At 41.7% G+C, this 72089-nt stretch overlaps 2 protein-coding genes across 3 annotated transcripts; one reads left to right on the forward strand and one right to left on the reverse strand.

Moving 5' to 3' along the window:
- Positions 1-3356: 3356 nt before the first annotated feature.
- Positions 3357-25159, reverse strand: LOC115637526 (protein argonaute-4). 2 transcript variants are annotated; one of them, XM_030538841.1, is made up of 18 exons: positions 25117-25159; positions 20511-20676; positions 19809-19929; positions 17717-17898; positions 17285-17421; positions 17058-17192; positions 16761-16848; positions 16190-16337; positions 15974-16093; positions 15233-15361; positions 14921-15054; positions 12746-12930; positions 12299-12458; positions 10872-11187; positions 9856-9990; positions 9060-9161; positions 8582-8781; positions 3357-7250 (listed from the first exon to the last, which is right to left on the reverse strand). In XM_030538841.1, exons 1-18 carry the CDS (start codon positions 25133-25135, stop codon positions 7142-7144), a joined length of 2586 nt encoding a protein of 861 aa, XP_030394701.1. In that variant the 5' UTR covers positions 25136-25159; the 3' UTR covers positions 3357-7141. The 2 variants fall into 2 exon arrangements, with proteins under 2 accessions (XP_030394701.1, XP_030394700.1); XM_030538840.1 differs by lacking the exon at positions 25117-25159 and having other exon boundaries at positions 20511-20734.
- Positions 25160-30816: 5657 nt separating this feature from the next.
- On the forward strand, positions 30817-57205 carry CLSPN (claspin). The gene is made up of 25 exons (XM_030539363.1): positions 30817-30990; positions 32820-32955; positions 34856-35325; positions 35765-35929; positions 36350-36439; positions 36705-36777; positions 38701-38809; positions 40338-40903; positions 42136-42327; positions 43553-43731; positions 45462-45661; positions 46183-46247; positions 46706-46911; positions 47469-47629; positions 48465-48691; positions 48962-49076; positions 49812-49896; positions 50228-50328; positions 50881-51045; positions 51168-51289; positions 53519-53649; positions 54306-54414; positions 55103-55185; positions 55390-55551; positions 55912-57205. The coding sequence occupies exons 1-25, from the start codon at positions 30979-30981 to the stop codon at positions 56026-56028; spliced, it is 4041 nt and encodes a 1346-aa protein (XP_030395223.1). The 5' UTR covers positions 30817-30978; the 3' UTR covers positions 56029-57205.
- Positions 57206-72089: the final 14884 nt, after the last annotated feature.

Genomic DNA, 72089 nt, shown 5'->3' on the forward strand with positions numbered 1-72089 from the left:
GCTCTATATAGCGGTATTAGCAAGTGCACATAGAGCAGTTATTTATAACTCTGGGCCAAATCCATCCCTGCTGTCATTATTGACTGTCACTCTGGGAGGAATGTGACCCGCCGGGATGATGGTGACACTGATTTTTTTTCTTTTCTTTTTTGGAACTAGTTGTTTTCCCCATTGTCCAGCTGTGAGGGCTTGCAGAGGACAGAAATAATGAGCAACACTTTGACTGCAAAGTGTGAACTTTACAAGATCATCTCACAAGGATGATCTGTGTGAAACACTTCAGGAACAGCTCCCTTTCGTTAGAAGGCAGCCTGCATTCCTGACCCCACAGCAATCTTGAGCCCTGATCTTGCAATCTGATCCATGCAGCTGGACCACCATCCTATCCCCTCAATACCAAAGGATCAGATTACCTGACCAGGCCCATAACATTATTACTGTTACATAACATTTATATCGCTGATGTCAATGCATAGTTGCATCAGCCAGATCAGGGCCTGTTGTGCTAGACATCTCGTGGAAAACATGATAGATTAACCCAGGTCTGACTTAAAAAGTAATCTTCACATCCCCGTTTTCTTTCACAGTCAGTTCTCAGATTAGCTTCTGCTCATTAAAATGATAATTTAACAGAAAATGCCATTGCAAACCAGGGGAGTTAGAGCTGGGGACTGGGCAGCAGGACTCTTGGGTTCCAGTCTTGGCTCTCCTACTGACTTTCTGTGAAATACACCTTTGTGCCTCAGTTTCATCCTCTCTGGAATCTACACCCTAATACTTTGCTACAAGCATTACCAGGGCAGAGGATTGTGAGGTTTAATTGTAAAGCATGCTGAGATCCTCAAATGGCAGAGACAAATTCTTAGCATTGTTGATGAGGCACAAATGTCAGTAACTCAGGTAGTTCTGAAACTTAACATCTTATTCTCATGGAGTTAGTTCAGTTAAATAGGATTGGTTTCATGCTTAGCATTAGTATTTTTTAAATAAACTACCAAACAAAAAGCCAGCCTAATATTTCTGAAGACATGCACACAAACACACCGGAGTCTTCAAGCAGGGGGTTAATAATGACCACGGAATTCAAATGACCCACTTTCACTTCTGCTTCAACCTTGAAAGCCCAGGGATTCTCATAGAACAAAGGAGATTGACTGTGGCATCATTCTAACCCTATTTATTGACGACATTCTCATAAGAGGCTGTAGCAGAAGCTTTGGCAACATATTATTTAATTGAACTATACATTGTACATGCTACTCAATGTAAATTACACTATTATTGGGATGCCATTTGATAATAAACAGTGCTGTATGTATCAGACAGGTGACCCTCTCTCTGCCAAATCCTAGAACTGATGTTCAGTCTCCCTGCAGGAGAGGATTCTAGAGTTGGCAGATACATTTTTCCCGACCTGCACCATTAGCACGTTATTGAGAAGCACCACCTCCCAGACTAGTTATTCAGATCCCACCAACATAGTAGTGGAGGAGCTGTAGTCTAAATAAGACTAGAATACCAACCATGATGAGGGTTAATACTGTTCAACTCAAGTCATTTTTGTTTGACCCTCTAGGAGTATAGCAACAGCCAAACTCTCAGCTGAGGTTTCATTCATTTTCGGGTATCCACAAAGTAGTGTAAATCTGGGGCATGAGCATTAGTGTTAAGTGGTGAAACAAAAGGGCAAGAAACAATGGAAATAGGCACAGCCTTCAGGAATGGATCAATCTGAAAGGATTTAAGCATCCACAGCAAGCAGACTTAACAGTGACATTGTCAGAGGTTCATCTTCTCTGAAGGGTAATCGTGCCAGACAGAGCTGCCTTAGCCAAGGGCAGCAGTGACACCAGCATCAGTGGCAGGAAGATTTCAGTTAACTAGACATAGTGTCAAGTCCGGTTTGTGTCACTGAAGTTCTCCAGTACCTTTTCCGCTTCCTATTTCTGTCAGTCGCACCTAAGCAGATACAGTGAACACAGAAGGGAACCTGCTAGAATTCTCTGCACATTTGTGATGCTTGCATCTCACACACCTGCTGCTGCTCATTTGACAAGAATTGGGCTGTATATTCTAACTTCAAGACAGACCAAAAATCCATTGCAGAACAGAACCAGGGACAGAGGCCCAGAACCTCAAAGGTAATTAGATACCAAAACCACAGGGAATTAAGTACTTAAATACATTTGAAGATCTAGGCTTGAGCTTCCTTGGATGCACTGCCTACTCTCACTGCATTGCCAAGCGTTACAATGACCAGTTTGGTAATATGATGATAGTTAAGCTGTAGTGTAGCCATAGCCTAAGTCAACATAAGTTACGTTGCTCAGGGGTGTGAAATAGACACCTCTTGAATGACATAACTTATGCTGATTTAAGTGCCAGTGTGTACAGCACTATGTCAGCATGAGAGCCTCTCCTGCTGACATAATCCCCCCAACGAGTGGTGGTAGCTAATTAAGTTGACAGGCTCTCTATAGCCATAGCCCTAGTGTATGAGCCTGACAAACTGCTAGACCCCCATGCTGTCCTGTCAGCACTTTCAGATGCACTGAAGTCATGCTAGGCATTAAGTGACATCATCTTCCCCTGCTAGGCAAGCAACTCCATCAGCAAGTGCTTCCCCCCATCTTTGGTTTTTGCCTCTACATGGCTTAGACAATTTAACCCCCTGAACAGTTCCTCCTCTTGTTCAATACATCCAGAAAGAAATTAGAGATGCAGGAAGTGGTAAGTAAGTTATTTTAAGCAGTCAATATCTGTTTATAGTTGGGGTTGTTTTTCCCTTTGCAGTGGGCACAACTGTTTTTGCTTGTCACCTCCTTGTACTGCAGAAGTTTGCAATTATTAAAAGGAAACAATCCCTCACTTTCTTATTTAGAGTTTTGATTAGCTCCTGTACTCACTCTAATTTGTGCCCGGATACTACAGGAATTGCCATGCTGAATATGACAAGTGGTCCATTTAGTCCAGATTGCATCAATGGCCAATACCAGGCATTTCAAGAAATAAGTAAAAAAAAAATGCCATCGTGGACAATTATGGAATAACCTACCTATAGGGACTTTTCTTCCCACATCTTGTCAGTTAACAGTTGGTTTAGGCTCTGAAGCAGGAAGGTTTATTTACCTTTTTAACTATAATTGGGATGTTTTCAGTACAAGTGTCTAATCTTTGTTTAAATCCTGATCTTGTGGGCTCAATATCCTGTGGCAATGAGTTCCACAGTTTCAGTTACACATTATGTAAGATTTAATTTACAATTTAAATAATTTAAGAAAGACATTTGTTTACAAGCAACAGTAACTGTTGCTGATTCTGTACATTGCATTTTTATTAGACACCAACAAGGAAAAAACAGAACATATGGCACAAGAATGCCAATTTTTTATTTTTTTGGACACATGAACACAAAATATCCCTGCAGGCTAAAAAAAATACATTGCAAATTGTACACGACCAGCATCTTATCGCAACATGGGGCTGCTAACCCACCCATAACAGTTTAGAAAGAGTACCTCGTATTGCTATAGACATACATCCAGTCCAATTTAATAAAATACAATTTTAAACATTACAAGTCTAACAATATAGAAACAAAAATTACATCATAAGTCAAAATGAACAAATGCAAACATTTTACATTGAAGTTTCAGCCTCTAGACATAGAAATATCATGAAAATGTCAATAGCAAGGTATAAGAAAATCTGTGATATTACAAGATCTTTCCTCAAATTTCACAAGGAAAAACCCTTGCAGTTGAAACAGTATTGATACAATGCCCTCCAAACTCTGCTTTCTTAAAATGAAAGTAGAGCTACTGCCTTGCTATTGAGCAAGAAAACTCCTACAGCACATCCACAAAGGTAGGTTGGGGGGGGGGCGGGAAATGTTAAACGCTCTGTGAACAAGAGGATGCCGTTGCCCAGATGAAGGGCAAGACTTTTGATATAAGTAAATAAGCTCTGAAATTTGTCTGGAACAAGATACGTACTGTGTGAGCTGGTCTACACTTGAAATGCTACAGCACTTAAGTATGGACACTCCCTATGCTGGCGTTCACCTAGCGCTGTCGACAGGTCAGCTTAACTACGTCCCGCAGGGGTGTAGATTTTTCACATCCCTGAGTGATGCAGTGAAGTTGACCAAATTTTCTAGTGTAGACCAGGCCTAAGAAGCATGTTTGCCTGTCTATCACAACCTTTTATGCCCTTTGGATGCAGCCACAGGCACTACACTAAACTGTAGTACTTAAAGAAAGAATAAATAAGTTGGGCCTGTCTGAATGTCTAAGACAGGCCAACTGGCTCGTTCCAGAGCTTGTTCAGAATCCAACCGTTCACAAAGAAAGCAGAACTGGTTCAAAAGTGGGGTTTCTGCTCTTCTTTACTGTCAACTGCCCCTTCCCCCAATTCATTAAACTTTGCTACATTTAAAATCTTCCACACCACATAGCTAAACAGTGGCCAACAGGCTTTATTTATTTAAAAAAACAAACACCCTAAGAACTACAGCTACAGAATGCACATCTTCCCATTGATTGACACATGCATAACGATTCAGTCAGTCCCAAGGGGTAATTCAGATCATCAAGCTGCACCTCATCACTCAGCTTTCAGAATGGTATACAATATTGCTGCAACTTTGATCTTGCAGTTATAACCTCCCAAAAGACACACCCTTCAATGACAATAATTCTAAATCTAAAATGCTCTTCGGTTCTCTCTAGCTGTCAAAGTGACAGCACTGCACCCTTACCAGTATTTTAGTCCTATGATGTTCTAACACAAGATTGAGTTAGAAAGTTCTTGCCATGCGTCCCAGAGCTAGCTGAGGTCTAATAATCTGTACAGTTTGAGATTAAATATTCAGGCTAATTGCAGGCAAGCAGATGAGAGGCTCTCATTTCATTCAATCTGAACTAGGAGTGCTTGGCACTGGACAACTATCTATCTGGTGGCAAAAATCAAATCTCAGTCTTATCCACCCTTGACTAATCAGTCACATTCTTGCCTAGTGCATTAACCCACAGTGATCTTTGATCCTATAAGCTAAAGGGTAATCAATTTCTCTTCAAAGGTGCCAAAATTCACCATAGATTGGGTCAAAGTTCATTCTAAAAGGGTTTTTTGTATTCTCCCTGAACAAGTATTAAGAAAAGCAGCCATCTAGCTGAAGCAGCAGTCAGTCTCCCACCCACATGTCCTGATTATTATCCAAGTGAGGTATTCTTTAAAAAAAAAGTTTAACAAATTAAAAAGAATCTTATCTAAACCCGTCCACACTACACACCAGGAGCAGAGCTTGCTTCAGTCCCATTTTCCAACAGAAAAAGTTTAAACTAATTGTAACGAGGCATACTACTCTGAAAGTAGGTTATGAAACTGTCTTGAAGACAAACTTCAGCTTACTTAGGTACAACTGAAAGACAGCATTTAAAAATGTAAACTTTATTTTATGTACAAGCTTATTTAGAAGACTGAAGGAAAAAACAGCATTTCATATTGCTGAGCTTTTGAGAGGGCTGGTTTCCAAGCTTGGGAACAACACAATACTTAGCAGAAAACCCCACACCAATGGCAGAGACCACAGTGCAATAGCTGGTGACTTTTCAAACTTCTCTTAGCTTCTGCAGTGGTGTAATGTTAGCTGCGCTGAATCTCGGAATAAGATTTTATTCTGTGTTAACTCATGTTAACACTAAAATAAATCTATTCTCAATGTACTATGTTTGTGAGTTCCAAAAGTATTAAGTGAAGCAGAGCCCCTCTTCCTTTTTATACATTTTAGCTGAAAAAAGCCAAGCAAATAAAAACAACTAATTTCTAGTCTGGGACAGAATATATTTGATTTACACTTTTTAAAACATGCTGTTGAATGCAATTGTGTGAGCAACCTAGATTTCCAAGGGGAAAAAAAAAGAAGAAGATTAAAATGCTGGTACGAGTCTTCAGGTCACTACTGTCACACAACACACTTAGAACTGTACAGATGGCAAGCCTTTCCTACATATAACACCCAATTTCCGAACTTATAAAAAAAGTGGTAGACAGAACACCAGTGAATATAAAACAGTTAAAAATAATTATTAAAAAACCCATGGAAGTGCATCTTTTCTGATTAGTTTCAGAAACTGCCAAACTGTGTGTTCAGAAAACGACACAAGAAGGTTGGTTAAACTCGTGCACAATCCTCAGCTAGAATTTTACACTGTCAGGGGGGCTTAAAAAAAATTTATTGCCAAAGTTAAACCTTCTATGAGAAAAGTTTTAAAATCACCTAGATTTATCAAACCACACAGCAGCATAAAGTGGGCACTTTTGTAAAAGTCTGAAAAATATCTAAAAGCTAATTTTTTTTAAATATTTTATCATTTTTAGAAGGGGAAATGGTTCAGTACTTGTTACCATATCATGGCAGTATTATTTGCAACCATCATAATTAAAACCTGCTGCCAGGCATCACTATCTGGTTATGTTACACATTCACAGAACAAGAACCACCTAGCTGAATCCGCAGTATAGTGCAATTGCTTTGCAGTCCAAGTCTGCAGAGATTAAAAAGAGAACTAGTAAAACTGACAAAAAACTGCAATACCTGTGAAAGTTAATGTTTGTTAAAAGGCATTTACAGTAGTGAAATCTAAAATCTCCATTAAAAAAAAAATCTATGGCCCCACACAATAGAACGGTTACATTGAATTGGAGTAAAATGGTTTGCCATAATATGCATACTTACTAAGCAGTGCATGAAGAAAGGGAATTAGTCATCTTGATAAACTAGTAGGATAAGGAGATAACTTAAAAACCATAGCTAGCAAAATATTCAATAAAAATCTTTCATGCCAAGTCTTTTAAAATTTTCAGGATGATCGGCCTTTTGCGCTTTGAGGTAAAAATTCAGTCCAATGCATCAGAAAAGGACAGTTCATGAATTTCTTTTACTTAAAACAACAAAACAAATGGCTCAATTGTGTTGGTGCATCAGACATTGCTGTGAAGTGTAGATTCAGTGCGACTGTTCAGAGTTGCTGGTAGTACGCAGTCTGAAATAAACTGAGCCCTAGCTATAAGCAGTAGGCGTTCAAAACATTTCAGGACTGCGTGGGTTGCCGGTTCTGCCTCGTCTTCCCAGATGGATTCAGGCAAAATACATTGTATGCTGGGTATCATGGTGGATTTGCACTGCCTTTGCCAGAGCCTGGGGATCCCGGCCATTGCTCTGTCCTGAAACGTGGCTGCCTTCAGCACTGTAAAGATGTAGACACATTTAGAGGGCTATGTACAATGGGACAAAAATGAACACGCTTAAACAGTTCATTTCTCAAGGTTCTGTACCTGCTATCCCTGGCAACAGAGACGGTTTGGTCCTAGAGCACTAACTCAGACCAGTAGCTGATCATGAGTCATCCACATACAGATTAGTGCAGAGAAGAGTCCTCCATTAATATAGTGTACTTAAGTCTTTAGACTACTTTCCATTTTAGTCCAACGATCACCACTTCCACAATACCTTTCATCCAAGGATTTCGAAGTGCTTCACCAACATTAATTCCTACCAACAGCTGTGAGCTTAGTATCTCCTTTGTAATGATGGGAAAACAGAGGTGAAGCGACTTGCCCAAAGCCTGACAGAGTCTATACTAAACCTGGATTAGAGGCATTCCTGGCATTTGGACCTATACATTCTCTGGCCAATGCTACCTCAAATGCATCACCTGAAAAGTACTAAGGGACCTTTAGTGAACAAGAGTCACCAGAAACTCAGTTTTATGATTCCTGCCAGGTGCACAAGGAGCTGGAGAGAAGGAAAACCTAACTTTCTACTACAGTGCTTTAGCTGCAGTAACTTTAATACAAACCATTTAAGGGCACTGGGAGGGAGAATGGTTGAAGTTACATTTTCAAACTTGCATCAAAGAAAAATATTTTTTTTCCATAATGAAGAAAACTGGAAAAAAGCTCACACTGTGCTAATGAAAAGTGTAATGATTACCACCCCCCCAAAAAAAAAACCAAAAAACAAAAACCACACAAGTGTGTTGTAATAAATAAAGCCTCTTCTGACCTCAGCTTCAGTTCTTCCCATGGCTGTTACACATTTCTATTTTATCTGAATGGATGGTTAAGAACTAAACACCAAATTTTATAGTTTGGCTTTATGAGGCATATCCAGTCTACTGAGAAAGACTAATTTTTAATATGTTGTTTTAGTGACTTTACTGCTGGACTGACAATCCTGGAAACCTACATATGCACAAGGCAGGTACAGAGCACTGCTCTGCCAAATTGCCTGCCCCTGAACTGGAAGGATCCCAGTTAACAAGAAGGGGGAAGCGGTCTCCATGCTCCAATCAATTCTTAGCCTCTCAACACTGTCAGACATTGCGATTTGAGGTAGGACTAAACTGAGAACCCACCAATCTGGTTCACACAGAAGGCCAGTTCAAATCAGTGACTGGTATAAAGGGAAAGGAAGAAGAGTTATCAGCATTTTATTCTTCACTTACAAGTAAACCAGATCTTTTTAGACATGTTAAAACAGTCTACTGTAAAGAGACAGAACCCTTTCACTCCTTACCTATCATGATCCTTGTCTACAAGATGGTATCTTGCCCTAAATGCTACCAGCCTAGCATAGTATGCAGGAGCTGGAATGGAGACGGATCTTGTACAGCGGACATACGTGTGACACAGCTGGTAGGTTAGCAGCTGCAATTCATCTGCGGTGAAACAGTTGTCATCCCACAAGACCTGATAGTGAGATGGGCGGCTGGTACCCTGGTGAAGGAAGCAAATACATGTTTAACTGGATTATATCAATCTAAGGCAGATGGAGCTCTAGACTTCTTGAATCAGTATCATTCAACTGAAACCGAGAAGTCGTTTCTAGAGTTATTTATATCCAAGTGATAGATCAGAATCTTAGCACTGATTCTTCATGTGTTAAATAAAACTGATAGAACTGCAAGTCTGCTCAAACTATAAACAGATACTGCTGTCATCTGTGAGCGACGACAGCTCCCAACAGCACAAGTCTAGTGCAGACTGGAGATTACCTGAATTCCTGCATGGCTACAGAGGTAAAAGTCAAATTCAGAGGGATGTGTGATGGTGCTGTCCACGGTAGTGCCTGCAGGTACATTACCACTTTTACCCACCTGGTTGGAAAAAGATTGTAATTAGTACATTTACTTCTGCACGTGACTCTTATGCAACTCTACCAGGATGGACTCATTTTAAGCTTTTAGTGAACGTAGTGCTCAAGAAAGTGAGGAAGCACTAAGATCTTTTCCACACTAAGGATTAAATGATGTTCGCAATGTGGCGGGTCATTTCCTGGGAACCTTGCTATAAACGCCTCTATGTACCTAACCGCTTAGACTTGAGCAGTTTTAACAGTAAAAATGTGGCTCCAGAAAAGCCCATGCCAGCAGGGCTGTTGGTAGCACGATTATAATTATAGGTGGGAGTAGATCTAAAACTGGATAATCCAGGCACATCACAAGCTTTCGCTGAAAGTTTAAATTTCCCAACCCCATCCCTGCTCAGACCCTCTCCCCGAGACCTGCAATACGCATGCAGTCTTAAGCCCAGGAACATTCCTGAGAAGATACGGCAGTTTGGTGATGTGAACAAGACTCACGCATAGAGACAAAGTAGGCAAGTTTCCAGACCCCAAATTTGGTGCCAAGGATCACCCTGCCACAAGAGCCTGATTTGCTTAGAAACACTGCTTACTGCAGAGTAGAATCATGCCGCTACTCTGGTAAGTAAACTGGACATCATCCCCAGCCAGCTGTTCTCATATTTCTACACAATTCCTCTACTTGTGTACGCAACAACATTACTTGCCCTTTCAGTTTTATCAGCACAGAAGAGTCTAGTGTGATGCCTTTTCTGCACAACAATGTAGGTTATTCCTGGTCTATAATCTTCTTCCAAACTGATACAGGCCTTCCGGATTGCAATCAATTCTGGCCAAGCTACCTAGAAGTACAAGTGATGAATTCAGTATGCAGGACAGTATTCTCATTTGTTTCTCTGAACAGATGTAATTTCACAACAGTACAATTCAAAGCACGATTCATTGTGTGCACACCTGAGGGGGAAAACAAAAGGAAAATTTAAAACGTTGCTTATATGAAGATTGCTAAAATATCCTTGTCCTTCAGGTTTGATTAAGAAGCTTCATTCTTAGCTTAAGTTTCTAGAGACTTACATTAAATATGATTTTATAAAAAACTTTTAGAGTTTAAAAGGTATGAATTGATCGACTAAGTTACCTTACATTTACATTCACTCCCAAAAGGATCCGATAGTGTATTTATAAAGCAATAAAATAGCCTCACTAACAGAGCCATCTCTGGGGTGGAGGGTGGCAGCCTATTAGCCACAATATATCACTCACAATGGAAAGGAGGGGAACTTTAACCTTGAGTAACCCAGAACAAACCCAGCTCCTCCAGAAAGCAGGACTGGATTTTTACCACCCGCATGGAGCAGACAAGACCTCTTGTCGAGAGTGTCTCACCCCAAGGCTTCCAGATCTGATCCCCTGTATTCAGTCTACCTTTCCCAAGTACTGTACAAAGGGATGTCTTAATGTTCACAAGATTCAAGCCTCTACAGGGTCTAGGTGTTTCAAAATTGAAGCTTAGCACCATCAAGCCACTCTCTGAGCAGAAATGTTTGTACGAATCGTCATCTAAACAGATGATGTAGATAAAGATGAGTTGAGGCTGCCATGCGTGCCAGGGTGCCATCCGTTAAGGAGTCTCCCCCTCCAGTACAGGTTCATTTGCCAATACCATTTAGATTCTCAATGGCAAAACTTCACTGAACCCCAAAGAAATGTCATTAGAAAATACCTGTTTCATCTGTCCCTCTGAAACTCCACCTCTGTAGTAAATGATCCGTGTGGGCTTGAAGCGGGTAGATTTGTAGAACTGGATCAGCAGCTCTCGTACCATGTTAGTCAGGTCCTGGATCACTTCCTGACTGTACAGTAACTCCTGGGAAGTCTCCTGACGGGAGGTCTGCACACGCACAGTAGCACAGTAGCGACTAGGGTGGCCATCCATACTGCCTACCACAGCAGCAATGGATGGCTTCTTTCCATCCCCAGCGGGAGGGTGAGTGACATCTGCTCCCAGGAAGATCACTGGTTGCTGGAACACAGAGGGCCTGTTCAATTTAAAGAAGGTTTGGTCAAAAAGCAAGGAAGGAAAAGAGTTAACCGTAGCAAGTCATCTGACAAGGAAAGATTAGACAAGTAGATCTGAAATATCCTGAAGAACTGAAAACTCGCAAGGTGTTTTATACAGGAGTCTCCCTGCCCCCAAACAGCTTGCAATCTAGAGAGAAAAGACAAGGGAAGTGGAAAGGGAAGCACCAAAAAAAAAAGGGGGGGGCTGGGTGAGTGGGGGGGGAAGATGCAGGTGGCTGAAAGTTGAAGTTAATATGCCACAATTTCACTCACCTCCCCACTTGCTCTTCTAATAAGTGAGAGAACAAGAAGGGAAGAACTAGTGTTTACAGGCCTCACAGAATTAGTGTGTGTTTAAGGAGATACTTGGAAGGGAAGGTGGAAGGATCAGGACACAGAAGCAGGAATGGACAGACGTAAATGGAGTGGGCGTTATTCAGGGAAGTTTAGTGGAAATGAGCAATAGAACAGGCTTTACTGTTTACTACAGAGCTAAGTGGTGTCTGTGATAAAGACAACAGGTGTCTGATCAGGAATCATAGCCAGTTTGACTGGGTGCTCCATATGTAACAAAGCAGCAAGAAAAATAGGTTTCTTGCTTCAGGACAATTCTGGATGTAGTCATCCATCAAACTGTATGTCTAGACTGTTTACTAGACATTATTGGTTATAGAAGTAGACGTGAAAACATGTAGTCACGAGACAGGCGACAATTCCCAAGGCAATTCAGAAAATGGTCATGTGCTAATAGAAGACCAACAATGAGAATTTTAGAGCTCTCCCATCTTTTCATTTTATTTTACTCCAACCTTGTGTCTCCTTTTCAGCCACATTGCTGGACAAGTCTGAAACCTGAGGCGGGCTTTATCCTAAGGTACAATGTATACAACAGCATGTTGTGCAGCTTCAGTTCTAAAACAGAAGGCACGATCATTTGTCCCATTTAATACAAAAGCATCAACATCTATAGAAGATTTCTAACCCACCCATTGTTTGGAAAGATACCGTTTTAGTTACTAAAAAGCAGACCAAAATAATCGTTTTGCCTGCTAAGTTAGGCCTTCATTAAAGCTTTAAATTTGAGCTAACCTTTGATGAGGTACAAGCACGTTGTTGATCCCTCCAAGCTTTGCATTTATCTTCAGACAAAGATTGGACAGAGTTTGGGGTGAGGTTTTTACCACATTCTTCACCTGAACACACTGCGTGGCCATTCCTAAGAGAGTGTCACCAACACGCTTAACCTCAGCTGCAACAGAAAAGCAAGGTGATTCTGATCATCAGAAGCATCAATAGTCCCCTACCTCCCCCCCTTGTAAGACATTTGAAAACTAGGTCAAGATTCTAAAGATTCAAAGTGAATGAGACTCCACTCTTTGTAACTCTATCTGTAGAAAATTAGAGAGATATTAACCAGCCTCTAGGAAAAAACCCATCACAGAAAAAGGCATTGCTACTCTTTACCCATCTCATCATTATGCACCTTTAAGTACAGATGATGTACAGTGAGTTAAACTTTAAATCTCCTTTCCATACCATACACAGGTGTCTTTCCAGGCAGGATCACTACTATGAGCTGCAGACCAACATAGGTCAACTTCAAGTGTTTGAACATTGGCTCCACGCTGTCTGCGCCTTGTGCGTATTTACAGAAACATGGCTGGCCTTGGATTGGCATCCCTGCATCCTTTGAGATCTTGCGCAGCTGGTCTGTGAAACTCCTATAAAACAAATGAAATATTAGCTTTTGGCAGATCAGTCCACACAGTTTCAGTCATTTCAGTCCTCTGGCAACTGGGCACATCGTCATCTTCTACACTATTCCATTGAATGGTCAGTTTTATACTGCTAAAATTCTCTTTAATTATACCCAGCTTAGACCTTCACTAGCACAGTTCTAGTTTTGACTGAAGAGAAACTTTTCACGTCTTCACACACTGCAACTGTTCAAATGTCCTCTCAGCCACATGACTTACACCATCAAGGACAGGTGCCTTTGGCATGACTGAAGAAATTTGGCTTAGCAATAATGGGGCTTATCCTGAAGTCCTTACACACAGGTTAACTCTCTGAAGTCAACAGGAGTTTTGCATGCAGACAGTCACATTTGAGTCTCACATTAACAAAAGCCACAGTTTATTTGGTGGACTTTCCTTTGAACACCAAATCACTACACACACCACTAAAACGCAGTGATTATTAAACAGCCCAAAGCAATACCATCTCCAACAGTTTAAGACCAGAAATGACTTCTGTAAACTGAAACTGCAGCAAGAAATTAAATAGCAACTTAATGCAATAATTACAGGTAAAATTAAAATGCACAGGAAATTCAGTTATTGTTCCAAAAATCAGCTAACCCTGCGTCATTGCGCAGAGAACCTATAAGCACATGAAGTATATAATGTACATAAGGACAAGGAATTACTGGCGCTGCAGGTACCGTTATAAGTGCATTAATGGAGATTTAATGCCTCAAACAGACCTGTCTGTACCAAGCAAGAGAGAGATAGTTCAACATTACCAAAGGATCAGACTCATTAAACATTTAGTTGTGTTCATTTTGTATATTGCAGAAGTAGGTAAGTAGCTGTCTTAAATCCCCCCCAACATGACCACTCCACTGGGCCCTTATATTGCACAGATCTCGTGAGCAGAAATACTCCAAACACATACATTTAAAGTAGCCATTGTCTGAAACCACTGAAATACTGAAAATACAGTTCGTCAAGCAAGGTTCTCCAGATACTCAGCTTCCTTGCTTTTACAGTTTTAAGCCAGTCCTCTCTAACTATCCAGTCCAAAACAGTTTGCCATTTATAGTGATCTCCCTTCCCCTCCCGAATCCCTAAAATGAAGCACCAAAACCCTCAAAAATTTAGTGCTTCCGTGTAATATTAACAGAAAAAACAAAGGACAATGTCTTAATCTATGTTCTGTAAAGTACCATATATATTTATGGTACTAAACATTTCACAGTCTGGTTTAGCTACACAATGTTATTAATGCATTTCGTTTATAGCTAAAAATAAAGAAATCTGAACTGTGTAAGAAGTGTAATGTTTTACTGAACTCACAAGCACTGAATAGCTCAGTAAGTACAACCCGTTCCCTGCACTACTACAGTGCTTTACAACATGAAGGATATCCTAACTCTCTGGCACCAAGAGTACACCATCTGAAAGCCTATACGGTAAGAGCCAAGATAATGCATAGAACTTTTGTAGGTTATTTGGAGGAAAGGGAAGGAGCACATGTTGATTGGGAAGCTGTTCAAGCACGAGGAGCAAGTCAGGAAAACAGAGACCAGGAGTCAGAAGAGAAACATAGGCCAAATGCAGTCAGTGAGAGGAAAAAAGCAGAGGTATCGACACGGTTGTCATCTTCTCCAAAGATATCACTGTTGAAATGCCATGTGCACCTTGACCCTTTTACTAGTTTAACAGTTTACAGAAGTTTACCAATTCAGGTTACAGACTTGGTTATTCCCCACCTTCATGTTGCAAATATTTAAGCTACTACAGGGCAAGGATTTCCTGCTTTTACTGTGTCAGATGTGTTCACATCAAGTTATCATAGAAATGCAGGACTAGAGACCTCAATAGGTCATGTAGTCTGGTTCCTTGCACTAAGGCAGGGCTCAATATTATCTATACCATCCTAGTGTGGTGCATGTTATATCATAACTGCTGGTAGCACAAAGATACTCACTTGAGCAAGTCTTCTCTGCACTGTTTTTGAGGTGCAAAGCAGGCAACAGCCCAAACTTTAATCTCGATGCCAGCGTAGAACTGTTTCCCTCTCATGTCCCAAACACCCTGGTTTGGTGTAGCTACAGTCTTGTTCTAAATAAAGACAAAGACAACTTAAAAATTAAAAACTATGATCAGGTTGATAAGGCAATGAACAGTATTCTCTAAAGATTTGTGTACAAGTGAACTTTTAAATTACAAAATACCCACGAATGCTTCCTAAGTCTGATTCTAACAACAAGCTATTTTACAACAGATTCTAAGAACTCACCCGGCCTCCATACTGCAGCATCGGCGCTGGCAAGACTCTGCCTGTTAACTCTGTCATTTCGTTATGGACCACAATGCCAAACTCCTTCAGATATGGATCCGGTCCACCTACCATACTGTTGCTCTTCACCTGGAGATCAGAAGATCATCATCATAACCATACATAGTATTTCAGGTGGTTGTTCTTAGAACAATAAGCACAGAGTGACTCAAGCCATATCCCCTTATGTCAGTGGTCTCCAAACTGTGCGGCACATCGAGAAATGGCCAGGGGCATGTGGCAGGGCCTGGACCAGCCCCCATGAGGGGGCTGAGAGGGAGTGCCACCTCGCTCCGCTCTGCCTGCAGCTGTGGCCCCTGCTCCTAGCCTAGCCATGACATCACTCCTGGCACGGGGAGGTGGGGAGCAGACACATTCTATTATTGCTAAGGGGAAGGTGAGAGTGGAAAAGTTTGGGGACCACTGGCTTATGTTAGAAGAGAAAAAAAAAAAAAGTCTCTTCAGCTTCTTCTATTCTTGGCTAGTATGCTTATTCACAGAGGTACCTTAAAGGGATCAGAAATTATATGGATTTTGCTACACTTTTCCCATGGAAACCATTTGAAAGATATACACAAAACCCATCTATGGTGAAAAAAATGTGATACACACAACTTGAAAATTTTCTATCAAAAACCACTTGAAGGGAAAAGGGAAAAGTCTTATGACTATTTTCCATAAAGCTGAACTACAGCTACTCACAAGTCTGCTGATTTCTTCCTGCCTATCTGGTGCCGACCTTGCAGTTGCTTTTATCATAGTTGAAGTCTGATTGTCTGTTAGCTTCTTGATACATCGTTGGCCTGCCACAATGTTACACACCTATACAGCAACAGAATTAGGGATGGCTTATTGCCTCTGAAACAAGTGCTATAAGTCACAATGCAGTGCCAGTTAAAAGTTACCAGATTCCTTTACCTCAAGTGGTAAATAAGTGTGTTTCTGTTCCTGTCCCACTTGGAGACACGGAAGGTGAGGATACTTCAGCTGCAGACTGTACTTTTGCTTAAAATACTGAGCTACCGTACACTCCATAGCCTGTCCATTTTCCAGCTGCAGAGGGAACCTATAAAAAATGCACTGCTTTGATTATGCTTCTCAATGAAGTGGTTAATTCTTTTTAAAAAGTGATATGGAGAATATATTTGAAAGCCCTGAAAATGCCCATTTTCTATATAGTTATTATTTCTCTTTATGTAAACGTATGTACAAAATAGTTTCTCAGTGGGCATTGGACTTGAAGCTAAGTTAAAAAATTATAGCTTTAGAGACATTTTAAAAGCCAAGACATCTCTCTAATTATTCATCTTGGGGAGAAAGTACAGTTGTAACCTAAATCCACTGTCATTGTTCCAATCAGTCTCTTAAAATTAAGAGTTCCTTTAAAAGCCATATGGATATTTTGACTCCTGAGCCAGCTACCCTTGCAGAAATAAGGCACTTAGCATCTCCAATAGCTTTCACTTTATAGAAGATATTGTGTACGTACGTCTGATGGCTCGCTGGTCGCCTGGTAACATTGCAAACTCTGTATTTTCTCTTCATCTGGCCACAGTGGGTAACCTCTACTTTTAGACCTGAAAACCCAAGACAAAAGCCACCAAAATAAAAATCAGACACAGTCAACCTATTACCACCTCCAAGATTTACTTTCAACTTGGAAAGATGAGTGACAAGGAATAGGACAGTTTCCAGGGTCTGCAGCCTGTGAACTCTGGTAGCACAATTTAATACACTCACAAGCTTCCAATATTTTGTACCAGCAGTTTTTAAACTATGCATTTACCTCGGATTTCTTTGGTAAACTTAACACGCTGGGAGTCTGTAAGAGGTTTGGTCTGTTCATTGATGTTCTGAATGTCCAGGACCTCACACATGAACTCAATGATAGGCTGGGCACGATAGAAAGCAGTCGCTGATACTAAGAACAGAAAGACAGGATATTTAGTCTAGAGGAGGTTCACCTAGAGGAGGTACTTTCTTATGCCATTAAAAACAGAAGTTCTTGCATACCATCAATATTGAGCATCATGTTCCACATGGCAGGCCTGACTGACTGATGGAATCCAAACCAAACCTCCCTGCCTCCTCCCAGAGGGTGGTAGTAACCTTCAGGAGGAGAGAAGAAGGAACGTCCCACAGGGGTGTATCTGATGAAACAGGAAGAGTTAACACTTAGATTCTTTCTTTCATTGTATTCCCTGGGTTCCCAAAAGTTCAAGTCCTAATATATGTAGGTCCCATGGGGCAGACCATATTTCTTCTAATGCAAGTATGAATCAAAAGTTTATTAAAAAACACAACAAAAAATAACCACACAACAGATCCCTTCACCCCTTTTGCAGCAGTATAGTTTAAGTCTGGAGCAATGGAAAATAGGCACCTTTTTAACAGATTGATTCAAGACTAGACTGATTAGGAAACCTACGAATCAAAAGTACCCACCTCATGGAGGGAAGATGCCGTGTGATTACATCAAGTGCCTGTACAGAGTCTTCAGGAACTTCATTTAAATGCCCTGCCAGAGCTTCCAGAAGCAGCTGAAGGCTGACCACTGACACCCACTGAATAGACACTTTAAACGTCTGGTCCTTCCCCTCACCTGGGAGTGTCACCTCCATATCCACCTAAACAATCAGGGCAGATGCAGCACAAACATAAATTAACATACTCAATATTCTAGCGCAACACTAAGCAACACTCATTCTCATGGACTTGCTTTGAGTCGACAGGTTGTTTCTCAACTAGGATGTAGTAATTTAAGGGAATTCTACAGCAAACAAGAGTAGTTGCATAGAGAAGTTTGAAACATGGTAATTTAGTCACATTAGGAAGCTGCTCTGAGGTTCTGTTTGTATTAGCCATTATCTTCAACTGGAGGTTAATATGGTGACACCGAAGCTCTTAAGAAGAGAGCTATGATTAGTCATCCACTTTTTGTCCCAAAGAATTGATAGGAGAAGGCTGGTTTGTGTCCATAACAACACAGTAAAGGTATGTTAACCTCTAGTCTTCAAGTCAATGCACTGAACTTCCTCAGGAACTAGTCAACACCACAATTAATCACCAAAGGAATCAAAGATCTATGAGGGATGCAAAGTGCTCCTCTCCAGAGGTTGAGCATGCTACTTGAAAAGTACTCTCTTCCACCATTAGCCTACAGAGTCTCCCTCACATGGCAGTGTGCCACCAGTAATCTGGTACTCAGAACAGAGAATGAAGTAGGGTTATTTTCTCCAGAAAACTTAGTATCTACACAGATTTTACCCAAATCTGGAAGTTTTGGTATATATTTCTATCTACCAACATACTATTAAGAACTAGGACACACTAAAATATTTCAGTTGAAAATTACAGAGTTGTAAACATAAGGCTTGACTGGAAGGTGACAGTTTGTTCATGTTTATCCTCATAAAGAGTAAATTTAAGGAGGCCCACTAACTTCCTTGACATTGTTGTGAGAAACAAAAGGAAGCATCTGAAATATCTGGTAACTGTTGAGCACAAAGTGTAATGTAGCATTTATGGATCAACTTCCTTCCCCCTCCTCCCTTGTTCCTATTTACCTCACCTTCTTCTGCTATTTCTCTTCTCTATACCTCTGCCACCATTAATAAAAATGTATTTAAAAATAGGAACTAGAACAAGTCATGTGTCTCATCAGCCCGATCAGTTTGCTTATATGTCATGTTTCCTCACTACTCTTTGCTTTTAAACGGTTTAAGTCTGTTGTGATTAAGCATTTTGGGATGTTGACTGTCTTCTTGCGTCTTTGCATAGCACCTAGCAGAACTGTGCTCCACTTAAAGTTTGGGGCTTTGGGTGCTACCATAATATAAATTACATCAGGCAGACAAGTTGATATTCTGTTAAAAGTCTTAGAAAACCTAATATTAAGAGAACCTAATGATTCTACTCAAATTTTCAGTTTTAATGAAAATGTTTCTTGCCTTGGATTTACTCAAGTAAATTAACATGTGTAATAATGATTTGTACTGTGAGACCATATGTCTGTAGAGAGGAAGTGAGCTACAGAAGCCTTTGTTTCCAAGTAGATAGAGTGGGGGGGAAACTGAGAGTCTAGTGTAGAAAACTGAACTTTGTTTTGGTTCTGAAATTTAAAACTAGGCCTTGCAGCAACTTGTTTAGCTGGTGCTAGAGCATACTGGCACCCTGGCACTCCTTTCCTACATTAGGACTTGCCTAAACAAAACTAAAAGGTTTTAACGACCTTTTGAGAAAAATGTACACCAAGAAGTGTGATCTGTCTTAGCAGCCTCCAGTCCACGGTGTGTTGATTTACACTGTCTAGGCCTAGTTCACAAACACAAGAGCTCCTGGAAAAGAGTCCACTGAAGAACCCAGATCCTTGGATTTCATACAATTCCTATTGCCCCTCGGTTTTCAACTACTACTAACTGTAAGGTTTCTTTCTATTCACTTTTTATCCCAGCACAACTCAAACTATGCATGGTATTGCAGTGTTGGTACGGCAACATGTCCCTGGAAGATTAAAGCTGTCTACTACAACACTTACCCTATCTCTCCCAATAGGCAATGGGTGTGCAGTGTACATGTTCCTTTTGCCATCATATCCTGGCTGTCGATCACCAAATATCTGCATCTTGAAGTGTCTCACCATAGTATCTACCACCTCCCTAAAGAGGAATGGCATTGTTCAATAGATTATTGTGAAGAACAGGCAAATTCAGTGATGCATTAGCAGAGTTCTTATAATTGGCCATAACTGGACTCAAGCCTGAAACAAATTGCTATCAGAGACAACAATGCACCTGAGTCTGCCCATACCCAAGTTGCCAGCAGCCCCTTTGCCCCTGAACAGAGACACAGGGCAAAAACATGTGCAGAATGGAGAACAAAATTGTGGTCCAAAGAACAAATGGCTTCTAAGAAAATTGCACCATTAGTTAAATTATAGACAGAAAAAATTATTTGGCCCACTGGGAGACCAGCGTAGGATTGTTCCTACAACACATTTCTCAATGTTGTCTACATATACAGGCCAACTGTAAAAGCTCAGTACAACTTTCTCTGAGAATATGATACAATTTGTTTTTCCACACCACTTAGGAGCCCTAATCCTGGCTCATTACTAAATTGGCGACTATCACCTACATCACATATATACAACTATACTTGGTAGCAGCTGGAAAACTGCTAAAAAAGTAGAGTTTCTTTAAAATTGAGGCTGCTTTAGTGTTTATTAAGCCATCCTTACCTGTTCACTCTTCGGGGCCGCTTTTCTGGTTTGATATCTACATCATAGTGATAAACATCAATTTTAGGGATCTGCACCTGAAAATGATTGGCTAAGAGACGGATGGGTTTCCCAACAGTTCCCAGGCCAGGGCGGCGGGGCGGCTGGAAGAGGCTGGCTGGGGGCCCTGTGAAAGTCAAAGAAAAAAGTTTGAGATAATAAATGATCATGTAACACAATGTCCTCCCAACTGGACATAGGACTGTAATTCAACTGAAGGCTCCCTATGACAGATGAGGGAACAAAGTCTGAAGTGCCTTGCCCAGGTTGCAAGATTTACAAACGAAAGTGTTCTTTAGTGGCTCCATTGCCTTTTAACAGCTCTAAAATGATTTTCATGAAGAACAGAATCATGTACCCAAAACATATAAACTAATTACAGCAATAACGTATGTAAGAAATCTACTTTTGTAAACACGATTTATGAAGTCAAAGCCCTGTGATGAAATTTAGTTTTTTGTATACTATATATACTCCTCACCTTGTATAGTATCATTAGTGAATAATAGAGAGTTTATTAAGCCCACTACAGGCTTCCATGTATTATGCTCAGAGTCAGTATTTAATTATGGATTCTTGGCATGATCAAGTGATTAGAGGTACAATTTTTAATCTGAAAATTGATAGTATCTGGAATTGGTGAAGAGTTTTTTATTCTATAATATAAATGTAAAATACCTTTTTTATATAGGACTGACAAAAAATATTGTGGTTTCCACTCCCACAAAAAATGCTGTGCTGTTTACATGCTAACCGTGAAATGCTATTTAATATAAACAAAGCTCGGGCCAATTTCAAATTCCAACATAAAGATGGGAGTGAGGAGGACAGTTTCTTCTAAAGGAAGAGAAACAATAAGAGTAAAATGTTTTCAACAAAATTATTAGTGTAAAGACATCCATGTCTTGTTAATAGAACTGGATATGGTAGCTTATAAAAATCCGAGTTTTAATTATTTCTACTGAGAACATTTGGAGAGTCTTCAAAAAGGACGCCATATTTGAACTCAAATTAGCCAATGTCATGTTTTGCCAGTTTCCTCAAAAGATATAAATTAGAACTGGAATGTTACATCATTTAAAGGAAAACTTATTCGAAAGTCAAATGTATCTGATTTTTTTTAAAACTCACTATATTGTTTAAACACTTGAACTGAAGTGACGAAAAAAATCTTTTTTTCAGTTTATTTTGTGCATTTGACAGCATTCTGTGTAGTCACAGTTCCACGATTCCCCTGCTTGAGTCTTTTGCATAGCAAAAAAAGAGAGAAAAATTTTGAAAAATAAAAAGCATGACTTTAAAGCCACAAAAATTGGTAGGATAACTTAGGAGAAATTTAACAACTGAAGCTGCTTTAAAAGCTTTTTTTTACCTGACAAAATTTTAAGTTGACAGTGCCCCTTTCAGTCAAAGGGCTGACAGAGAGTCTGAACTTATTCCAGGGGAGCGGGGAGGAGAACAGGCATGTCGGGAAACCTCAGAAATGCAGCAATAAACTTTTGCATGCAAGACTAAATCCCAAGAAGCCAGAAACCTTTGTTTTATAGGAAGACTTCTAAGTCTCCACTAAAATACCAATTTTTATTTATAGATTTGGGACTATTAACACTATAATATTTTAAGTGCTAAAGTACTTAGAGGGTGATATTCCAAGTAGATGTAGTCCATTTGATATATCAATTCTCCAAAGTTGAGGAGAACAGGACACCAGCTTCCTTGAGGCACAGATTTTGTCTTACTAGATATCAAGCACGCCATATGCACCATTGGCACTGCACCTGTATAAATAGTTATTATTTACTTTAACTTAAGGACAGCTTGTCACAGAATATAGTTTCATTTTTAAAAAGTTAAAAAGCATGAATCATCAAGGGCAATCAAAGTTTGCTGTGCTTGTTTGGATACTAGAGAGATGATCCATTAATCCTGTGCTAATTAGTCTGAAGCAGTATAGCTTTTGTGGGCACTGACCTGCTAAAAGAGATTAAATGACCAACTATATTTACCATTTACCTTCTTCAGTACTAGCAAGTTTTGTAAATTAGGAATCAAAACAATTCCAGACATTTGTTGTCAAGAAAGGAGGTTAATATTACTGCACATCTTCTCTTTATAATCTCTCTTATTCTTTCTGATACAAAGTAGTAAATTAAATGCTATTGTTCATCTGAAACCAGGGCTTCACTACAATTTATGTAATTTGTTTCCATAATTTTAATTTTGTCCATTCAACTTCACTAGGATGAAATATTTGTATTCCACACACTGTTGCTCTAGTTTTCCTGCCATGTATTAACAGCCTATATAACCAAGGTACCTCCAAGGGGAAGCAGTTTGACACAAATGAAAGAGGACCTCTTAGAAATGTGTGAATTTATACTGCATCACACATTAACAGACTGTAAACATTTAAAGTAACACCTGTAACAGTGATCTTTCAAAATACCTCCCAAGACGAGGAAATAATGAGGGTAGATTTGGTCTTCAGATCAATAACTTATTGCTGTAGATTTTGCAGAGCTCCTGAAAATATCAGCTTGCTAAGACAGGTATTCTAGAACCTAGGTGTAGATATATATACTTCGGTCAAGAATTACCTCTTGCACACATTTACATCTTTAACCATTATCTCATGTGACAATACTCACCAAGTTCCGTGGCCAATAAAAGGTGACATTTCATCATATACCAATATCTTTCATTTTAATGACCAGGTAAGTCTCAAGATTCAGTTAAAACTCTTTCTACAATGGGCCACCTTCAAAAGTTAGGCATGTTTTTATGACATCATGCAATAATGAACTGTGTATGCCAATTTTCAAACCTATCACCCTGCTGCTCCTCTTTCACATCAGGTCACTTCCTTGGCTAAGGCTGTATTCCACATTAATTCATCTACATTTTTAAGAAGTCAAATCATATTGTAGCATGTCTAAGTAGAAAAACTCCTATAGCAGATTGAGTGGCCTGTCTGCCATGCAGAAAGTTTTGAGTGTATAGCGAATCTGCTGGTAAAGTTTAACAACCCACTTAAGTTCCTCTTTGAAAGTGACAGATTGTTGAGATACACTTAGTCTGGTTTCATGTCAATATCACCTCTGCCAGAGATCTCTGCACTGATCATCCCCAATAACCTGGCACAACCTTATCCCCATTTGTTACTTACAAATGTAGCAGTGGAATGAAACAGTCACCACATTCAGGGCATTTTTAATAGCGTGGCCTCACCTATTCTTATTAGGAAAAAAACCCCTATATATTTCTTAGGAAATACTCAACTGAACCGTATAGAACAGAAAGTATCACTGATTTGTGAAAGGCCTAAGAGCTGCAGACAGGGTTAACCACACGTTGCAATATAGTTAGCAAATTATTAAACACACTGCAGCAAAAAACATTTAGAGAAGGCGAAAATACTCTGGCTGGAAAGTTATCGTGGGCAGAACTTAGAGGGAGAATGGAAATTTTCACAGGTTCTTTCGCCCACCTATGAATCAGTCACTGTTAGTAACATCTCCAATGTCTTTACTCCCTATCAGAATACACCTGACACATAAAAAATAACCGGATTTAAAGCACAGCACACAGCTTGTTGGCATCAGGTGCCAGACCTCCTGGACCCAGGAGGCGGAGACAACTTCCTTTCCCCTCCCTCATGCATTTAAACAACTCTGGAGAAGAGAAGGATATCATCAACTAAAGAGCTACATGTCCCCAGTCCGATAGGGCCCCTCAACATGTGGGGCCGGGAGAAAGGGCAAGGGTGACAGCCTCAGACCAAGGGTACACACCAGCACCCAGCTAAACCTGGGCTCTCCCCTGACCCTTGCTGAGGACGTGTTCCCCGCAGCGCCGGCCAGGCCTCACAAGGGGGCTGGGCACCCCCTGAAGCAAAGGAAGCCAAGCCCCCAACCTCCTCAGGACCCAGTGTCATCAGGAATCACCCCCTACCCCCACCACTCCAGGAAGAAGCCAAGCCCCCCCCAGCACTGCCCACCTGGGGACCACCTAACCGTTCACTCCCTATCACCTGGGAGCCCCCCACCTCCCAGAGGAGGACGTCACCCCCTTCAGGAGCCAGCACCCCCATGGAGGAAGTTACCCCCCCGAGGCACCCCAGGAGAGCGCCCCCACCAGGAGCCAAACCCCCCCCCCATGGAGGAAGTTACCCCCAGGAGAACCCCCACCAGGAGCCAGCCCCGCCCCATGGAGGAAGTTACACCCCCCCGAGGCACCCCAGGAGAGCGCCCCCACCAGGAGCCAGCCCCCCCCATGGAGGAAGTTACCCCCAGGAGACCCCCCACCAGGAGCCAGCCCCCCCCATGGAGGAAGTTACACCCCCCCCGAGGCAGAAGTCACCCCCAGGAGAGTCCCCCCACCAGGAGCCAGCCCCCCCATACAGGAAGTCACTCCCCCCAGGCAGAAGTCACCCCCAGGAGACCCCCCACCAGGAGCCAGGCCCCCCATGGAGGAAGTTACACCCCCCCAGGAGACCCCCCGCCAGGCGCCAGGCCCCCTCCCCCAGGGAGCCGGGGCTCACCCCACCCCCGGACACCCCGCCGCTCACCGGGTCCCAGCGCCTCCATGGCGGCGGCGGCGGCGGCCTCGCTGCGGTCCCCCCCGGCCGCGGCCGCCCCGGGCCCCGCCGCTCCCGGCCCCGCCGCCGCCGCGTATCGCTTGATCTCGGGAATGTTGGCTGCGGGTGGGGTCGGTCCCGGGAACGGGGGCGGGGCCGGGCCGGGAGCGGGTGGCTCCCGGCGGCGGCAGCACAAACAATCCCCTCGGCGGTGCCACCGAGCCCGAGCAGGAACCGGCGCGGGTCCGGGAGCGCGCCCCCGAAGCCGCCGCGGGAACGCGCGCGAAACCCCCTTGCGCTGTCGGGGTCGCGCGCTCCGCTGGAGAAGCGGAGTTCGGAGGCCAACCCAGCGGCCTTCCCGGGCTCGCGCTCGCCCCGCCCTCTTCCCGCCGCGCGGGAGCGCGCACGCCGTCACCTGGGCCGGCCAGCGTCCTCTGCGCGTGCGTGTGCGCGCGTCCCCGCGCCTCCTCTGGCCTTTTAAACCCGGCGGCGAGCCTGGACCGCGGGCGGTGGTGCATTGAACTGCGACCTGCTTTCCCAGAACCCAAACCCCTCCTAAAACCCACCATCCCAGCCCCCCATGCTCCCTCCCTAAAACCTGCCCCACAAAACCCCCCGTTCCCCAAACCCTTCCACTAAATACCGCCTCCCCCAGTGCCCATCCCAGACCCAAATGCCCCCTCCTCATAGACTCCCAAATTCCTCCACTAAATACCCTCACCCAAAAACCCACCCGCTACAAAAAACAAATACCCCTCCCATATATCCCCTACCCAAAATACCTCTTCAAAACCCACCTCCTCCCCAAATACATTTCTTCCAAAAAATACCTTTCCATGAGTACCTCCCCATGCCCTGGGCACACACAGTGGAAAGCTACAATGCCCCAATTGCCCCAAACTTTATTTTTTTTTGCGGGGGGGGGAACAGCTCATGTTGAAAATTTATTTTTTTAAGACCTCATTTTGTTAACATCTTAGGTTATCAAAACTGAAATAAAATGAACTGGGTCATAAACTATGTGGATCACTTTTGACATCCCTCAGCTTTGGCACTTAAGTCTGGGTCAGTTTCATTTGCATTGGCACTCATTCTCTGGCTGTCACGTGCTGGCACAACACTGTGTGCCAGACTAGTGAGCAACAGGTAACATCTTAACCAAAAACATCTCTGGAATTTCTTTTCAAATTAATGATTGCTTTTCTATTGATTTCATTGATCTGAATCAACTGGGTCCCTTCGTGCCGTATTTCCATCTTAGGTACTTTATGTGCACCATCACAATCTTTAATGTATTTATCCTCACAATACACCTGTGAGGTAGGAAGTGCTATTGTATTTATTTATGTCATTTTACAGATTAGGAACTGAAGCACAGAGAGGCTGAGTGATTTACCCAGAGTCCATGGGAAGCATGTGATGGAGTGGGAAATTGAAACCAGGTTTCTCAAGTCTTTGGTGAATTTCCTACCTACTGGATCATCCTTTTCCCCTTGTATAGAAAAGCAGGATTTTCCTGCCCTTTCCAGTCCTTGCACACTTGGCTTTTCAGTGTTCCATTCCATAGAATGGCAGTTCTCAACCTGTGATGTACAGACCACTGGCCAACAGAATTAGTTGAGCACATGGTGCCTGTTCTCATTTCTAACTGCTACATCACATTTTAGAATTTAATGCATACGTACTTTCCTAATATTAGTTTTTCATATAAACAGCTGCCACAGGGATTGTGTACAGGAGGGAAATCTGAGACTATTAATCTGTCTATTAAGATATAGTCTGCACTATGAAAAAGTTTGTGAATCCATAGGAATTGCCAGTGGCTGAGACCGATGAACCATCTAGTCCTGTACCATCTTGGACACTGGCCAGTATCAGATGCTTCAAAGATAGGCACAAACCCCCCCCACAGAAGACAGAACAGGAATAATCTGCCTTTCTTGAAGATCTCATCCTAATCCCAAATAGAGATTGGTTTAAACTCTAATACCACTCCTACTTTAGTTTTTTATTTATTATAACATGGCTTCAACTGCCCTGGAACCTATATGATGGGCCATTACCAGTTGCTCTAGAATTTTCACAGGAAATAATGAAAGTTCCTTTGCAGCTACCCAGCTAGCTCCTTCTAGTTTACTTTCTGAATGACATACAATACAATTTGGTTTTAGGTGCCCATAGGCCATATAAAACTATCCCTAGTCAGATCTTTGCAGAGCTATGATGTTCTAGGATCCTCACTCACTAAAGGTAATATAAGAACATAAGAATGGCTATACTGAATCTGACCAATGGTCCATCGAGCCCATCATCCTTTCTTCTGTCAGTGCCCAATGCTAGATATTTCAGAGGGAATGAACAGTATAGAGCAATTTTAAGTCATCCAACCCCTGTCATACAGTCTCAGCTTCTGGCAGTTAGAAGTTTAGGGACACCCAGAGCATGGGGTTGCATCCCTCAGCATCTTGGCTAAAAGTCAAGGATGGACCAATCCCCCATTAATGTATCTAATTTTTTTTAACCCAGTTAGACTTTTGGCCATCACATCCCCAGGCAATGAGTTCCACAGGTTGACTGTACATTGTGCAAAGAAGTACTTGTTTATGTTTGTTTTAAACCTGCTGCCTATTCATATCATTGGGTGACCCCTGGTTTGTGTGTTATGTGCAGGGGTAACACTTTCCTATTCACTTTCTCCATCCCATTCATGATTTTATACACTTCTATTATACGCTCCACTGCCTACTCATCTCTTTTCTAAAATGAACCATTCCAGTCTTTTCAATCTCTCCTCTTATGGAAGCTACACTATACCGCTACTCATTTTTGTAGCCATACAGAACAGGAGATCAGGGATCTGAGTAAATACATATCTATTTTTAAGAGAGAAAACCTCACCTACTTTCAAAAACATTTACTTTAGTCCCCCTTACAGAAATGGTCTACCATCCACGTTCCTGCTTAGAATTTAATAAACACAAAACTTACCCAGAGTCTGGAAATATACAACACTATTTCTTTCAAACTCTCTGTGAACATCTTCCTCATGCTCCTCTACTGTTTCATAACCCATGCTTCCAGCCCCAAAGCTCTTCATGTGAGAATTTCCTTCTTCTACCTCTCTAAGCCCTACATTATGCCCCCAAGCAGGGTATTTGTTTAACCTAATTGCAGCCTATATAACCTCCTGCTGCAGAGGAAACTGTATTCATTAATGAGCTTCATTAGATCTTCAGATGTTTTGAAGAAATGAAAATCATACTAAAAACCATTCCAAATTTGAACTTTGGTTACTCCTCAGTATACTCACATGTTAATGAGAATAGCTATTTTTTTGTGCAGGTTTACAATGGTCTGGTAAGTATAATAGTTTTTCTTAATAGTGTTAATGATTGATTAATACCCAGCAGCTAATAGTTAACACCAAGAGATGGATCAATAATAATCATGGGATGTCACTCAGATTTTGGCTGGCAAGCGATTGCTTGGGAATTGAGTGGTGTCACTAATAGTTTGGTCATTAAATACTTGGGATGCATTTTGCATTGTATTCTTCATTAATTTACACAGTAAGCCTTCAATCCTGCAAACATTTATGCCCATTACTATCTTTACTCACATAAGTAGACTCATTAAACTCAGTGGACTACTCACATGTGTAAAAGTTACATAGGTGTGTATATGTTTGGAAGATTGATGCATAAACAAATTGCAATCCCAGATTAAGATATAAGGAATATCAGGATTCATTGCTTCTAAGGTAAGAATCTAATAATTACAATTCTGTAGTTGGTACTACTTCTTTTCAATGTGATCTAATAAAGTATAGCATACCTGAACCAGAGTGAAGAAGCCTGGTGTTTTGGTTGTAAAGTGACATCCCTCTGGATATATGTAGCAATATGCAGTCTTAAATGTGACTCCATGCTAAAATAAACTAATGCCAACAATTAAGTCTTAAACCTCTCATTCTTGTGCATCCCGGTAAGAATATACAATATAGTTATTCAGCAAAAATATAAATACAGGGAGGAAGAGAGTTCTGCAGTCCCCAGAGAAGTAAAGAAAAAGGCTAAAATAAGTGGCTAGAAATTAATCTTAATAGTTTGACAATTTCTGAGAATCTGCTTGGAAATCTTATTTTTAGAAGTGTACATTTCTCCACAGCATTGCGGTGGTTTCATCCTTACAGGTGAAATGTTGGATTTTGTCTGAACATCCTGACCCAGTCCCCAGACTGTTTTTTCCTCCACAGTGATACTGATGGAGTAGCTATTATTTATTTATTTTGTTGGCGAGATCTGTGACACCTTTACAGTGGGTGTGTATTCACAGAATTCCATCTGCCTAGATCCCAGCCAGTTATACCCAGCCTGGACCACAAATAACAACAACTTTTTGGCCTCAATCCTACAATGAGCTGTAGGTAGGCAGAAATCAGTGTGGGCTCATGTGGATACAGAAATACTGCCATATAAAGATCATTGCTAGATTGCGGCCTGGCTGGGGATGTTTTTTATTTATCATGATAAGGATACCTGGTGGGTAAGATTTTGTTATTTGAAATTCAACATAGCCAGGCACTGTCGAGATATAGATATAGATATAGATATATATGTGTGTGTCAGAAGCATGGCTTGTTTGGTAAACTACACTGTGTGGGCTATGGCTGTTTGTTTTCTTCCTTCCTTCCTTCCTTGTTTAGTAATTCATTCTCTCTCTCCTTTTTTTTGTTTTTGTTTTTAAACCAAACAATTATCTAACTTCCCTATTACAGGGCTGCCAACTTTCTGAACAAGTGAAGGCAAGCATTCAACACTATTAGTAAAACTTTGTAATAGTATATGCCAGCATCCTTTTACTACCAAGCCAAATATGGCATTTGTGTCTATAACGCTTGAAAGGCAGAATTTGGTGGGGATCACGGACTATTTAATAACAAAAGCCAATAGGAAATGTTTCCTGGGTAGCAAGAAAGCAGCTGCTTCGTTTATGTTGGAATTCTACCTGGTTTACTCTCGGAGAGTGAAGCTCACCACGGTGCCATGGGCCACCACAATTTGATGTGCCACGATAGCATGAAGTAACAATTGCTTTCAACTGATGGCAGGCTGCACGGGCGAGAAGGAATCTGCACCCACCTTCCTTACAGGGCTGTCTTGCTTGGCTCCACTCAGTGGGGTTCTTTTATGACACAGGGCTGGGGCGGGGGGAGAGCGCCCCAGCACTAGAAATGCCATTACAATGGGGCCATTAACCGTGGCAGGTGCCCCATGGCCATGCCTGCCTACCCTGGGCCTGCCTAGGGAAACTGAGGCCATAGGCCCTAGCAGGCACCGCCCCCAGCACAGACTGGGCCACCACCGCTCTATCCCCTTTGCAGAGCTAGGCCTCCCATGGGGGGTGCCCCCGCCCCCTGCAGTACCAGAGAAGCGCAATACCGCCGCGCTACGTATTCTACAGCTAGAGCGGCTGGGACTGGGCACCTCTATCCCCGCAGAGCAGACAAAGCGACGAGGAGAGAGGAATTGACATCTGAGGCACCAATGGGATGCTGTAGGGGCGGGGAAATCCTCTTCAGAGCCGAATGCGATTGGGTCAAGATGTAGGGCGGGCGAAGCTAGATAGTCGTCCAATGGGAAAATAAGTAGGCGGGGGCTGTAAGGGAGAGAACGAGCTGTGATTGGTCCGAAGTGGGAAGGCGGGGCCAGCTCAGGCAGAGCGCGAAGAATCGAAGGGGCCTCAATCGCTGGCTCGGTGTTGGCTTTAACGGCGGCGGCTGAAGAGAGCCGGGCGGGGCCTTGAGAGGCAGCAGCGCCGAGGGTCGCGCTCGTCACCGGACAGCAGGAGGCCATGGCGGCTGAGGTGAGCCCGTCCGGCCTGCATCGCCTGGCCGGCGCGGGAGGGGATGCCGGGGTGCAGCACCCCCTCCCTGCCGCTCGGTTCCGACTGACTGGGTCTCCCGCATTTGGCGGGAACTACAACTCCCGCCATGCACCGCGGCCACCGGGCAGGCGGTGCCACCCTGCACCCCGCTCCAGGGGATACTACAGGTCCCAGCATGCACCACGCCCATACAGGGACTACACTACCCAGCGTGCACTTTGGCGCACCGAGCCAAGTGGATGCTGGGAGTGTTTGTATGGCCTGGGTCAGGGGCTCTCAACATTTTCAGACTGTAGGGTTCAGAGTCTGATTTGTCTTGTGTACCCCGAGTTTCACCTCACTGAAACTACGCGCTTACAAAATCAGATATAGAAATACAGAAGGGTCCCAGCCACACTTGTACTGAACGATTGGTCGTGTGCTCATTTTACCGTGCCATACATGCCATAGAACGATAAACTAAATCAACTGAAATAGAAATATTGTACTTACATCTCAGTGTACAATTTATAGAGCAGTATAAACAAGTCGTATGAAATGTTAGTTTGGACTGACTTCACTAATACTATTTATATAGTCTGTTGTAATGCTAGGCAAATATCTAGATGCCTTGATGTACCCCCAGAAGTATGTGTAACCTTGGCTGAGAACCACAGGCCTGGCTTACCTCTCAGGGTGAGGGGTAATGCATGCTGGGATGCCTGGCCTGGCCTGGCCAGGCCAGGTGCACCATAAAGGTGTTGTCCGCACTGGCCCATGCTGGGCATCTGATCTCCTGGTGGGATGGGAATACTAATGTTGCCAGGACTCTGATCGTGGTTTATATGACGATCATTCAAATTCCTACACCCTTGATCTACTGCTGTCTCTACCATCACTACCCGGGCTGGGCAATTGGATGCCTGAGTTATGTCAGTACAGATTACTGTTAATTATGAGAGAAGTGCCCACAGAGCATAAGACCCCCACACAATATGAATGAAGACCCCAAACAATGAGATTTAGGGGTGCACATATTGGTGTGGCATCTGTTTTGTTTTTAAATGTCATAGACCGTATTGAGCCTGCAGCCCTGCTGTAAGGGCTTTCTCTATTACTACTTCTATGGATATTCCTCCATGGCTGTACAGACTATGGAGCTCCCTGGCTGCTCTCTTTTCCTCCCCTTGCCCCTTCTGTCAAGGACATGTTTTTCCTATTTCCTTGGTAATGCACATTAAGAACTCTTACCTCATGCTCCATATTATCCCTCCATCATCACCTTGATCCGATGCTAAAAGGCTGTCCTTCTAAGAGATGCTTAGCTGGTCTGTCATCTTAACTATGTGCCCTGCTGCTGAAGTTGTTGGGATTTCACTACATTTGTCCATTATACAGAATAATAGTTAATGACCTGTCAGGCTGTCACCTTCCTGGAGTGATTTTAATTGCTCACACAATTAGGGATGACTTTATTTTATGTCAAGTTACATAAAGTTAGAAGTGTTGATATGTCAGGTGAAAGTGGCAAGTTTCTCATGGCTTTTAGTGTTGTCTCAAGCAGTAGTTAACAAGCAGTATCTGGGTACAATGTTTGATTTTTGCTTTGATGCTTTCACTAAGTTCATCATTTAATCAACTTTATACAATAATAAAAACAGCATAATGTTTCAGTTGAATGAACTGAATTCCTAAGAGGTTATAGTGATAACATTTCAATATATCTTGTGTAATCCAATTTGATGCATTGGGATGAAATTGAATTCAATGAGTCATCTCTGTTAACCTTAATACAGCATAAGCTGCTTAATATTATTCTTGGTTTCTAGCTTAATTCAGAAGCAGAGGATCTGAAATCTGACTTGCAGAAAACCTTTGACAGTGATTCTGACAGTGGACAGGGCAGCTGCGAAACAAGCTCTCCAAGTCAATCCAATAAGGGAACTGCATCTCTTGGTGACATAGGTCTGTAATACTGTCAGGTCACTCTTTTGGGTTTTAGTTTTTGTTTTAAAAACTGGGTGTTGTACTTTGCATTTATAGGTGTTTCCTTTTGCAGAAGGCTGAGAGAATGTGGTCTTGGACTATTTGGCCTTCAGAAGTCACACATTTGATCTGCTAACCCTTGATTATTTTTTTCTATGCGACCTGCATAAGCTGCTGTTTTTTCCTCTATGTATACAGGCTTTAATTCTCAGATTTTTACATTTAAAAAAAACATCAGAGCAATCACTAACAGTGTACATTCTTAAGTGTTTTTCTAAATATTATAGAAGAAAATATCTCATAACAGTCATTTGAGTCTGACACCACTTGGCTCACTAACATACCAATCCAAAACAACATACAGAACTTATGCATGATGTAGTGTAGGAAAATCACCCCAATTCTGTATTAATAATCAAAATACATGAACATATAAAAATATGTCTGGTCTGAATTCAAAGTGTCCTTTTGGTTGCTCAGGGTAAGGGTAGAGATGTGAGGGTGGTAGGCAGGCAGTAGTTGAGATTGAGGAGGGAAAATGCTGAGTGGGGTATTGAATATCTTAACTGCTTATTTCCTTCTTTTTTTTTCTTTTTTTGTGACTTGCATAGCCCAGCAAAGCAGATTCAACAGTGTTAACTCTGCTGGCTTGGTGTGTGATGTTTCTCCTACATTTACACCAATCCGGCCAAATTTTTAAAGGCTGTTGGGGGGGGGTGGGGGGAAGGAAGTATATATGGCTGATGCCTGGAAGAGGAGCATTTGTCTGTAGAAGTTCAATTTGAAAAGTGTTGAGTTTTCTGATGCTGCAAGAAGAATGCTCAGAGTTCAGTGGAGAAGTGTAACAGTGCTTTTTTTAATAAGGAAAGCTTTCACTTTAAGATAACACTGTCCTAATGATAGTTTCCCATTAAAGTTAAAGCTCAGTGATGTTTCCTGTACCTAGTATGGTTGGAAAAGTAAATGAGAGGATAAAAGAGGATTCTGAATGCACACTTTGTTCCATGTCTGTCAGATGAATCAGTTCTTCCCTGATAACACACTCTCTCAAATTTTAAGTATTTTAATAAGTATTATACACTTACTACCTTTTGATCTGAGCTCATTAGTAGTTTTATGATGTTCTGGACTGCAGGCTTTTTTACATATAAAAAAACTAAACAACTATTGCATTTAAAAAAACATAATTAAAGTGTGGCTAAGGTTTCTGCTGAACAACATTGCATTGTTCTCCCTGCACTGTTCTGAAATACGGAAAATCAGAATTCTGAACTCAAACGATAGAAACCAGGAAATGTTCAGTTATGGTCCCCCACATATCCTTGAAAAGAAGATAACTGGTTTTGTAAGTTTGTGTTTTAAGGTAGGAATACACACTTTTTAAAAATTATATTGATCTATTGTATAGCAGAAGAGGAAACATGCACAGTGACTTGTATGGGACTAGTCATTTGAGTAAAATTATGTTCCTGTTTAAATATTTGCAGAATTGGAGCCATAATGTGTCTATTATAATTCACTTAGTATATTACTATTTCCTATATATGTTCATGTTTTTATTATATATAAATACTTTAGTCTTAAGGAAAGACACTAAAAACTAAAGTCATTTTGAGATGGTTCTAAGTTTCTTGAAGGGTGGATAATTGTATATATTATGCTGTTTGGGGGGGAGGGGAATGGGTTTTCAAAGTGTAGATTAAATTGGATTTGCTATGCTGTACTAAACTTCTATTGGTATTCATGAGACTTCAGGGGATAATAAATGTCTCAGAGAAAAGTATCTGGCATGGTGCATGAACTAATCATTTGTCAATTATAATTTTTTTTTAAAAACATGTTGTTGTGTGCCATAAAGAGTGTAACGTATTTCCACCAGATTCAGATGAGGAGATATTTGTGAGTAAAAAATCAAAAAGCAAGAACGTGCTTCAGGACAGTGAGAGTGAGGGCGAAGAAGAAGGCATTTTTCCTGAGAAGACTGACATTGTGGATGGAGATGTGGAAAGTGAGGAGGAAAATGAGAACAATTTTGCCCAGAAGAACAAAAAATCCCATCGGATTCGCCAAGCTCTGCGGGACAGTGATGAGAGTGACACAGGTGATCCATTGCATCCTGGAAACCTTGAAATAGGTGTGAAGTCCGAATTGACTAAGGATGAGTTGGGCTCACAAGTGAGGAAACCTGTGGAGATGCCAGTGAAATCTCGGAAAAAATACAAAAAATATAAAAGTGATTTTGAGAAAGAAACAGACGAAGTGATAGGCAAATCAAGAAGAAAGACAGAAAAAGAGAGAAAAAGAGAGGCTGTTAGAGAGCTGAAGAAGGAAAAGAAACACAAACAGGAGGTATAAAAATTTACTTGCAAACATTTCTGGTGTTTTCAGTTGTTTAAATTCCAGCATTTGGTGGTGGTGATCTGAAGCCTCCAACAAAATATGTGAGTCCACATCACAACACTAAGTTAGACATCCACACAAGGGGCCCCCAAATTTTGGACAGGGTTTTTCTCAAGCCATTGGTGGGTTTTGTGTACTTCTTCCTTGTGTATGCTGATTGCAGCAGTTGAGAACCTGTCTCCATAAATTAGCATATCTATTTTTGGATTGCTATAAAGTCAACATGACTGGCCTACAGAATTTGAAAGACTTTTGTTTTGGGGATGATGGGATGGTTGTTTTTGAATTTTGCTAATGACCCTAAAATCGTGAAGGTAGCTTTCAAAAATTTTGAAATAAACTCGTAAATTAATATAATTCTTTGTACTTTCCTTCTTATGCTTACCAGAAGGATGGCGACGAAAGATACCATTTTCATGATAGTGGGTGTCTTCTTGCTGACAAAGAACTCTTTGAGAATGATTTAGAGGAGGAAAATGATCCCCTTCTTGCAGATGAAGAGTCACTGGAATCAATAAGAGCTGCTGTGAAAGACAAAATGAAAAAACATAAGGTAACGTACTTTTAGTTTAGTTTAAGGTTATAATATTCTTTGTAGAAGGTATTGTACCTGAGTATGTAACACACACTTTTGGTGACACTGGGGTGCTTCCACTTTTACCAAAAGTGGAAGAATATAGTCCCCGCTATCACATTGCTCACTAGAAGTGAAGGGAGATTAGCGCCTTCTCTGAAGAGCATTGTCATAGAAAATTCCAAAAATAGTATTACAACAGAGGCTGTAGAGGCACTTAAAGAAGTTGCAGAAATGAGGACAATAGTTGGCATTGGTTTCTGAAAATGTTTGCTGATCCTGTTTCAAGACTGATGGCACAGAAAATAATTGTATAAAGTTATATTGTGGCAGGCTTCTTTGCCCTTGACAGCTTCTGTTTGTTTTGAAATTTAATAGACTTCTTTTTACCAATTATAGAGTAAAGATCTGTTTTCTGAGAGTGAAGACTACAAATGTGTACTTTATGATGATAGTGAGGAACCTACATTAAAAGGACCCAAAAGAAAGGTGGAAGATTTCATTATAAATATCTGTTCCTTTTTAACTCCTCGGTATTTCTTCATAATTTTATTTGAAGGCTTATTTATATTGCTCTTCAGAGTATCTTATTCTTCTGTTTGATTTTGGGTTTTGTTTTTTTAAACTCTGCTCCAACTGTTAGTACTTTCTTCTGTTTTCTTGCTGTTTGAAAGAAGAAAACTATTTAGTAAAATAGATACACTTCTGCACAACAGTCCTGTGGCTTCAAGGGTCTTTCTTTTCTCCGTTTAAGGAACGGAAGGCAGCAAGATTAAGTAAAGAAGCCATTAAACGACTGCATAGTGAGACCCAGCGACTTGTTAGAGGTAAAACCTAAACTCTTTGGTGTAAGGGTGAACATAAGAACAGCCATACTGGGTCAGATCAAAGGCCCATCTAGCCTAGTATTTTGTCTCTAACAGTGGCCAATTCCAGGTGTCCCAGAGGGAATGAACAGAAGTAGTAATCAAGTGATCCATGCCCTGTTGCCTATTCCCAGCTTCTGGCAAGCAGAGGCTAGAGACACCATCCTGGCTAATAGTCATTGATGGACATATCCTACGTGAACTTATCTAGTTCTTTATTGAACCTTGTTATAGTCTTAGCCTTCACAACATCCTCTGTAAAGAAGCGCCACAGGTTGACTGTGCGCTGTGTGAAGAAATACTCCTGTTTGTTTGTTTTAAACCTGCTGCCTGTTAATTTCATTTGGTGACCCCTCGTTCCTGTGTTATGAGAAGGAGTAAATACACTTTCTTATTGACTTTCTCCCCATCAGTCATGATTTTATAGAGCTCTATCAAGTCCCCCTTTAGTCGTCTCTTTTCCAAGCTGAAAAGTCCCAGTCTTATTAATTGCTCCTCATATGGAAGCTGTTCCATACCCCTAATAATTTTTGTTGCCCTTTTCTGAACCTTTTCCAATTCCAATATATCTTTTTAGAAATGGGGTGACCACATCTGCACAGTATTCAAGATATGGCTGTACTATGGATTTATATGGAGGCAATATGATATTTTCTGTCTTATTATCTATCCTATTCTTAATAATTCCCAACATTCTGTCTGCTTTTTTGACTGCCACTGCACACTGAGTGGATGTTTTCAGAGAACTATCCACAATGACTCCAAGATCTTTCTTGAGTGGTAGCAGCTAATTTAGACCCCATCATTTTGTATGTATAATTGCATTTATCAACATTGAATTTCATCTGCCATTTTGTTGCCCAGTCACCCAGTTTTGTGAGATCCTTTTGTAGCTCTTTGCAGTCTGCCTGAGACTTAACTATCCGAGTAGTTTTGTATCATCTACAAATTTTGCCACCTCACTGTTTACCCCTTTTTCCAGATCATGTATGACTAATTGAAATGGACTGGTCCCAGTACAGATCGCTGGGGGACACCACTATTTACCTCTCTCCATTCTGAAAACTGACCATTTATTCCTACCCTTTGTTTCCTATCTTTTAACCAGTTACTAATCCATGAGAGGACCTTCCCTCTTATCCCATGACAGCTTACTTTGCTTAAGAGCCTTTGGTGAGGGACCTTGTCAAAGGGTTTCTGAAAATCTAAGTGCACTATATCTGCTGAATTTCCCTTGTCCTCATGCTTGTTGACCCCCTCAAAGAATTTTAGTAGATTGGTGAGGCGTGATTTCCATTTACAAAAACTAAGTTGACTCTTCCCCAAGAAATTTAGGTTCCTCTATGTGTCTGACCATTTTGTTCTTTACTATAGTTTCAACCAGTTTGCCCAGTATTGAAGTCAGACTTACCAGCCTGTAATTGCCAAGATCACCTTTTGGAGCCCTTTTTAAAAATTGGCATCACATCAGCTATCCTGCAGGCATTTGGTACAGAAGCTGATTTAAATGATAAGTTACAGACTACAATAAGTATTTCTGCAATTTCACATCTGAGTTCCTTCAGAACTCTTGGGTGGTACTATCTGATCCTGGTGACTTGTTACTGTTTAGTTTATCAATTTGCTCCAAAACCTCCTCTAATGACACCTCAACCTGGGACAATTCCTCAGATTTGTCACCTAAAAAGAATGGCTCAGGTTTGGGAATTTCCCTCACATCCTCAGCCTTGAAGACCTATGCAAAGAATTAATTTAGTTTCTCCACAATGGCCTTATCACCCTTGAGTGTTTCGTTAGCATCTTGATTGTTCAGCAATTGGATTTAAAAAAAAAAAGTGTTGTTTTGATGTACTATTTAAATTATTTTTTTTTTCCTTTTGGCAGAATCATCTCTGTCTCTCCCGTATCATATGCCTGAAACCAAAACCATCCATGAGTTCTTCAAGCGTAGACCTCGACCAACATTGCAGGGAAATGCTATGGCATTGCTAAAGTAAGGACCAAGCTTATCTCATAGTCTCTCTTTTCTAATCAAGGCTCTCAATCTTCCAGAAGCAGATTTCATAACATGTGGCCCATGTTATGAAAAAGCTATCTAATATACAGCCTCCCTTCTTATTTGCAACCACGTAGGCCTCCCATCTTTCCTTGGTAATCCCGTACTGCTTCTATGGCAACTAAAATGATTGCTTCTGTGGAAGAGTAATACTAGAGAAGTATTTATTTTGTTTTTAACTATGTTTTTAATGCAGTTTAACAGCTGGAAACAAGAGGTATTCACCATGTGACTAGCCAAGTCTCCACAGACCAGCAGCAAAGGTGTTGATTGATCATCAGTTAGACACAGACCACAGTCTGAGAATCAATGTTCTAAGTGGCAAACCTGCTAGTTTAGTAACTAGTATATAATAGCAGGCCATATCTGTTTCTCCTGATTAGATTTATGTACCAGCTAGTCTCTGACAGGAGTGAAATTAAAATCCTTATTTATATTGTACTTGCTATACAGAAGTAAAATTTGAAAGGATCATGCTCATCTAAATTCTTGTGACAGTGTCCCATTCTCCCCTCCAAATTCAAACCACTGCTGTTATTTTTCTCCATATTCAATTTAATACCAAATCCTGTTTTAGAAGGTGTGTTGTGCACTGAAATAAAGAGTATTCAGGGCGCAGTTAGTCAACTTTTTTCCTTTTAATTTAAAAAGAAATGACATCCAAAGAATCCTACATTAATTTGCATTAATGGTTGAGATTTTTAAATGCCCAAATGTCAGGCTATTTACTGTTATGCTTTCTAGAGTCACCCTAACTTGATATTATTATATTTGCATAGAACTAGTATATTATGTTACTGAGTAGAGTACTATATATAGTCATAATGTACAGTAATATTAGATAATTGGTATTGTAATGTGATATGAGAACCAACTCAGTTCTAGGATTCTGAGCATCTAAGATCTGAATTACAATATTGCATTACTACTGTTGACTTCAAGCGAATATGTTAAGTAAGCAGGGCTGACTGAGCACTCCAGATTAACCCTCGTTGCCCCCCTCTCTGCCAAACCACCTCCCACCATGAGTTTAGAGAAAGTTTGGATTAAGATCCAAACTTTGTGCTTAGGCCATCTTTTTTGTTTTAAATATTGTAGACGAATTGTACTCTACTGTGGCTACAAAATCTCTCAGGAATTAACTTAATCCAGGTTGTGATAATGTAATTTACTTACCAGTTGATTCTGCACTCTTTAGAGTGAACCTATTGTAACTCTTTGTAGTAAAAATGTGCCGGATTTATTTTTGTCCATTTTTAAAATGGAATTTGAAAATGAAGATAAGTTGCAGTTGTGAATGATGATTCTCACACCTCCCTCCAAAACTGATTTTTCAAGGACAATAAATAGAACATAGTTTTGTTGCCTTGGTTTGATTTAGGCTTTTCTCACATTTTAACAGGAGTCATTTTGAGACTGATGTACTGTGTTTTGGTTGATGACTTTATTTTTCTGTTCTTGGCAGGTCCACTAAATATCAGCCCTGTCTAAATGAAGAAAGTGCAGTCACTGAGAACTCAGCTGTAAATTGCAGCAATAATCAGACTGAAGAGGCTGATCAACTGGCAGCTAGGGAACTGGAAATGGGGTTTAATAAGGATACTGGTGTTACCATTGTGGACAAACCTTCCCGTGATGTAGTGGAGAACCTGATAGAAAACTGTGCTGAGAAGCACAGAGAGGATGGTGCTTCCAATATTTGTAAGAGACCTACAACTGCTGGTAATTCAGAAGAACAACAGCAATCTAGCCTACTCAGTAATGAATGCAGTGAACAAATGGAGAGTGAAATTCGCTTGGCATCTAAAGAATGTGCCTATGTACAAAGAGAGGACCAGTCACAGAAAATAGGTATAGCACATGAAGAATCTGTTCAACAGGTGGTACCGATGGTGGGTATTCAACCTGAAAAAGTAAGGAAGTCTAAACTGGATAAACTTCGGGAGCTGGGAGTGGATCTATCCATCAAGCCAAGACTTTGCTCTGATAGTGATTCCTTTATTATCCTTGATGAACCTGAATCAAACAAAGGTACAGTATTACCTGTTGCAGTCTGCTAGATTTGACAAGCTAGGCAGGGTTAAGCCAGAACTTAGATGGAAGAACTCTGAGGAACAACTAGAAGTTGGTGAATCAGAAAGGGGCAGGCACACTTTCTTTTAAGGAAAACTAAAGTCACAGCATAGTACTGGCTATGCTGGTGGCTGTACTGTCTTTCAGATGAGATTTTAAAACGGAAATCCTGATCCTTTGTTAAAGATCTCTCGGATCTTTCAGTAAGAAGAGTTTTTAATGATATTTTGCATACTTCAGTACTCCCTGCAGTTCTAGTTAAATAAGATGACATTTGCTTTTTGTACTAAGCAGGAAGGCCAACATTTTTCAACTTGGGATGCCTAAAATTAGGCCTCTGAATCTTTTCATTCAGGTATCTGAATAAGAAACCTGACTTTCAGAGATGATGAGCATGAGTACCTTCTGATTATTTCATTAGAAGTCATGGCTGCACAGCAAATGAAAATCAGGTCACTCTTATTTAGCACTCTAAGGATATCAGTGTCTAGCTTTAGGCACCCTTGTTTGAAAATGTCAGCTGTTTCAGTGGTGGATAGGTGATCCCATATCAATCTAAGTTTGCATTACACTTTGAGGTCCTATAATATAATTCTAGTAAATTTCCATTTATACCTACATACATTTATTAATAGCATTCAGTCTGTTCTTTAAATTATACGGAAACATGGCCTATGCCATGAAATGATGACTCCTCCACTATCAACCTGGATTTAAATATATATGTCGGTCTGATCATATGAGGGGGGGCAAGGAGGGGCGGAGAGTCTGTTAATGAAATGGAATGTTGATACCCAAATCTCCAGTGAATAATTAGTTGTGAGGTGGGTGGTTGTTGTTTTTTTTTTTATTTTTATTTTTTAAGGTTTTCAACTGGCATTTGATCATATGCCCAAATATTAAAGTAAACCATCCTAAGTGCAGGGTTGAGCAAAGTTATCCAGAGATGGGGCCACTGTTACTGATGTAATTTTCAAATCAAATAATGTTGACTCCTCTTGCACTTCAGCATCCAGTGTGTTTTTTAAATTTTTTTGGTGTTTTTTATAAAAAAAACTTACTTTAGAAACATATGTTACAACTGTATGTATAAAAAGTGACCTGAAATTTATTTTCTTTTAGCTGCCTCAAATTAACTTATCTTAGCAGGAATTTTTCTTCTGACTTTAAATATAATATATTATTTTAAGAACTGGAAGCACTGAAAGCACGTTTCTTGAAGCATACACTTCACACAGCCAAGTTAAAAACTGAACGGACTGTGAACTTGAGCATTATTCGTAAAGAGACCACTGCTGAGGGAAAAGAGGAGCTAAAAGCAGCTGTGGTGCCAGTGACTTTGGCTTCAGAAAATCTAGATGATACAGTCCATGCAAAGCCAGGTATATTTGGGGTGAGGGTCATAGTTGTTGAGTTGGAAAAGAAGTATATTTTCTTTGTTAAGAAACTACTGTAATATCTAATATCCTACATCCTATACTGGAAGCCAAGGTTTCAACTGGAGTTTACTTTCACCAAAATACAAGTGTAAAATAATTCAGTATGTCCTCTGGATCATCTTTTACGAGTGTCTGCCTTGTTGATTATAAGCTTCCGTCTTAGGATGTTTCATGCAAAGTGGTGAACACATTGACCAATTAAAACTACATGCTTGCTTCACTTTCATAATGAGCTGCAATCAATAGATAAGTAATTGTGAAGGAAAAACATTCATATTCTCTTACTGGTTGATCATGGAGTTTTTAATCTTTGATTCTCGTTGCAATTGCAACCATATTTCCCCTCCCCCGCCCCCTCCCCCCCAATGAGAATCCCTGCTTCCAGAATTAACAGGCATTGTTCCCATTAGCTATATTTTTCTAACCAGGTTGATATGTTAGAAGCTTGAAAAGGTAACTCTTGAACCGTGTTGGCTATTAAAGAGGATGTCGCCCTGTGCCATAGTGTAGCCATTTGCCCTCTGGAATCTCTCTCCCCCTACCCCACAATTTCATATAAAACATTTATTCTTAATCATATACATAACAACATCTGTAGATTAACCCTCGTGTGGTATTCATAATTAATAGTACTTTCATCCCTGTTGCTATTCTTAATACACAAACAGCCTATATCATATCATTTTATTTGCATGTATTGAAAATGATAAATATATGGGAAACTTAATCTGAATCACCTATAATATTTAAACGTTAGAGGTGGGTAGTTTTGGCTCGTTCTACGACATGCATGCTTTCTAGCTGTTGGTGAAATATTTCATTTGCCATGGGCAACTGGAAGCCACTTCTCTGATTAGAAGCAAGAGAAAGAAGAACCCTGTGCTAGCTCCATGGAGCTATGCCAGTGGCATTTGTTGATAATGAGGAATGATCCTGATAATTCATCAAGTTGTGTTACCTCTCTAAATGGCATTTTATTTAGGCTAAGAGATTTAGCTCCTCTAATCAGCAGATCAAGTCAGAAAACCTTTTTGTTTAAAAAAAAAAAAAGAACAAATGCCTTCAATCTTCTTTGTGTGTAGTTACATTAAATTGTGTGCTTGAGGCAGCAAAGTTTAAGGCTTCATTGTAGTGCATCTAATGTATTCATTTATTCATTTCTGTCCAGGTGAAAAGTTACAAGTGCTAAAGGCTAAACTACAGGAGGCCATGAAACTCCGCAGGATTGAGGAACGCCAGAAGCGGCAAGCACTGCTTAAACTGGATAATGAGGACATGTTGGAGGAGGAGGAGGAAGAGGAGGGAGAAATGACAGACGAGTCTGAGGAAGAGGAATGCAACCCGGAGGTCTACATACCACAATTTTACATAACTTTGTCTATGTCTAATGTCTGCTAACTCCTCATAATTAACTGGGAAATGAGATAAATCAGAGTTTTGTGCAATATGAATATGCACAATTTGCCATGGAGACAGTTATTTTGACACTAAAAATACTGTATAGTAACTTGGTGTGTGAGAGAGAGAGACACACACACATGCACATTGCCCTTTAAGTACGCTGACCCCACTCTAAGTACACTGCCTTTTTAAGTAGATCAGCAAGTTGAGACAGCAGCTGCTGCCAGCAAACTACCTCCCTCCTGAATCCTGTCATGTGTCTTCCCCCTCCCTCCCCCAGCTCTGTGGAGATGGGGTACAGGAGTGGGGAGAGGGGGACACCCTGACATTAGCCCCTCTCTTCCTCCTCCCACCTGCATAGCAAGCAGCAGGAGAAGCTCCAAGGCAGAGGGCAGGAGCAGCACACAGAAGTAGGGGCAGGACACCTGAACTGCTGGGCACTTGATGGCCTGCGGGGTGGCTTGTGCACAGGGAACTTAAGGGAACTGATGAGGGGGCTGCCGACCCACCCTGGTTCCAAGCCCCCACCAGCTAGCTGTAACAGACTGCTCTTCCTGCAAGCAGTGGACAAAGCAGGTGGCTGCCCAACAACGTTATAAGGGAGCATTGCACAATTTTAAATGAGCATGTTCTCTAATAGATCAGTGAGGTAATGTTAAGTGGGGAGTTACTAGATCTTTTTTGTTTCAATACCAGTCTCTTCCTGATCAGTGACACTAGCACAGAGGTCCCCAGACTGTGCGCGGAGGACCGTTTGGGGAGGTGGGGAGGGAGTGCCACCTAGCTCTGCTCCTGGCCCCAGCTGCCAGCCCTATGCCCCTGGCTGGGACTTTGTTCCCACCCCAGCCTCAGCCCTCTTACCCTTGTCTGCCCCCATCTTTCCCTCTGAGCCATGCCCCGCTCCCGGCCTTGGCTGAGGAGGATGGAGTAGGGGACATGGGCAGAGTTAAGCTGGGATGTGACCCTGAAAAGGGGACTATAGCACTGGCATCTGGCCATTAAGTGATCTTTACCAGTCCATATACTAGTTCAGCTTGACCTAAAACACTTGAAATATATGAATAGTCAGAATCCTTTAAAATTAATACAGCATTTTAGAGGCTGGCTGAACATCTTTGCAACTTAAACCCTTTTTTTTTTTTTTTGCCTAGAGTAAATGTTTGCTTTGCCATATGAGTTCAAACAACTCCCCTCTCAGTTTAGGTATGCTACCTCCAGGATTGGCCAATATCTGATCCTTCACACAGAGGTGAAGCCCTTCCCACTGTCTCACCTAGCCAAGTAAACAAAAAGCCTATAATTTTTTTTTTTTGAATTGTTCCATTTTGAGTGATGACGATATTTTCAGCTCCTGGCTGCAAGAAGTTTGATTACAACAGAATGGATGAAAACTTAAGCGAGATCCCTTGGCTGATCTCAGAGATGCAATAGAGTCAGTCTTGGAGGCTAGACATTCTTTTCCAAACAGTTATTAAGGGGTCAAAATGACTTGGTTATTCTAAGCCCCTTCAGAGCAGACATTGGAGTAGAGAAGTCCAGGAGTTGGAAACATCCTTCAATTCTCCCCTCAATAATTCCATGTTAGAACTGGGCATATAAAGGTATGCAGTTTAAGTAAATGATCAAAATAGTAATTCCTGCTGTCTCATTACATGGATATGTGTTGGGTTTTTTAGACTGTAGAGTTTCTTCTTGGTGAGGCCGAGGAAGATGATGAGCTGGAAGAGAAGGGTATTGAAGATGGTGATAAAGAAACTGACAAAGAATCAGTTGATGAGGAAAGAGTGGACAAGTCTGTGCATTGTGACTCTGTTCCCAAACCTTCCTCAACAGAGTCTACATTGATGCTGTTCAAGGACAACTCCTTCAAAATGGGGTAAATAAACCAGTCTTTAGAAACGGTGAACCCAGCCTGCTCCAACTATGTTTTAATCTGTTTAACATACACATGAGAGATTTGATTTGAGAACTAGTGGATTCATGTTTATGTTTAAATATAAGGATGCCTGCTGTCTGTCTCACCATTTGTGATAATATTTAGGAGTGTTTTTGCATCTTCATGATTGCGACAGTCACATAAGAAAATAATAGTTCGCATGTGAAAGTGATGCTATGATAGCAGTGATACTTTTAGGTAGTTTCCCAGACCTGAAGAAGAGCTCTGTGTAAGCTTGAAAGCTTCTTTCTCACCAACAGAAGTTGGTCCAAAGAAAGATATTACCTTACTCAGTTTGTCTCAATGAATATCCTTGTCATTTGGTGGAAGAATCAACTTCCTAATGGCAGTGCATTCCACATACATTACCTTGTCTATAAGAGACCGGGCCTGATAGTTAATGCACACAGAACAAAACTTGTTCATAATGCTTTTTGTTTTGTTTTGTTAATAAATTGCAGATATTCTCTTCCTGATGAAAAAGCTGAGTTGGAGGAAGCTCCAAGCAAAAGACCTAGCAAGTTAGGTAAAGTGAAACTGCTGTTAAAGCAAGCATTTTGCTTTGGGATTTTCAGTTCTGGCACACAAGTGATTTGCACATTTCTGTATCTAGTTACCATTGGGGTGTGTCTATCATATGCTTGCACTGGGGCTGTGAAATGCTGCTTTGCTACTTTTACTAAAAATTTTAAAAACCACTGGGGTCCCTCTTTGTGGTGGGGATTGGAGTGTGACTCCTAATCAAAACTTCTTGCATCAAATTGTAAGTTAAAGTATCCAGGATGTGGGTTGGATTTGAATTGTAAAATGTCATTTGATTAGGCATTTTAAGCAAACTGCTGGTGCTAATTTATTGTGAATTTTGAGGCACGTGACTTTCTTTTGCTGATGCAGCCAATGTAACTTCACATTCCTTGGTTTGTCTGCACTCATGGTACAGTGAGTTTTAAGAATGCCATCTTAAATAGCTGCTTTCTTCCTTAGAAGATGATGATTCATTTTCACTGCCAACTTCCGCAAAAGAGAGCAGCCACAACAGCAGCTTCGAGTTGATTGGCTCCATGATTCCATCATACCAGCCTTGTAACAAACAGATGGCACGTGGGGCAAATTTTCTATCTGCAGTAGGAGGTTTCAGGTCTTCCTCTCCAGCTTTGTTCAAAGCAAGCTTTATCAGCTCTGCTTCCAAAGTAAGACTCCTCCCCTGTCTTTTCTCTCTTCATTGCACTCTCTTTGCAACTTCATATGTTCTATGACTTAAGGCCAAAGCCAAGTTTCCTTTTATAGGTCAAGAATGTAAGCGTAGCAGATAACCAGTATCCCTTCTGTGGTTAAATGGGATTTAATCAATGCAGAATCTCTGCCGTGACTGATTACATAAATATTTAAAAAATTCGTATTAGAACAAATCAGGGTGATGTATTAAATACACAAATCCAATTCTAAAAATTCAAAAAGTATTGGCGGAAGCCCATTGCTGAGTAGTCTGTTTTTGGTAACTCTTTATGAACTATACAAAAATATTCCCATGGCCTATACAACATCTCACACTAGTACATTCTTAAACAGGTAGCAGGACAATCATGAATACTTGTTAATCTTCTTCTTCTGTATTTTCATTTGTTTAAAATGGCACAGCCATTAACCCTTTTTGCTTCCAACTTGTAGGACTGTGGAAAGATTGTGTTTATATTCTAGTTCATTATCGGATCTTGTTAATTTTATTTTAATTTTTTTCCCTGACTAGAGTTCAGGAAAGATGTCTGAGCCCTCTCTTCCCATAGAGGATTCCCAGGATCTGTACAATGCTTCTCCTGAGCCCAAGAGTTTATTTCCAGGAGCTGGAGAGTCTCAGTTTCAGTTTTCTCTGGAAGATGATACTCAGAGCCAACTTCTTGATGCAGACGGGTAGGTTACTGATCTACATCCTTCAGGGGTTTCATTCTGTATGTGTTAACAGATGTCGGACAGATTTTTATGAGGTTCTTACTCCCTTAGGCTCATGAAAAGGCATGCTATTTAAATGGCTTTGTTGGTCTTTTTATGTTATGCCATGCTTTACACAGCGTGATTGGCCCAATGTGAACCTCTTTATTAATGTTGGAAACTGTAGTATATTGAGTACCAAAGGTGCCAGTGCATGAGTCTATCCCTCATAAATTTTTTAGTTGGTATTTTTAAAGGTGTGGTGGCTTTTTTTTTTTTTTTTAAATCCCTCTTTAAAAACCCTCCGCAAATCAGAAGTAGGTCTAGATTTTAATTAGTTTTTTTATATTCCGGGTTTGAGTACAGTATTCATTTGCTGAAACAATTAAGATCAGAAAACCATGTAATAGCCAATGCAGAGCCATTGCAGCTTTGGCAAAGCAAGATGGATTTTATTTTGCATCATACATCACCAGAACAGCCAAATTGCATTGGCAGAGCCACTACTATTGGCAGTGTGAGTTGGAAAACATAGCTGGATCCTCTTATTCCAGATTGAGTTTGAAAGACTGGCAGTTAGAGAAGCCATCTACCTACTTAAATTCAGCAAAGTTGATCTAGAGTCAATGAGAGAGAAACATGGAATTCCAACAATGTCATGCTTAGTCATACTATAACTGAGTGTTAAGACTCTCTTTTGGGAGTTCTGCTTTGTCTCTGTAGACAAGCGCTCCGCATAGGTGGAAGGGCAAAATTCTCCAATATGTGGTGGGTATGAAAATGTAGTTGCCAACTTCTAAATAAAATTTACTTTCAGGTTCTTGAATGTTGGGCACCATAGGAATAAGTACCAGTCCTCCAAGCATCAGCTGTCTCTGGCTAGCATGGATGAGAATGCAATGGATGCCAACATGGATGAGTTGTTGGACTTGTGTTCTGGGCAGTTTAGCAGTCAGGCTGAGCACACTCCGAATGCTAATACTGGCAAAAACCAAAACATGGAAGAGCTGCTCAATCTCTGTTCAGGGAAATTCATCTCTCAAAGTAAGTCCTGAGTTCTGTTCCCAGTGACCTTGATTTGTGATTTTTGGGGGCAAATCTCAGTTTTAAAAAAAAATCTTGTATTAATTAATTAATCCTTCAGTGCTGGTCATGCCTAAGGAATTTTAATAGTGTACTTGGAACACTAAGAGATTAGTGCACTTTTACTGTTTGGAATCTTTATAGATATGTGTTGACTATCATTTCCAAGACATTCAGTGATGTTCCGAAAGGAAGCTGTGTAATGATTTCTCTTTTGGTTTCTTTCTGTAGCAACATCTCCAATCTGGACATCTTCAGCATCCTCTAAGCCAGAAAAAGAGAGTGACACAGATGATCCAATGGCAGAAGCACTAGCACTTTGTTCAGGCTCCTTCCCAACTGACAGGTCAGCATTACAGGGGTTCTAGTTCTGCCTGGTGATTCTGATCTGACTTCACTTCTGATGTGTCTCACTCTGGTTCAGCAGGAGTTCAAAATGCTATTGACACAAATGTGGTTTGCCTTGGAGGTGAAGGAGTTGAGTATCTCAATGTTCAACAGTTCTTCCTTTGACTGGTGATACGTGAGAGTTGAGAGACTCCAAAGGCGCTGCAGTTCCCAATGTCCATTGTGAGGAAAAAACGTCTCTACTGCTATTGATGGTGGAGGCGGAAAGTGGGTAGAGAATTTTGATCAAATCAAAGCACAGGATTAGGAAGTTCTTGGCTTCTGTTCCCAGTTCTGCAGTTGAATGCAGGAACTGTGAGCAAGTCATTAACTTCTGCACCTTCGTTTTCCTCCTCTTCAAAACTGGACTGATTCATGTGCACTTAACAAGGATGTTATGAGACTTAATTGTTTAAAGAATACCAACATACTCCCAAGAGGCATTCCATTTTACTGAAGAGGAAACTAACACAAAAGATAATGACTTGCCAATGTTACTCCCACTAATGCTAATGGGGAATTAAGCACCTAAAGCTCCATGCTACACAGTGTTGGGAGATTGCAATGTTTCAGATGCTATCAAGGATAATTTCTTGTCACTAACTCATCCAGCAGTTAAAACCCTACGTCAATCCATTTCATATCCATTGCTGGAGATCAACTGTAAGTGTGCAATGTTGTTTGGTTTTTATAGGGAAGGGGAAGATGATGAGGAGCAGGAGGAAGAATTTGGCAATTTTCAGCTCGTAGCAGATGACCATGCCTTTGATAGCGAGGAGGTGAGTATTGACAGAATTAAGTGATGACTTCAGAGCTCTGCCCATAAGCACTCAGTTTATTTTCTCAGTGGTCTATCCATTTGTGCAAAAATCCCAGCCTAGATTACTGAAACTGCTGACGAGCGGGATTTGGGTCATTGTAAGAAGTGCTGATTTAGAATTCTGATGTACTAGGTAAAATATCTTGGGTTTGTGAGCACTTAGACTAAAACCTCCTGGGTTTTTCTGGGTTTATTTTTGGTTTTTAGCCATTGAAAAACAGAGGCAGTTGCAGTTACACTCTTCAGAAATTCCTAAGTTATTCAGTAAACTGTTTCTTGTTGACTGATAGAATGAAAAAAGTGAAGGTGATGAGAGAAGTGAAGATGAAGCAGAAGTTGATGATGATGAAGAGGAGCTGTTGAGACAAAGACAGGGCTTAAAGAAAAAATTGTGAGTAAATCTTTCTCCCTATCTGACCTGCCAGAAAAAGCAGAACCATGTCACTAGAAACTTAGTTAATAGTTAAGAATCATCAGAGTTGAAAGAGCTATTAAGGAGCTTTAAAAATAAAGAGCAAAAGGCCAGGATATAAGTAATAGTGACTTTGTTTTTGTTTTTGATGAAATAGTTCTTCTCTTAATATTGCTCGTGACTTAAGGTCTTTCAGTGGGTGCGGTAGTACACATTTTGCAAGTGAAATGACCTTGTTTTTTTTCTTAGAAGGCAGTTGTCATCTTGTCAGATGGGCAGCTGGTAAGAAATCTCAGAACTAAAATAATAATGGGTGCTGCAGGACCAAGGTGAAGTAAACTGGCAGACCTTCCACATGTCCATGTGCTCTTAAACTTGAATAACTTAATCAAATTGAAAAAAAAACCCGAGTAATAGCATCTGTAATTTAGCATACACAGTAGTTCCAGAAAGACTTTGCTCTTGCTTTCAAAGTTTCATGTGATGCAGCTAAACGTTCTAACTTTAACTCCTTTGGAAATTCTCTTATAGAAAACTGCAGGATTTCTTGGAAGATGAGGCAGAGCTGTCGGGGAGTGAAGTAGGAAGTGAGGATGAATATGATGGTGAAGAGCTGGATGAATATGAAGAAGAGATGCTTGATGAAGAACTCCCTACCGAAGTAGAACTAAAGGATCAAATTAACAAAATACACATGTCAGTAGCAATCCTAGTATACTTATACATTACCTCAACTGCACATCTAAAAGTTATAATCGATTTATAATCTGGAATTGCAAAACTAACCTAGGCTTCTCTCCCTTGGACAATAACATTAGGAAGGCGATGCTTGATGATGATAAGCGTCAGTTACGCTTGTACCAAGAAAGATACCTTGCTGATGGAGACCTGCACAGTGATGGTCCAGGACGAATGAGAAAATTCAAATGGAAAAACATAGGTATAATGTTGGCATAATAATCTTCTATTGTAGAGCAAAAAATATGGTGTGGGAGGTCGGGGGAAGAAAACTCTTCAGTGGGTACTTATAATATGAGGCTTAAGGTTGTAAGATCTACTGAGCCCTAGTTTATTGTTTTAATACACATGTTTCTTGTAACTGGGGGTGGGGGACTTGCTTTGACTTCTCTTGCCTGGTTTCAGTCCACAGTAGAACCTTGGTTTGAAAAGTCTGAGGAAGAAGCCATTTTAAGCCATTTTTGGATCACATGCTATTGAAAACAGAACACTCCCGGGGAATCAATAACTTCAAGATAATATAAAGAAATAACTTTTTTTTAAAAAGTAGTAGCTATTAAAAGATTCTCCCAGTCTTAAGTGGTTTTAAGTCCCACCATCTAACTAAAATAGAATATAGATCAGGGGTAGGCAACTTATGGCACGGGTGCCAAAGGCGGCACGTGAGCTGATTTTCAATGGCACTCACGCTGCCCAGGGGCTGGCCACCAGTCCGGGGGTCTCTGCATTTTAATTTAATTTTAAATGAAGCTTCTTAAACATTTTAGAAACCTTATTTACTTTACATACAACAAATAGTTTAATTATATATTATGGACTTATAGAAAGAGACCTTCTAAAAATATTAAAAGGTATTACTGGCACATGAAACCTTAAATTAGAGTGAGTAAATGAAGACTTGGCACAGCACTTCTGAAAGGTTGCCGACCCCTAATATAGATGCTATCTAAGTCCAGGAAAAAGTAAACAGACAGTTGAGGGGCATGGCTTTGAATCTTTTAGTGAAGGTGTATATAATGATCCCCATTATAGGTTGCCTGCAGGACTTGAACCTGGAATTTTCAGCACAGGCCTCTACCAGTTGAGGAGGTATAGGAGCATCTCCAATCACTTTTTGTCGGCAGAAGGCTCTTTACTCTGTATGTGTAGCCACTAGAGGGGGATACAACATAGCCAGTTTGTTACACACGCATACTTAATATTTTTAGCAAGGCTTCATATGTTGCTGTTCTGAACTCCCTTAGGACAATACTATTGTGACAAGACACAGTCTATATTTTCCCTCAATAGCTTTCTTTTTAAGGAGTCACTTACTATTTTTTTAAGGTGTCGTGAAATGAGAATTTCACGGCCCTTTGCTGGATTTCGTAACTTTTCTACTCTGTGCTGAAACATTCCTGTTCTCTCTGCATTTTGGCACAGACCTATTAAACAGACTCTTATTATTGACTGCCATTGCCCATTTGCTTGGGAGCAGGCGGAATGGTTAGTTGGGCAAAAGGAAAGACCCTACAGATATTCTGATTTGAATATTTCCAGTGGAAATGGGCATTACTCAAATGGTTCTTGATGGCTTAGTTTTAGGGTTTATTCTTGGGTATTGCATAGCACACTTAATTTGCTGGGGCAAGATCCCTCGTATAACAACTGTGCCTCCTAATACAAGACTTGTTTATTCACAAGTCAATCTCTAGCCTGTACCATTTTGTGTGCTGTGTATATAAACCGTGCACAGGGAATATTTCTGCTAATTTTGATGTCAGTAAGGAATAAGCAGTAGATAGTGGCAATTGTAAAGATATTAATTTAGTAGCCAAGAGTAAATTAATATTATCTTTGTGTTTAAGCAAGAATGTGATTTACATATACATAAACAAATTTTGTCTGCAGAATGCTAAAGTACTGTGCCTTAGTTCTTTACATTGTTTAAAGCTGGTGCTAATCTTGTCGAATGATGATTTCTAAAACTCCTTACAGGAAACATTTCCACTGTTTTCTAAATGCTTTGGTTCCATCTGTGTCATCCATCTAAATGAGAGGAAGCATTCTGCATGAATTCACTTCAGAGATTCATTGCCAGGAGTTGTTTAGGAGAAGAGAATTCTGGGCAGAAAGAATTTTGTTGCAGCTTAACTAGTTCTAATAATGTGTGTGTGCGCGCGCACATGTATGGTTTTTTTTGTTGTTGTGTGTGGTGTGGTGTGTGTTCATTGTTTCTGAAATTCTTACTGATTTCTGGTGGGGAGATAGTTCGTAACCCTTTCCTAAACTCTACATGTCCACTTACTGGCTTCTTAAACAAAACCTATGTGCTTTGTCTGTGGAACCTTTTTGGAAGTATAGGTTTCTTTTTAATGGACAGGAGAGCTTATCTGCATTCCTCATGCCCCTCTCTGATTGGGAGAACTAACTATTTTCTCTTCTTTTCTAGATGATGCTTCTCAGATGGACTTGTTTCACAGAGACTCCGATAATGATGATGAGAATGAAGAACAGCTTGATCAGACAGAGACGAAATGGAGAAAGGAGCGATTTGAACGAGAGCAGTGGCTCCGTGAGCAGGTATTGTGTTAGTTTGCGGAAAGGCTGACTGCTTAATACTTCTGTACACCATTAACAAAGCATGCTAGACTGTTGACAGAGTTCTCGGTTGGTCCAGTTAGTTAAAACCATATCAAATATAGTTTTCACTTCTCCCTTATGTAGCACCTTTTTGTTTTTCCTCCTGTGATCTTGGCAATCAGTTTTCCCCACCATGAGGTTATGCACTGAGTTGGTGGCAGTGCCAGAAATCCTGTTTCCTGCTCTAGAATCCTAATTCCAAGGCCTATAAACTTCCAGGTCAAGTTGCTTTAATTAACATAGGGTCTGAGGAATGAAATCTGGTTGGTATCTTGGAGCTTTGACTGTTTGTAATAAATAAAAAGATGATACTGATAAACGACCTGAAAAACTGCAGGAAACTTTAATTGCTGGTTTATATTGCCCTTGTATCCTAAAACTGATGTAGTAAAGAGAGTTAGTATGTTCAAGTCACTGAATGAGATGTGCATTCCGATTCTTGCAGTTTGCTTATTTATGAATTACCATTTATTTATGCCCAAATAAATTTGTTAGTCTCTCTAAAGTGCCACAAAGACTGATACAGTTTTTGCTGATACAGACTAACACGGCTACCACTCTGAAACCGGTCTAAAAATATCATCTATTTTTATCAGATAGAGAAAGGAAAAAATGAAGGGGAGGAGGAGGAAGAAGAAATTGGTGAAAATAGTCAGTTCATGATACTAGCAAAGATGGTGACTGCGAAGTCCTTGCAGAAGAAAGGTAAGCTTGCTTACCACTGAAGAAGAAAGAAAAAACTGACTAGCTTCTGACTGTTCCAAGCCCTTGTGAAAGTTGCTATTAGTCTAGATATCGCCACTCATCCCCCTCATGCCAGTGCAGGATGGGCTCTGAGTTTGTTAGTGCTTTGACTTGTCTGGCACTAAGAGATGCAGCTGCAATCTCGATGGTCAGCAGATATTTTTTTTTTGCTAAAATATTTCTTTTCCGTTAATTTTTTAAAAAATAGTTAGTGTGGCAGTATTTCTCTATGCTTTCAGTCTTCCTCGTTTGGTCACTGCCTCGCAAGATTCTTTGAGTGCAGTGACATTCAACACAGCACACTACTTCCCAGAGTGCAAACTGCTTAAGGAAAAATTGCATAATGTGGTTTAAATCAAATAATATAGTCAATTTTTAACTTGCACATGGCAAAAATGTGATTCTGAGACTGCATAACTACCTCAGAAATAAACAAGTTCCCTGCCAGGTGATAAAGACGTCATTGCCATTGTTGTTAGCTATCAGTTATATGGCTCACTGGTCAGTTTAAAACAGAATTCTGGCTGCAGCATTTATTGGAACAGGATTGCTGTCATTTGTGAGTATTTCCCTGTCTGGTATGAATTTTTGTTTTTCTAATGATACTCAGGAATTGAATTTCTTTTCTGTGTTTTTTCTCCCCCCTCAGCAAACCCTGTAGCAGTTGTACAGGAAACAAAATCACTACCAAGAAATCCCTTTGAAACATTCAGACCTACCACTGATCTTCAGGTTGGTACCTGCATGGCATGAACTTGAATGTGTATTTTCATGTTGCATCTACAAAATGCATCTAAAAATACAGATAACTGATGACTGATCAGGTATAGAAAGGTTTGGGGGATTGTGGGTGCAATGTGGTTGTCTCTGAAGAACTGCCGTCTATTAAAATTATTCATGCAGTGTGTTAATGTGAAATTCATTGGTTGTCTTCAGCTAAGGAATGGATCACTTCTGAACAGACCTAAAGCTGTTCTTCAGAAGCTTGCAGCCATGTCAGACCTTAATCCAAATGCTCCCCGAAACTCAAGAAACTTCGTCTTCCACACGCTTTCCCCAGTCAAGAGTGAAGAGGCAAAGGAGAAATCAAAACCCCAGGTAGAGATTTATGTGGGATGTGCCAATAGTGCCAACTTGCATATGTTGCCATGTTAAAGAATGTTCAGTTACTTGGCTGCATTTTTACTGAATGTGCAGGTGCAAAATCCTGATAGGCAGATGAGGACAGCTACACTTTGTCTCAAATGTGTCCTTGTAATATATAGCACTATGTACAATGTAGTAAGAGCTGTTTGGGTGTATTGCCTGAAATAGGGGACACACTGGAAAACCAAAAGGAATATTTGGGATTAGGATGTGCATATTTGCTCTCATTGGACGGTGGTGATGGGAAATCTTGTTGCAACTGTCCTGAATAATCACAGATGTGTATTACCAAGGTGTCATGCTTTCTTATAGGCGAAGAAAAGAGGTCCTACAGTGATGGTAACGCCTTCACCCAAACGGCCCAGGACTGATGATGCTGGAACACAAGGGACCCAGAGCCGAAGCATATTCCGATACTTGGAGAGCTGAATGTTTGTTTGGGGACGGAAAGTGCATCACGTCTTTGTTGCCAATCGCAGCATATGCTTTGCAAATCTCTACCTTCAAACACCAGTGGACACTGTTTCCTTTTTGCCTGGATTCTTCTTAGCTGTGTCAGTGCTGCCAGATAAGTCTTTGTATCTTCCACAAGGTCTTTCCCAGTATTCTGGGACAATCAGCAAAACCTAAAAAAGTCCATGCTTTGGATGGGCAGAGACTGAGTTCATACTTCATGCCAAAGCATTACTGAAATTACACTACAGGATGCAGATCTTGTGGGGAACAGCTCCTCAAATGTCTTTACTTCACCAACAGAACTGTCAGGAGGATGGGGCATTGAGTCATCTGTTTTTAGAGTAGCTGTACCACCTCTGTATTGTGGCGAACTGATATATAAAGGACCGAGGGCTGCATCATTGGAAGATGTGGTGTCCATAATAGCAATGGTTTGCGTACACTGTTTACAATTGCAGTATTAAGGTATTCCCATCTTCCTTTGATACCTACTGCTTTCTCTAATGCTGACCATATACAGACTTGATATCCCAAAAGGTTCTGGTTTATATTTTAAATATTTTTTTTTTAAGTTAACCCTTTTTCATTTCTAGAACAGCAGTGTAGCTTTTCTCCCCACACTAGTTACCTTTTGCAGCCAAACTTCGCATACATGTAGACATGATGGGATGATATGTATATGAAGAGATTCTTTTACACAAATAAGACTTATCTTTTTTTTTTTAAATTTCCTGTTGCCTTGTTTTGGACCAAGGTGCCATCTTCCCTGAGAATACATCCTTTGTAGTGCAGACAGAAATGTAAGGCCTTCTTTAGAATGAAGAAACAAGATTTTTATACTAGCGAAAAACCACTATTCCCATCTGTCCTAAAGACTGAGGAAGGAACAGAAACTTGGAAGATCAGTAAGTGTGTACAATGTGCACCTGGCTATATTGTGAATTTGTGAAGCTAAAACTTATAGTAACATACAGGCTAATTCTTAAAGACTCCACATGTTCCTGTGGCTCGATTTGAAATGCTCATGATGCTGACTTGATCACAGAAGAATCCTGAGTTGTACATTTTGTAATTTCATAAGCACATTTTGATGTGTTGGTGATGTAAAATATTTTAATGTATATCGTGTTTGTAAGGTACTATGGTAATATTGGAGTGCAATTTTACAATAAATGTGTGGTTTTTGGTTTTTTTTCCCCTAAATTTTCTGTGGAAGTTAAAATTAATTTACAAAATTTTATGCAGCTGTGTGCACATATTTCAAGGAATACATTTATCTACCAAGCCTACTTTCTCTGTCACTGTTGCCACACTAGAGGGCCCTATTATGGGCTAGCACAAAGAGGAACTGCTTCAGTAAAAGGTGTCTTTTTCACAAGGGTTATATTTGCATATACATTCTTGGACTTGAGAGTAAATTTCCTTAACGTCCTTTTTTAAGTTTGGTTTTGTTAGTTTCTAAACAAAATCACTTTTATTGCTGGCTAAAAGTATGTATTAACTGCTACACTTCGCCAGATTTGAACTTGCGACCTAGGGGTGAAACTGGCTATGTCTGCGCTTGGAGCTGGGGTTGTGATTCCCAGCTCGAGTAGCCCTACTCATGTTAGTTCCCCTGGGAGTAGTGTGCTAAAGTAGCATCACCACAGTAGTATGGGCTAGCTGCCTCAATACGTACCCATGGGATCTGGGTGGGTTTGTACTCCTAGACGTAGGCAGTGTCTCTTTACCAGATGTCTGTGCTTTGCAGTCTCTTGGTGCACTTTTTCCTCTCATTAAATATATTCAAATAAATATTTGCACCTCCTTACTTCATATTACTCAGTAGGCTGAGTTGTCACTAGCAGTCAAACTCCTCACCACTAGCTCTGCACACATGGTAACTTGGCTTCCGACTTGTTCAGACATTGGCTCTTTGCATTTAGGCCATGTGGCTGCCATCAATTTAGACAAATCTCCAGTTATTTACGGTGTGGCAGGAGCATTGCACAAACCCAATAGGGTAGCAGAGAGCGACTGAACAGTGAATGTGCTAATAAGGTAAGAAGTGTTGTACTCAATGACTTCAGCAATAAAATGCCTCTTCCTACTGCTTTGAGAAAAGGAAGGCACATTAAATCAAAGCTCAAGGAGTTCATAATTCCCTGAACATTACATTAATGTAACACAGATTAGCACAAACGTCCACCCTGTGTAGAGGGGCTGTAATTGGGTTTAGTGCAGGGCTTCTCAAACTGAGGGTCCTGACCCCTCGGGGTCACAAGGTTATTACATGGGGGTTGTGAGCTATCATCCTCCACCCCCAAATCCCACTTTGCTTCCATCATTTATAAGTGTTAAATACAAAAAAAGTTTTTAATTTCTAAGGGGGGGGGATGTCGCACTTGTAGGTTTGCTGTGCAACAGGGGTCACCAGTACATGAGACTATGTACCCCCACCCCAACCACAAGATAAGGGGTGTGTCTTGGCGACTGGCAAGTTATGATGTATTAACTATTTACCTTAGGAATGTAATATAGTTAATCTCTCACATCTATATTAAAAACAATAGCATCTGACAGGGAATGTTTGTTTTCCTGTATGGTTCCATAGAACAATCCTGTCTTGTATTTTTTTTTAATTGTTTGCAGTGCTGAAACCTCCTTTCTCCCTCCTCCCCTGCAAATCAGGATTGAAGCCCTGTTGTGCTAGGTGTAGTATAGACACAGTCTGTGTTTTTGGTGTTTTTTTTTTTTTGTTTTTATTTCCAGTCTTGATTATCCTTTGTCTGAATGCTTTGAAGATCCTTGGTTGAAAGGTGTTACAGAAACGCAAAGTTAGTCTGAGAAAAGTAGTTTTCTTCTAAGAAAACTTTCCAATATAGTACCCATTGTATGAAACAGATCACCAGTCAGCAGGCCAGCAGACACTTGTGCCTTGTGTGTAATTCTGCAGTATCCACAAAGTGTGCATTAGGTTGGACAATTCAGAGTGCTCCTAGCACATTTCTTGGTAATTCCATGATCTCTGTATCTGGATTTTTGAGATTTCAGCCCTCGTGTTTGACGACTGCTTCTGTGTGGAGAGAATGCAAAAGGTGAGTTTTAAGGAGGGACTTAATAGAAAAGAGGATGGAGTCACAGTTCCCAAGGTTGTTCTCTGGTTCCTGGAATTATTTATATTATTCTGCAAACTAAGCCAATTCAGCACAGACTTGTCTACAGGAAAACAACCAGAGGACTCAGAATAATTGATTCTTACTTTGTTTTTAAACATGGCTGTTTCTAACCCTAGAAAACTCTTTTGAATTTTGCAGCTCATGAGAAGCTACACTACTGTTTCCCTAAAGGCTCTGCTAACAGTTCCAGCCCCTAGAGAGCAGCAAGAGAATGATCAGGCACGAGGAAAGAGGCTAGTTTCTTAGAATTGCACAAGCCCTTAAATGGCATCTCTGACTTGAAGGGGAGTGTAAGTTAATCATGATCGTCTTCCATTATGGAATCTTAAAATATCCATTGTCACCTAATTAGATGCAGGACTACTGCAGGCAGATCTGTGGTTCCAGGATCAGACTCCTGAGTCATCTCAGGACCTGTATGTAAATCCATGGTAGAGATCATCGAATCGAGGGATCGCCAATGATGATGAGACTCAGGATTGCCGTTGTGTTGGATGGCTTTTAAGTTTACCATCACCTCCTAGGTGAGGTAAAGGATCCAGAGAGGGCTCGCCATGTCCATCTGCAGTGGTTCTGATAGATCTGAGGCAAGGCCAATGGGATGACCTAGCGTAAGCGTGGTACCTAGCTCTCCTTTAAGCTTGAACTGTTATCCAGGGATGACTATTCATAGCATGCTAGGTAGGTGTCTCATAAATGGAAAAACATTATCTAGCCTGAAGAACTTATAACAAAAATAGAAAAAAAATTTATGTCTAAAGCTTTTGGGAGTGAAAAAACACTTTGTTTCCCATAGCAAAGGTACAGGAGTTCAGGCGATTTACTAAATGCTGCCATTAATCTTCTCATGATCATAAAACATTAAGTAACCACATAAGCCTGTAAATTTAGTTTAAATAACAGATATTGATAAAGTGGATGATAGAATGGTTGGCCCTGTAGGAACCCGCAATACATTATTTTTGGTTTGTATAAAATACCCCCTCCTTTTGCATGATGTATCAATAAGAGAAATAAAGAAGCTATTCTGATTCAGCAACTTAGTTGTCTATATAGTAGAATGAAAGTAGCTCTGCTTTTTGGAAGGACAGGTTCAAATCCCAGAAGTTTTAGCAGCCTGCTGTCATTCCATGATAGGAAAAACAGAGTTCTTTTGTGGGCTATTCTCTGGTCCCCTAGAAATCCGTGGGACTGCTGGCAATGAAGAGAAGTGTGTCTTCACATGATTGGGGTCTAGGTTAGTATCCTGCAGGTTTTTGGTGAGGGAGGAAGAGGTAACCAGCTCTGTCTAAGATTTTCCCCATCTATAGGATTTATTTTAGTAGGAAAGGTGTGTGGGTGGGCATGTGTGTGTGGGGAGTTATAACATGTGGAGAGGAATGGTCAATGTTGAAGGAAACTAATTGCATCAGGTGTGTAGCTTATATAGGAATGTGTTATGTCCTTATTTTTTGGGCAGTTAGGAGCTTGATAGATGACCTCTGTGATTGCTCATAGGGGCAATCAGTAATCTCTACCTCCCTCTGTTAACCACTCATGCTCAGCATAGCGCGGGAGCGATTGTGAGGTTTACACCCAATCATGCAAATTCTTGGCCTAAAACCAGGAGCTTTGTTATCTTGTGCTCTGATGGCCAGTAAGCAGGCTGTGATGCTTCTATAGAGAGTAAGTGCCAGAGGTGGAAACCCTCCAATTTACAGGATTGCTGCTATCCTCAGGCACGTAAAACTAGGGCATGTCAGTAAGAAACCCTCAGTCAGAGCATGAGGTGTGGTAGTGGACAGGGTCAGAGGCAGTCTCTGCCATAGGCAGGTGCTAAGCCACATGGAGCTGATGCTAAAGTTAAACTACAGGGAGCTGCTGCCTTTGGACCATCTCTGGCTGCCTGCAGTATGTGCTTAAAATGTTCCAGTACGGTCACCAACTGAGACTACATGTTATGGGCCAAATCTGGCTTGCTACACCAGTGTAAATCCAGACTAATTCCATCCACTAACTACTCCAGATTTACATGGGTACAACTGACCCGTTAGCAGCCCTGTGCTAAGTGCTTATTCATTTTTAATGAGAGTATCTCCTAGGGGCCCCCCTCAGGAATCAGGGCCCCATTGTGTTAGCTGTTGTACACACAAGAAAGGCAGAGTCAATACTCCCAAAACCTTCCACTCTTGGTTTATGACACCATGCCAAAGGTGGATGAAACAAGCAGATGAGTGGGGCAAATGGGGCAGGATGGGGTAACCATGAAAATTAGGAGCTGTATGTGGTAAGCAGCTGTTCCCAGCCAGCTCTGACCATGCGGCAAGTTTTGTAAGCATCATGGCAGAGGTACGTCTTAAGGAGAATAAAGTTGGGGTATGGGTGAAGGGTCTGTGTGGATGTGATGCAGCAGAAGCCAGACTAAAAAAACCTATTTTGAGCTGTGGAATCAAACAACAACGTGCACAAAGCAGAGCCCTTTTTGTGGCTTTGTATTAGGCAGTGTTACACTTCATTAAGTCACATCTAATGTATCACGCCCTCACTTTAATTTTAAGATACCATAATTATTGCTGATTTTTAAACTCGAGTTTAGATTCATTTGTCCTAATGATTACCTCTGGCTGTGTTGTGGGCAATATGGAATAGAGTGAAAAGGAAAAAAACCCATAAACACATCATCCATTTTAGTTTTTTAAAAGGAATTAAAGTCTCTTAGTGTTTAGCCTCTTGCAGAGTTAGTGGGAGCCTGAGAAAGAAAGGGGTAGGCAAGACCCTTTCCCGAGGTCACCAAAAGTTGGTCCAATGCCTACTGCTGTCAGTGAGAGTCTTTCCATTGACTCTAACGGGCTTTGAATCAGGACCTATGTGAACAGCTAATTGTTAACCAGGCTGTGGAGTTCTCATTTGAGTATTTTCTGCCTTAATCTTTAGGCACTTGCATGATAATCGGCCTGCTATCAAACCAACCTTTCAGTAGCTGAAGAGGAATTTTCAGCGACAGGGTAATGCACATTTGATTGTAGTTTGTCACTTACTTCACATCCCAGCCTGAGTCAGTGCATGTGCCATTGGCCTGAATATGGTTTAAATGCCTGGAAACAGCCAGTGACGGGACTTTGTGGTTTGCATGTTACAGGTGCTTTCTGCAAACACAGTATTGGGTCACTCATGTCTCTATTGCCCGCCCCATTGTGGCTTGTCATTTCTAACCTGTGAGCTCCCTGGGGCAGGGAGTTCATTTGTCCAGCACCTAGCACAATGGGGAGCCAGTTCGAGCTATAAGCATTTTCTGGTGTCCACTATATTCCCTATCCTGCTCTGTCCGAGAAGGGTAAGGATATAGTAATATACTGTATTTTTTAATTCCCTTTGGTCAAATGATCTCAAAGCACTTCACAATCTAATTAGGCTTCACAATTAGCAGCTAATTAGATCTTCACAATTTAATTAGACTCCTCTGAGTCAGTGAATTACCACCCCCTCTTAAACAGGAATCAACTGAGGTCCAAAGGCCTCCCAGAAAACTGGTGACATAGGCAGCAGTAAAAGCAGCAAAGAATCCTGTGGCACCTTATAGACTAACAGACGTTTTGGAGCATGAGCTTTCGTGGGTGAATACCCACTTCCTGACGCTGCTGGGGAATATAGTGTAGTGGTTAGAGCAGGGGACTCTTCCGAACTCCTAGGCTCTATTGCCAGCTCTTACATGGTCTTGCTGTGTGACCTTGGCCTGCACTTTTCTGTGCCTCGGTTTCCTTCTCTATAAAGAGGGAAATAATACCTCCCAGATACTCGGTGCCATTCATGAATGTTTCTGCAAAGCTCTTTGGATAACAGGAGCGATAAAAGTGACCATTGTTATTCTGCTAGACTTGTTAATAGAGCCAGCTCATGGGAAATCATATTATGGCAAAGAAATTAAAGAGTTTAGAAGCAGAGGGAAGCAATGGTCTTTGGTCCGTGTTAAAGGTTAACATTGCAGACACGTTTATAATCATAGCTTTCACCACTGCATGGCTCCTCAGGGGGTTCAAGGCAGTCACTGAATTATGTTTTTCTTTTTTTTTCCCCTTTCTTTTTCCAAGACACCGAAAGAGAGAGAGAGAAAAAAACTATTTGTTTGTCTTGTCTAATTTAATTTATGTTATTTATCAAAGAGACAGGTTATTTGGGAAACCAGATGGACCCAGGCTACAATCATCTCTAGTTTCAAAATGTGAAAAATTATATCAAAGTGGACACGTGAAAAGAAGTGTGTGTGTGTGTGTTTGCGGGGGGGGGGGGTTGCATGTGAGAGGGAGGGTGTGTGAGAGAAGCACATGTGAGCTTCTTGACCCTCATCTGCCCTGGATCCTTAATCACAAGCCCAGACCTGGCTATGGGGGTTAAAGGACAGAAAGACCCCCTCAGGGGCTAATGGAAGTAGGGGTGGGAGGTCTTTTAGTGTCTTCTAAAACAACCAGGTCACAATTATTTAGCTTCTGTGGTTTTCAACCATCTCATTAGCTGGCACATCCCCTCTCTGGGAGTGATGGATGGGGGCACATCTTCAAAGCCATGAACTATGTACTGAATGCATTTGTTTTTGGAACCGAGCAGGTGACTAAATCCGCATTTGTCTCTTTTCCTTCAGGTTCTTTGTTATCAGAAATGCAATGAGGAAAATAAAGAAACAGAAACGGATGGGGGGGAAATCTCTCTCCTTTTTTGGGTTTTTTTTTTTTTTAGCTGAAAACGAGCGGATAATTTAATTTTCTCCCTTGTCATACAGAAAAAGCTGTCTGGCTTAGAAGGATGCTTTCTTTCCTTATTTACCTCTTGCTTCTCTCCTCTACAGCGCCATGGTGCTGGGTCCCTTTTCTTTTCTGCTTTGTTAGAGTGAAACAGGGCTAGATTTGGGCAACCCAAGATCCTGTGTGCACCAGGACACGGGCCCGCCATAGTTCCACCCTACACTTGCCATGGTTGCAGCAAAGAGTCCCCCTCAGCTGACACCCCTTAGAGTTATTGTTCCAGGCTCTCAGCAGACTCAGGCAGATATTGCAGAGATTCTGATGTAAGCAACTGGCACCAGAAGCCAAGCCTGGAGTGCCTGTGTCTTAAGCCACCAGGAATGGAGCCCAAGCTAGCTCAGGGCGGGTTGCCTCTCTCCCAGTCATTAGGCTCGTCCCCTTTTTTCCTCAGCTCCCACTCTAGGGCCAATGTATGAAAATTGTTGTGAAGCACTAAGGGAGAAACACACAAAAGTTCCTAGGATTTACTGGCTGGAGACTGTTCCCTAAAGGCAGCTTTCCCTGTCCATTGCCTGCTGTCCCCCTCTGCCCTGAAACTTGCCTTGGCCTGCTGTCATTTCTCATTGCACTATCAATCAGAGCCAGGGCCAGCCTTTGCCTGTTCTTTTTTGGGGGGTGCAGTTACGGGGAGAGGGGCACATACATAGCTTGCTACCTCATTGTGTTAGGCAGACTCAGCCCCTGGGGAATCCGGGGGCTGTTCTGTTCCTAGTGTCCTCGGGTGCCTGGATCTACTGGGTGCGGGGAGCCAGGTGGAGCCGTGCACTTTGCTCTGCACCGACCTGCAGAGCCATAAAGGCTGTAGCAGTGGGTGTGCTGAGGGAACGGGGAATTGGCACAGAGACTTGGACAGCAGCTTGTGTCTCGGTGAGTAGCTGCTATGGGCTCACTGCTGGGGAGCTGAGCAAGGTGAATGCGGCCCCTTGAGTTTCATTACAATGAGGGTTTAAATGGTGACTGATGTCATCCCGCCCTGTCGCTCCCGTGTGATTTGGTGAAACACCACAGGGCAATCTGGGCACCAGTGGATGCAGGATCTGGCTGGAGGCTCTGAAATGACTGGGTTTTGGTCAAGTTCAGCAAACAATTTTGGCCAGAAACACCCTCCCCTCCCCCAAAAACAAAGATTTGGGTTTGTTCCGAATCTCCCAAAGGACTGACTGGTGAATCACCAGCTCTCTCCTAGGACACAGAAACATTGGCAGGGTGTGTTTAACGGAAGTGGAGCAGCTGCCGTGCATAAGAAGGGAGCTCAGTGTGCTGGACCGTGCTGAGTTCAGATAGTGCCTGGTGAGTAGGAAATCAGAAGATTAAAGGCCCCTAAAACCCAGAGGAGCCCCTTCTTGGCCCTGGACATCCCAGACGATGTCTTTATTTCATCCAGATATGCTGCAGAAACTTGTCCGGAGGCGTAATAATTCAGGCCTTACTAAATTAATGGCAATGAAAAAAGTGTCAAGGATCGTGAAATCTGGTCTTTTGTGTGCTTTTTCCCTATATTATACAAATTTCACAGGGGAGACCAGCGTTTCTCATACTGGGGGTCCTGATCCAAAAGAGATTTGCAGGGGGGTCCACAAGATTATTTTAGGGGGGGTCGTGGTATTGCCACCCTTACTTCTGCCTGCTGCCTTTGGAGCTGGGTGGCTGGAGAGTGGCAGCTGCTGAGTGAGGACCCAGCTGTGCAGGCAGCAGTGCAGAAGTAAGGGTACTAATACCATACCAGGCCATATTTACTTCTGCGCTGCTGCTGGTGGTGGCTCTGTGTTCAGAGCTGGGATCCCAGCCAGCAACTGCCGCTCTCCAGTTGCTTAATTCTGAAGGCAGCGCTGTCGCCAGCAGCAGCACAGAAGTAAGGGTAGCAGTACCGCAACCCCCCCTACAATAACCTTGCAACCCCCCCCCACTCCCACAACTCCTTTTTGGGTCAGAACCCTACAATAACAACACTGTGAAATTTCAGATTTAAATACTGAAATCATGACATTTACAATTTAAAAAAACGTTATGACCAGGAAATTGAGCAAAATGGACTGTGAATTTGATAGGTTCCCTACTAATAGTAACAGTAACCAAGACTGGCCTGAACCGACATCCCGGTCTGAAGTCTTGGGGAGCTTTGAAACCCAAAGCCTGATCATCAGCAGAACTTTCCAATGGGCCCCTTTATCATTATGCTGTGTCCAACCCAAACCTTGGACTGGAGCAGCCCTGAGCTTTGGGGGCAGCCTAAATCCTGGTCTGAACAGTTTCACTGGATCTCGGCTCAGTCTAACACCATCTTAGCCGACACCCAACCTTTATGCCGTCAAAGCTCCTGGATGCAGTTTTCATTGCTGTGTTGTCTGTCAGCATCTGGCACAGCAGCACAGTCTTCTCTCCCCGGATCTGCTCCTCAGTTAAACAGGCTCCCTGCTCCTGGAACATGTATTTGTTCTGAGCCCACTGAAAAGACAAAAATACAGAGCCCCAAAATCTGATAAAGCTGGGTTTATTCCAAGGTATTGTCTCCTCCAGGCGCAGACCGTGCGATCTATGCTGTATCCTGCCAGATGAGGATGCCTAGCCTGGGTCCGGAGAGTTGCTATCCCCACTCCTAGTCCTATGACTACAAAATTTTTTGGCCTCCTAGCCATCCAAAGGCCATTTAGCCAACCACATTAATCTGCCAGTGACAGACCTTAGGGATGCTCCATCCATCTCAGCTCAGCGCTGGAGTCATGATGAAGTTAACACTGTGTCAAAAGGGCCCCCAACATCTCCCTGACTTCCATGCTTTATAAATGATCTGAAAGCAAGTGGGAAAATTGAAATTTAACGGAGACCTTCCCCTCGCCCCCCGAAGCCCCAGACCGAGCCAGGGCAAGGAAATCATTCACTGAATCCCATCTGTCACATTAAGAGAGATGGTTTATAAAAGACACAGGGACTTAGCAGTGAGAAAAGAGAGTGAGCGAGCTTAGCAATCCTGTGTCTCGAATGAGTCAGATGCTGTGTGTTTCCAGGGAACATTTGCTAAACGCTGAGCAGACCAGAGCCTGTGGCAGGCTCCTTGGCACATCCCTGCCACCCAGTTCCTGCAGGCTATTAAATAGCAACTGCAGGTACCCTTCCTCCTGCCCCCTTAAAAAAGCTCAGGAGTTGGACTTCGTGAAGTGTTGGGAAAGTAGCAAATCGAATCAGGTAAATTGCAGGAAGATGCAAGGCATGAACTGACCCCTGGGACTTTTGCTTATGTTATTAAGTGTTTGCATTACAAGTCAAGTATAGTACAGTAATGACTAGGGGCCACATTGTGCAGGGTGCTGAATAAACAGAGTGAAAGACAGCCGCCTGCCCCCAAAAGCTCCCACTCTAAATAGACAAGACACACACTGGGTGAGGGCCAGTGAATATTATTCTCCTGTCTTTACTTCTGCATTTACCACAGACTGTTTCTTTAGAAATGGGCTTGAACTAGAGCCTTTTATGGGGACCCCCTGAATTCTAACCATTCCTGGGCCTCAGTTCCCAGTAGCTTTGACTTTGCAGAATAGAACAATATTTGTTTGCAAAACAAACAAACTGATCTAGTGGGCAATAAGTACAAACTGTTCCACCACTCTGGGCCATTAGGGTGAAGTGAAGTGTACTGGCTGAACTGTGTGGCAAAAGCTTCCTTGCGTATTACTATCTGTGGGTAGAGTTAGTTATAATTCTGTGAGCACAGTAGTGGCTAGAGTCTGGTTCTTTGGGGTCAATATTTTCTCTTGTATCATTCAGAGTCCAAATTAATAACTAAAGCCAGGGATGTTTGCGCAGATTGGAGACATCTGAACTAGCCGTACGTCAGGAAAATGGCATAAAAGTTGCAGTACCCAGTGGGACCCCCCCAATCTTATAACTTTGCAAGAGATTAATTTTACTTTTAGCCAAGACTTTTCTTCCACCTCAAGGCTGTTTGGCTGCACCATGCAGAGTGGTTTCCCTTGTGGCATCCCACTGAGTTTCAATATTATATGATGTTCCCTCTGTGGAGGCTGGGGGAAGGGTCAGCCTTGGGGGTGGGGGTTATTTCCTTTGGGGGGGGGAATATAGCTAGCCATTTATGAATGTCCCAGTGCATGGCTGGAGTTCCTCGCAAGCACTCAGGCACCTGAGGCTCAGGCTTCAGTGCTCTATGGCTCTTGTTTCTTGGAGGGGATGAGGGATGGGATGTTCAGAAATCCTCAGCATTGATCCACTCTTCCCACTGGTGCTGGGGACAGATGCAGGTAGTGTCACTTCACTGAACTATGCTATGGCTAGTCATAGATTCGAAGGCCAGAAGGACCAATGTGATCCTCTAGTTTGACCCTGGACAGTGCAGGCCAGAGAACTGACCCAGTATAATTCCTAGAGCAGATCTTTTAGAAAAAAAGCCAATCTTGATGTACAAGTTGCCAGGCATGGAGAATCCACCACAACCCTTTGTAGATTTGTCCAATGGTTAATCACCTTCACCGTTAAAACTGTATACCTGATTTCCACTCTGAATTGGTCCAGTTTCAACGTCCAGCAACTGGATCAGGTTATACTTTGCTCTGCCAGATTGAAGAGCCCATTATTAACTCTCTTCCATATATAAGTACTTCTAGTCGGTACTCAAGTCACCCCTTACCCTTCTCTTTCTTAAGCAGATTGAGCTCCTTGAGTCTATCACTATAAAGCAGGTTTCTAATCTTTTAATCATTCTCGTGGCCCACCCTTCCCAGAACTATAAGGGGCCATGGGAAGCAGAGCATGAATTAGAGCAGCTGTTAGGCTGCTCTACATTTATACCGAGGACCAAGCAGGCCACTGAATACAGTGAGTGTGAAGGTGCTTTAAGGACAGCTTTGTTCTCCACCCTGCATCCCTGCCCAAGCATGGGGACAGGGTAAATGAGCAACTGATGGGTTGACAGCCATTGAGCCTATGTGATTTTCAGGCCAGGCCAGGCCAAGCCAGGCTAGCACTGCAGACAGAACAGACCCCAGAGACTGAACTCCCCTCTGGCCCACAGAGCTCATCCTCCCATGCAGGGATGTTGGTCGATGAGCCCGCTGCTACCCATTGGTTCTGTGGCTAAGGAGGGAGTTTTCAAGCCCCCGGTGAGCCACAGGCCCGGAATGAACCGTGTGCAGGGAAATAAGTTTGCTGCAGCGCCCGCAATGAACCAAGATTCATTCTGCCACCCAAGCAAATGTGCCAGGTGATTGCCTGGTACAGTGAAATGCAAAGTGGGGGGGTCACGCTAGGGATGTTCACAGGGGTGTGCTGTTAATGCAGGATTCACAGGGTTTGTGCTTAGTGAAAAACATATTTCATTAGCACAGATGTCCTCAAAACAGTGATCTGGCAGCATGAGCGGGCTCCACCGGCAGTTTCCAGACCTGCATGCTGTGTCCACGAGATGGTGCCATTGTAACATTAACCTCCGCCAGCCTCAGCCAACAGTGCAGTGAGAGAGCTTTGGACAAAGCCAGGTGACCAGCAATGCTGCTTAGTTTGCTGCATTTAGGACTTTGGCAAAGCAGGAAAATGCAGAACTAACTGAGCTAGTGGAGGTGAGGGAGCAGAGGGGCAGGGAGGGCTGGTAGCTCCCGGCTGGTTTGTTATTAAAACTCCCATTTGAAAATTAAATTCAGGGAAAAAGAAGAGGGAAAAGTTACTCTGAGAGCCCTCCAGTCCTGAATGATAATGCCCATAATTCAGTATTTATCGTTGTAATAAATCAGCAGCAGCCATGACTTCCCAGATGAGTCTGTGTGGCACATCCCAGGTCTGCAGAACTTGATGGCAGCCGTGGGGATAGAACTCAGATGCTTCTGCTCTAGCAGCCAGGCCCAAAAAGAACTCTCCATCAGTTATAGGCAGTATATGATCTCTGACATACAGATGAGCTGTTCTGACTCCCTCCAGGAGAGGGCAGTGACGCACATCACATTGCCCACACCTTGGATACTGCAAGGCGTTCTGGTTGCCCCCATCTCAAAAAAAGATACATTAGACTTGGAAAAGATACAGAGGAAGACGACAAAAGTGATTAGGGGTATGGATCAGCTTCTGTCCGAGATTAAAAAGACTGGGATTGTTCAGCTTAGAAAAGAGACAACTAAGGGGGGATATGATAGGGGTCTATAAAATCATGACTGGTGTGGAGAACATGAATAGAGAAGTTATTTACCTCTCCACATAACACAAGAACTAGGGGCCACCTGATGAAATTAACAGGCAGCAGGTTTAAAGCGAACATAAGGAAGTACTACTTCACACAATGCACAGTCAACCTGTGGAACTCATTGCCATAGGATGTTGTGAAGACCAAAAGTCTAACTTGGTTCAAAAAAGAATTGGATAGCTCCATCAATGGCTATTAGTCAAGCTGGTCAGGGATGCAACTGGATGTCCCTAAACCACCAAATGCCAGAACCTGAGACTGGACAACAGGGGATGGATCACTCTAAATTGCTCTGTGCTATTCATCCCTTCTGAAACATCCAGCACCAGCCACTGTCAGACAACAGGATAATGAACTTGATGAACCGTTGTCTGTGGCTGTTCTTACGTTCTCATTTCATGAGCTGTACCATTCTGTCGTGTGCTGTACAAACACTAGGCATGGCTGAGAAAACAGAGGGTCTGAGGAAAATTCAGTGAAAACTTTTGCAGAACATTTTAGTTGTTTTTCATTTAAATTTTAAAATGTTTCATTCGGCTCTGCTCAGCCGCAGACGATACTGTGCAGCTGCTGCCAGGTGTTTATAAGCCAGTTCAGACATGGACAAAACACATAGTGCAACGGATTATGGGATGGGCTGGAAGCAATTAAAGGATGTAGCAAAAGGTGTATTTTGAAGAGGGATCTGAAAGTAGAGACTCATAGAATGAGAGGTGAGAAAACCAGCCATGTGCCATCCATGCCAGAGCCTTCAGCCGGTTCAGGATGGTTCATTTCGTACAGGCTATTGGCTTGTGCTTTGTGCATTGAGTTTTGTTGTGATAAATTAAAGGTTTTATTTGGTTTTTGCTGGTTTGAATAATGACATCACATGCACTGGAATATCAGAGCTTTGAAAAGCTGCAGTCGCTGCACAGAAGGCGATCAATCCAGTCTGTGCCACACTGGAGGAAAACAGACACTCAGCAAGGTAACTGACAGACCCCAGGGCAGATTATTCTCATTAAAACAGTGCGAATATTTAGTAACCAATAACAAAATTAGCCTCTATCTGGGAGCCGATCACAATTTATTTACTACTCAGACTTGGGAGAATTTTCATCGTGGATTTTCACTCTCTGGATTGCTTGCAGGCAGTTTGCTGAGAGTGTTCAGTGCAGGATATTCCAAATTCTAGTTGAGGCATTTGGCTGGATACGTCACCTGATATTATTTATTTTTTGTGTTCCCTGACTGGATGAGCCCAAAAGCACTTCCAAAAGGAGTACTTAGGCATGCAAAATTAAAATCTGCCTTCTGGGTGAAATTCACCTGTGTTCAAAGGGCCCTCACAAGGAGATCCCATTTAATCCCATTCACACCTATTGGACCAGGTCTGGCTTAATGCCTGTCTAAAGCAGGTAAGGTGTTCCAGACATGGCGGTTCCAGCTAGTTGCAACTGGGAAATCAATCAATCAGTCTGTTTTCATAATTCTAAAAGCACCTGAAAATTGTTTGTGGTTTGGTCAGAAAATATTATTTCACTCTCTCTCTCTCTCTCTCTCTCTCTCTCTCTCTCACACACACACACACACACTCTCTCTCTCTCTCTCTTTACAACCTAATGATCCTGCATCATTTAAAATTGTGCATCTTCATCTTTGACCTCCTGATCTGATCCTACACTTGGCATCCTCTTTACACAAGGGCTGGTTAAGCAGCCAGAAAGGATCAGGGGAGGCTGCATGGCTCAGGAGATGGCTCTTGGGACACATTTAATGTAAGTGATGGGTTGGAAGGTGGCCCAAATCAGTGGTGACCGCAGTGGGGTTAGCGTCTGGTGGATGCAGCATTGTCCATATGAGCAGAGTGGCTGGTTTTAGTCAGATCCCCATCTCCGCTGACAGGAGCCAGCCCCCAGACGGGCAGTCTTGGCACAG

Source organism: Gopherus evgoodei, chromosome 20 (assembly GCF_007399415.2).
Source record: "Gopherus evgoodei ecotype Sinaloan lineage chromosome 20, rGopEvg1_v1.p, whole genome shotgun sequence".
Classification (NCBI taxonomy): domain Eukaryota; kingdom Metazoa; phylum Chordata; order Testudines; family Testudinidae; genus Gopherus; species Gopherus evgoodei.

Excerpts from the sequence above, each read along its gene's own strand:
- LOC115637526 (XM_030538840.1), bottom strand. The coding sequence starts at position 20,719 with ATGATCATTTATTATCTCAAACTTTTTTCTTTGACTTTCACAGGGCCC. Across the intron at positions 16,338-16,760 it reads CGACCAGCGAGCCATCAGAC|GTTCCCTCTGCAGCTGGAAA; the intron begins GTACGTACACAA and ends CATTTTTTATAG. Across the intron at positions 12,931-14,920 it reads TGCAGAGAAGACTTGCTCAA|GAGTTTCACAGACCAGCTGC; the intron begins GTGAGTATCTTT and ends TTTGTTTTATAG.
- CLSPN (XM_030539363.1), top strand. Across the intron at positions 45,662-46,182 it reads GACAACTCCTTCAAAATGGG|ATATTCTCTTCCTGATGAAA; the intron begins GTAAATAAACCA and ends AATAAATTGCAG. Across the intron at positions 55,552-55,911 it reads AGGAGAAATCAAAACCCCAG|GCGAAGAAAAGAGGTCCTAC; the intron begins GTAGAGATTTAT and ends GCTTTCTTATAG.